General features: G+C 39.6%; 2 protein-coding genes across 3 annotated transcripts; both read left to right on the top strand.

Moving 5' to 3' along the window:
* Positions 1-13,089: 13,089 nt before the first annotated feature.
* On the top strand, positions 13,090-17,501 carry LOC126644710 (hyaluronidase PH-20-like). Its single transcript, XM_050324376.1, has 3 exons — positions 13,090-14,058; positions 14,893-14,982; positions 16,797-17,501. Exons 1-3 carry the CDS (start codon positions 13,090-13,092, stop codon positions 17,499-17,501), a joined length of 1,764 nt encoding a protein of 587 aa, XP_050180333.1.
* An 8,317-nt stretch (positions 17,502-25,818) lies between these two features.
* LOC126644715 (ADP-ribosylation factor-like protein 8B) lies at positions 25,819-54,375 on the top strand. Of its 2 annotated transcripts, XM_050324382.1 has the most exons (7): positions 25,819-26,131; positions 31,579-31,659; positions 44,838-44,911; positions 45,622-45,715; positions 47,839-47,906; positions 51,248-51,318; positions 53,970-54,375. In XM_050324382.1, exons 1-7 carry the CDS (start codon positions 25,943-25,945, stop codon positions 54,017-54,019), a joined length of 627 nt encoding a protein of 208 aa, XP_050180339.1. In that variant the 5' UTR covers positions 25,819-25,942; the 3' UTR covers positions 54,020-54,375. The 2 variants fall into 2 exon arrangements, with proteins under 2 accessions (XP_050180339.1, XP_050180338.1); XM_050324381.1 differs by lacking the exon at positions 51,248-51,318 and having other exon boundaries at positions 25,905-26,131.
* Positions 54,376-72,089: the final 17,714 nt, after the last annotated feature.

Below are 72,089 nucleotides of genomic sequence, written 5' to 3'. Positions count from 1 at the left end.
TTCACTCCACCATATGCCCTTAGCCTTGCAACCCATTTTGCCAAAATCACAATGCTGATTTTTTGCCACTCATTAATAATGGGGTCAGTTCCTCCATGCTTCAGTCTTGGGTCAGCCAAGTTCAATTTTTGTTTACACTGCTTAGAAGTTTTGGGCCACCTCTGCCTTTGCACATTAGGCATCCTATTTTTTTATTTATAGTGTTCAATGATATAAACTGTGTGGTATTTGCAGATCTTTACCAGCTTCTCTTCCCATTTGGGAAGACATCTCCTCTATTAGTAGCTGCCAGCTGTGGCTCTTCTATTATTTTATCTTCTCCTGCTGCCCCACTGCCAGCAGGAACACATTCCAATTTATGTTATATCAAAGTGAAATCAGGAGCCACCCAACAGCCATACTCATGATTTGGAGGAGCACAGAAATATTTAGGACCAAGTTATTGGGTTGAATCCAGCTCATTCAGTAGCAACTGGAAATGGTTAGTGCCTGCTGATGGACTGGCAGCTGTGGGGCGTGATACTGGTGGCTCTACTCCAGTTGCTAATGGACAGATGTCCACATCATAAAACCCCAAACAAAAACTAATGCTGTTGCTGGCAGCCTCAGCAGGCAGTGAGGCTCTTCTTATACTGAGCAGTGCCCACAGACAAGCCCAAGAGTACTGGAATGAATAATTTTCAGATCATCCCTCTGTGGGGCTTGTTGTGGAGATGAGAACCATCTACACCAGTAATTGTAGGTCTTGTTTTGAAAGAAATAGTTTGATGATAGAAGCCAGAGGGGATGTTGCTGGAAGTAGGAGACAAACTGGTAGGTTAATGAGGTGTGAAGAATGGTTTGATCATTGTTCTCTGTACCTCTTTTCTTCTTGTGTCTCATATTTCTGCAGACCCACTTCTGTATCTCCTCAGCCTTCCTTGCCTTTATTCTATTGCCCATCACTTCCACCAAGTACTGTAATGCTTTATTCAAATGTTGAGAATTATTTCACTCCTTTATTTAACACTGCAGCCAGCAAGAGCTGGTGTATTCTGGGAGGAAACTCCTATTTGACTAAGAAAGTGAATGCTAAACCAAAAATGAGTCCTAAAGATGCCAGATGGGATTCTAGCTGTAAGAATCCTGTGGAGTGGATCCTGCATCATAAAGATGCAATGTTACAGGAGAGGAAGCCACTGCTATATGTGAAAGTGAAAAAGTCTTGTAGTCCACAGCTTGGACTGAAACAGCAATGGCAACCCTGAGTCCCTTTGCAGTAATTTGACCTACATAGTCTAATTATTGTTTATCTTCTTTTCCTTGTTCTTCTGACACAGAAAGCTGGCTGCCTATTTTCTATGAAGAAAAATCAAGTGGAAGAATCCAATCCAGACAAAACCACATTTTAGCATTGACATTAAAAATTTCAAAACTTTACTTTCATTTTTTCTAGACCTTTACCAAACAATATTATTTTAAAATTATTATGAAAAATAAGTGAAACATATAGTAGGATGCTACTGAGCAATGAAAATACGTGTTTTGAAAAGTTCTATTCCATCTTCTTTCTTCAGTGTAGCAAATGGTTTTAGAGTATTTTTCTTATGATTTTAGAATAATTCTATAAACCAATATTTTAAAATATTTTTTCTAAATAATTATCTAAAATAATTTTTCTACGGCTGACCTTAAAAAATTAGATAACTAAATATTTTTACTATTTTCTAATTTTGGGGGTTTATCATTATATACATTTAGGCGGGATATGTCAAGAAGTACCAAAACCAGTAAAAACATTTCACAAACATGATATATGACTTCTAAAATGACAAAACTCCTTCAATATAGAAACTAATATCTTGACACTGAAATTGATTCCAAAGACAAAACTGTTTTTATGCTGGGGAAGAAGAAAAATACTTTTTAAATTGCCATATTGCAAGTATAACAGAGAGTCCACAGCTCAAAACTGCTCTAACCCATGGCACTGCCTGCCATCCCATTGCTGTGGGAAGCCCTCAACCCAAAGTGCTGTATGAGCATAATCAGAGCTAGGAGTTTAACAACAAATAGTGTAAAGTTGTTTAATTATCTTTATGAGGGTGTTAACAAACTCTGCATCAGCATCTGCTAAGGATGCTCCAGTGGTCCTGCCCAAATCTCTGTGAGGGCAGTCAGAGAGTCAATGTGGCACTCAGCTCAGTGATCTCCAAGCATGGCAACCTCGGTATCTGCTCTCCAGCACAGGATCTCTTCCTTCGACCTTGTTTCCCGCTTGGCATGGATCCACCGCCTGGGGGTACTCCACACTCTGGCAAAGCAGAACACAGTTTTCCTCCTCACCACCACCCCCCCCGCCCCCCACCACATAGCCATGAAAAACAATTTTACCTCCATTGGACAAGTCACTGCTACATTGAAAACCAAAATTAAGTCAAACTGTATTCCTTATTGTAGAAAAAAGGAACTCTTTCAAAGAATTTGTTCAGTAAACTATAGAACATGGTGCAAGACCTCTAACAGGTAATGTGTTGTTATACTACTTACTGCAATCAGCTGTGTCAGGAAACACCTTTAATCAACTACCCTATAATTATGCTAAGGCTTTCACAAATGACAAATCCCAATTGGCTGGGCCAGAGCCCTGCCTTTCTAGTCAAAGATAATTGTTTTGTCCACTCACCTGTTCATTCATTCCAGCAAGACCTGACCTGTCTGGAGGTGAGTATTTACTGATTATTTTTATGCTGTTTAAATTTTTATTATTTTTAAATTCAAATCTCAGACAGAAAAGGTAAATTTTGGTAGGACTTTCCAGAAAGAATGTCAAGAATAACAAAGTGTAACAACCACTTTGTTACTAACTTGTGTGTTACTTTTATCCTGTTTAAATTTTTATTATTTTAAAATTCAAATCTCAGACAGAGAAGGTAAATTTTGGTAGGACTTTCTTGAAAAATTGTCAGGCATCACAAGGTGTAACAATCACTTTACCTCTGTGTTACACACCTGAGCTGTGTCTGACACTATCACCTGTTTCTCAGCATAGTTTAAGTGCTTTTTGTTCAATGCAAATGATTCATTGAACTATTACACACACACAGAAAATTACTTATTAACTGCACTATATAGCTGTCAGAAGTATTGAGTAAGACCTATCTCTCCAGACAAAATTGTTAAAACAATTTTGCTTTAAGTAAGTCTTGTTTCAAACTATTTAGATTGTTAGTCTAGGTAATTTTTCTTAATGGGTGGGAATATGTTTCCTTTACAGGTAAAACTAGGCTAACAGGGATTTTTGTTTCTTTAGGAGTCTACTGGAATAAACTTATGACTGTGAAAGCTTAATAAGAAGTTACTTGTCCCTAGTAAATGCTTCTAATCAGGGGTGAAAGAAAAGACACCTGCGTGTTTTTAGCCTTTCAACTCCGGTAAATGATATGTTGCAGTATTAATAGTTACTTTTTACATGAAGCCACAGGCAGTCAAGACAATCCACAAAATATCTGAGGCAAGAAGTTTGAGTCCGAGTTGCTTGTAAGCAATGGAGCACGTGCTGTGCAGTCCCTCACAGGTGTGGGCTGGCAATGGGTATCCACTGAAGCCTCCCAGGAGGAGAATGAGGATATGGGCAGCGAGAGCCAGGCCTGAATGGCACATGTGGTCCTAGTTCCCATGTAACTGGTCTAAACTCACTCTCTCAACATGATGGATGTTAAAATCTTTTAACCTTAAAAACAGTAGACATCGTCGTGTTTCTCAGCTTTGCTGTTTAGTCAAAGTTTGTGAGGGTTTGTAGGTTGTTTCATTTAGAAGCAGACATAATGATGGGCTCAGGTGTCCCAGATGTAAGTCTACAGGGACAGCACCGGCTTTGCCGCCCTAATCAGTGACCGGTCCAAACAAACAAAATTAGCTGTTTGCTCAGCTCAGAGTCACAAGCCCCTGCTTTTAACTCCTGCCTCTAAATCCTTTTCCTCAGGCTTTCTCCAAGAGTTATGCTAATGTTCTTGCTCAGGCGGGCCCAGCTGTGCTCCTTTCTTCTTTTCAGTTGAAACTGTTAATTCTCTGCACACACGCTTCCCAAAACAATGCTCGATAATGCTAATGTCTCCTTCATAAATCACCGGTGTTCTGCATAGCTCTGTACTCGCTTTTGTTTTGAGATTTCTACATCTGCCTTCCCATCTCTCCCACTTATCTCCAGGGATGGGTGGCAATTAGACCAACTCCTCGGTATTAGTAGGTTTATCAAAATAACAAAAGGCTGTGTGAGGACTGTGAAGAAACAGCAGGTGAAAAGAGACACTGTAGGAAAGCGAAATTACTCTTGAGGCAAGGTTTATTTCTTTACTGCAGTTTCATATTTTCCTCAAATTGTATTTATTTATATATAATCATGTGGGAGAAAGGAATATGGAATGAATTAAAGTCCCAGGAGAGCAAGATTAAAAAGAGAGAGCATTCAGGTACTGCAGAAGAGAACTTGAAATTGCAACTGTGAAGACATATGTTAATGTACAAGCTGGTACTGAGGTTAATAATACCTATTTATTTCCAAGGATAATTTTCTTTGAGGACTCCCCCCCCCCTTCTGCCTCCTGTTGCTCTAGCAACACACTTCATGAAGCGTGGCTACTGAAAATCCAGGAACTTTTCATCCATTCAGATTTCATTTACCGCAGAGGCGTATCTGGTCCCTTACTTTTGAAAGGAAACGCCACTACCGTCTTTCTTGAAGATTCTATTTTTTCTAAAAAAGAGGGCATAATTTTGTGACTGAAACAATTTCACATACAGAACTGACTGCTGTGTTAATTTTAATACTGCAGTACTTTCAAGGATTAATCACAAGTCTATTCTGGTCTCTTCCCCAGGCATTCTCCAGAGCAATCTCCCTTTTTCCAAAGGCACAGTTACTTTTGCTACAGTATAGATAATTTATTCTTTTTCATAATCCCTAGATTAGGGTAATGATTTGTTGGGGGAAAATATATTTTTAACACAGGTGTGAAATGCCACCTGCTTTGTATAGAAATGTATTGCAGTTATTTCTGTGCTGCATGAATGCTTAGAAGGAAAGAATATTGGATATTTTTCTGTTTAGTTCAGACTTCGATTTTCAAAATAGTATTCATAGGGGAGATGGATGATGATTATATGGGTTTAATAATAGCGTATTATAATCCTCCGTATTACAGGCTACCTTTGATACTGTCTATACACTTGTAGGTATAATATTGTCTTGTTTTGAAGAGCTCACTGAGAAGATCTAGCAAACTTTGGAAGCCTATTCTTACGAAGCAACTACAAGTGCTCAGTGATCTGCAATACAGCTCTTTGCAAAAACTGCTGTCCAAAAGAGTTTAAAATGATACTGGAATACAAGATACTGCTGTAAAAAAACAGATATTGGGCAACTTAGGTGGAATTTCAAAGCATTATCTTAATGAAATTATTCAAATTTATTTAATTTACTTGGTTAATAACCCCATTGGGTGTGTGACTAGATGACCTTTAAAGGTCCCTCTTAACTCAAACCATTCTATGATACTATGAAAATTCAGCCTACTACTTTGAGAAGTAGTCAGAAGGAAGAAGAGTTTGAATATACAGGCCCAAAGAAAATTGGGTTGGTTTTTGTTGTTTATTTTTTGAAGGCTTCTAATTAGAATTATTCAAGAGGGTTCAGGGTAATATAGCAAAAAACATATTTGACTAAAATCAAAGAAAACTATTGGTTGCTTTTAAAAACTGAGCTGTGATTTGCCCAGTTTTCTATGGTAGGGTAGCAGTGGTGTAGTACAGTGATCCAAATACACTCACAAGTCAATCTGTGCTCTAATTAGCTGAATAATAATCTATATTAATGGCAAATGTACTATTATATTTTTAAATATTATATTGACTAGTCATGTATATTTCTTGCTGTAGAGAAGATGTTTGGACTTGTTTTGTCAAAAAATACTAGAGATTCAGCAGATGGTGAACATTTTGGAGTAAGATAGAATACTTCGCAAAGTCACACATGATGGATTCTTTATCTTGTCCCTGATTCTTCTGCAATGGAAACTGTCATTACAGAATCTGAGTTCTGCCAAACCTAGTTACACATAAGACAGGAAAGGAAATTTAGACAGTTTATTTGGCTAACTTGCTAAAAAACGATTTACAACATCAGTAAACAGGTTGTTAGGATATTAAGAATTTTTCTAAAATTGATGATTAGAACTTGCAAGAGAAAAAAAAAAAAGAGAATGAAGAGGATAGAGATTTTCCCAATTCAAGAAACTAGTCATGGAACACTGCAGTAGTCATCATAAGACTGTGAAAATAATTGGGGCATATTAGTAAAAACATATCGTCTAACTAATTTAAATAAAATGAGTTAAAACATATATTTAACTCATTTAAATAATTAAAAAGTAGTTTGACTAAATCTTTTGCATATATATTTTTATGAGGGGTTGTCTACAGCTTGGATCCTCAGTTCTTGACCTCTACATCATTGGTACATTTTGATTTCTTCCACAGACAACAGTCAGAAATGCTAGCACAAAAATTTGTTTGGAGGTTTTTTCAGGCTTCAGGTCCTTATGCACTCATTGCCCTGTGCTCAGAAATGGAACTCAAGAATGAGTGTATGCAATGATGAAAGAGACGGTTTGGTAGTTCTTGATGATAAGAACAGCCCACAGGACTAGGGTGTAGTTTGACAAGCAGTCTTAAATCAGACATGCTGGCTAAACTAGCCAGTTTTGCTGGTTCATGTACTTAGTCATAAAAAACTCCTTCCTCTCTTCTACTTTGACTGAGATGTTTTCAACCTAGACAATTCATTACATGGCCTCATTCATTACAATTCATTACATTAGCCCAATTGAGAAGATTAGACTGAAATGAGGGTGGACTTTTAAAACCACTGTCAAGATCAGTGCTTACCAAATTCTGACCTTACAGACAAGTGCAGCTTAATGCATTTGTAACAATGAGGCTACAACCTACTATGCAAAGTAGGTTGACCTTTCACAGGTCAAACCTGCCATCAGCTGTGCAGCACAGACAGTTCATGCTTTCAGAGGTGGATGTTCTTTCTGTGGAGCTCTTTATTCCTCACAAATGTTAACGTTATGATCTCAACATCCACGTGTGTTTCGGTTAATCGAGTATCATTGCCTTCTCTTTAAGAAATGCCAAAATAACACAAGTGGGGATTGCAATATAACTACAATGTTACTCTTCCCTTTCTTCTGTGGCTGTTTCATGACCCTGACACCTGTTTGTAACAAACAGTCTCTAGCCCAGATCATTCACCTCTAAAATAGCAGGAGGTTTTATTTTGAAGTTCCAACAGTGATACTGTTCCCTTCAACCAGAAGAAAGACTTCTCCAGAACAGAATGGAAGCAAATGGGGTCATTTCTCACAACAGCACCACCTGGGGCACCCGAGGACAGAGTAGGAGGCATTTATCAGTCACCTTAAATATTTTCCACTGACTTATGAAAAACACAAATGTTGACCTTAGGCAGCTCTTCCCTAACAATGTGGGCTGCTTTGATACTATTCAGAGACATTAAGTGTATGGCTGTATAAATATTGCTGGTACCTTTTTCTTTTTTTAAAAAAAAAAGGCTTTGGATTCTGCTTTGGGTTCCAAGGTCAAATATGTTAACATTTAATTTCATGTATCCTTAGTCTGTTCCTCTGCTCCTTAGGAGTCTGTTTATTTCTCCTTAGGACTTGATCAGTGCTGATATCTTCACAGTAGCTGGAGTTGAATCTTTAGACATCTTTTTAGATGTTTACGGTTTTCTAACCTTCAGAAAAACAAAAAAAGAAAGCAATTTGTTCCAAGAACTTATAAAGGTACACTGTCTAGTACTATATTTTGTCTGTAATGTCAGGAGTTATTTCTACACTAAGGTAGCTCGTGTTTATATGAAAACAAAAAAATAGAGACTAAATCCTCAGTATTCTGGTCCCACATGCATATTTGACCACACATCTTACATCACAGCTTCACAAGGATTTAAGAACTTACATGAAAGAGCTAGATTCTTCTGCCCCATCAAAGCTACAGTTCTACATGCAGACTTCTGTATTTATAGTTTCTTTGGCACAGGGAAAAGACCAACCAATTTTCACATCACAATTTTTTTTTGTTATTATGTCACCAATTAATAGGTAATAGCACATACATTGTTTGAAATGCAAGAAACAGTTAATTAACACTTGAGAACTATAACCTAAAATGATAATTACATTGATGATCTCAACCTTAGAGATGTTCTTACATGCTGTTGTTTAACCAGATACCACAGCTCAGTAACACTCATCTTCTCCCTTAGAAGTCATGAAGAGGACCTTAGCTTTCATATGTTCAAATTAAAACAGGCAAAGTGTAAGATTTTATGGACTTTTGCTTGAAATTTGGTAGGTGTAATTAAGACTATTAACATAAGAATGTCAGATGCTGGTTGTGCTTATTGACTTAAGTTTAAGGCTAACAGATCTGAGTTGACTAAGCAACGTCTAATTATTTCAAGGCTATATGTGGACTTTCATGCCTAATTTTCATAAAAAACTCAAAGCTGAATTCTTCTAGTGTTTAGTGGCACATTTTGAACATCAACCCAACAGCATAATCAATGACTTTTGATGAGATACACCATCCAGTTGTGGTGCAACAAACAACATCCATTTGTATGACATTCAAGGGGATGTACAGTACTCCTCTCCCTTTTATTTTCTATCTGTCCCTTTTAGTTCCTATCTGTCTTAGGTCAAGTGAGACTTTTTTTTTTTTTTTTCCCCCCCAAGAATACATGGCATGCCCCAGATCTGTGATTCTGTGGTTACCAAAACACAGGAGCACAGTTGCATTTTCAATTGTATGTTTCTGTGGTTCAGTTTATGCTGTGAAAAATGATGGAATAATTAAACCAAGAAAATTAATATGATTTCCTCTAACACTCAACCTTTACAAATGCCAAGTTTGGGAAAATCTAAAGCAGAAGCTATTTCCATAGACTAAGGGCACTTAGATCCATTAGTATCTACTTCTAGTCAGGTAGCCCCTGAGCATTTAGTGTTAATATTTTGTAAAGATATTGACCTTTTGACAAAGACAAGGGCAGCTTAATGACTCAGTTCACTTAGACAGACAGTCAAGGAGGCTGAAGAGAGTAACATTTATCAGAGCTGTCATTGTTAGGCTGGGTCAAAGGCAATCCTTTTAACCAGAAGCTATCACATAAAATAATCTATTAACTCATACTCAGTAGATTTCATTACAGCAAGATTTGGAGGAAAACAATTTCCCAACAATCAGTTAAATCGAACTTTGCGAGATTAGCCAGTAATAAATGAATTTATTTACATAGTAAATGTTGTATTTAAAACAATGCTTTCCTCTTTTTTCTTTTCATCAAATCAGTGTTTTACTGAAATCCACTTATTAAAAAAAAAACACCTTATAGAAAAAAATAATACAATTTGTGTCCTGTAGTTTTCTGACTTCAATGGGGACAAAAGGTCTTATAATCAAAGCCAGAGGTACAGTAAAAGCTGAACTATTCCTATAGCTCCTCTCTGAGGTGATACCACTTTGTATTGACAAAACCAATTAAATAAAGGATCACTGTCCTGGCAAACATCAGTTTGTATAAGCTGTTTATGATGTTTATATATTTATTATATTTATATGTTTTATGATAATTTTATTTCATTTGAATAAGTTGTATTTGCATAAGTGTAAAATATATTTCTTCATAATTACTGTATGGAATTAAGTCCTGGAAGTGTCAGTCTGTACCATCTCAGGAAATTTCACTTGGGAAAATGCAGGAGCCAGCAAGGGGAGATAACTCTCTTGGACCTCACATTTACAAACAGGGATGAGGAAGGCTGGGGACAGTCATGGCTGTAGAGTCTATGAGATGGTGTTCAGGATCCTGAAAAGAGGGAACAAGGCAAAGTGCAAGATCATAATCACTCCTTCAAGAAAGTGCATTTTGGCATCTTGAGGCATCAGCTTGGAAGAATTCCATGGGAGACGGCCCTGGAGATAAGTGTCCAGGATCTGATTGATTTTTCAGGAATCAGCTTTTCCAAGCTCAAAAATCTCCACTTACAGGAAATCAAGCAATGGCAGGATGAGCTCCTGACAAAACTTTGCCATAAAAAGGAAGCACGCATGAGGTGGAAGCAAAGACAAGTGAACAAGAGACACTGTCTGAGGTGTTGGGATGGGGTTCAGAAAGCCAAAGCCAATTTGGAGTTGATTCTGGCAAGATACGTGAAGGGCAACATAAAGGGCTTCTACAGGTCTATGAACAGCAGAAGACAAGGGAAAACAGGGGCCTAGTGCTGAATGGGGCAGGCAGGAGATCCAGTAGCAAAGGACAAGGAAGAGGCAGAGGTACTCAATGGCTCTTGTATCTTGATCTTTAGTGGAAAGACTGGTCTTTAGAAATCTAGACCCATGGGAAAGACTTACATGGGAGGAAGGAAGATATACCTTCCATGGAGCAGGATCGGGTTAGGAAACATTTAAACAAACTGGACATACAAGTCTATGGGACACAACAGTATGTACCCACAAGGAGCTGTATGTGCTGAAGAAGCTGCTGATGTCATTGTAAGGTCACTTTTGATAATCTTTGAAAAGTCACCGAGACTGAGGGAGGTTCCAAGGACTGGAAGAAAGTAAATGTCTTTAAAAAGGTTAAAAAAGGAGATCCAAGGAACTACCTAGGCTGGTCAGACCAGCCTCATCTCAATCCCTAGGAGGCTGAGAGAGCAAATAATTCCGGAAAACACCTACAGATGTTAGGGACAAGACTGTGATTGGAAGTAGTCAGCATGTATTAATAAAGAGAAGACTACACCTGCCCAACCTGACAGCCTTCTACAAAGAGATAACTGGCTTAGTGGACAAGGGGAGAGCACTGGCAGAGAGCACAAGAGAGAATTTATTGATCTTGGTTTTGGTAAGGCTTTCAATACTGTCTCCTGTAACATTCTTACTGATTAAGTACAAGCTACATAAATGGACAGTGAAACTGAAAACTGGCTGAACTCTCAGGCTCAAAGGGTTGTGATCAGTGCTAGGTAGTCCAGCTGGAAGGAAGCCTGTTCTCTGTAATGTACACTAAGGGTTCATACTGGCTCCAATACTATTTAAAGTCTTGATTAATTAGCTGAACAATGGGGCAGAGTGTTCCCTCAGCAATTTTACAAACAATCCGAACTTGGGAGGAATAGCTGATATGCCAGAGAATCATGCTGCCATTTAGAGGGTGAGCAAAGCATCTTTGCAGAAATGAAGACCAAGAGCCTCCTGGATGACATTAACAAGAGTATCTGCCACCAACAGGTCAAGTAATGTAGTAATGTGTTTATTATTCACATCTATTTAGAACAGATAATGCCACACCTGCAGTGTTATGTGCACCCCTGGGCTCCTTGGTACAATAAAGCACTGGGCATACTGGATCAAGTCCAGAAAATTGCTACACAGATGAATAAGGGATTACAGTATTTGCCTATATGAGGAGAGGCTGAGAGAGACAAAAACGTTTAGCTCAAAGGAAAGATGTATTTTTTCTGCTGTCACCGCTGAGCAGTTGGGAGAAGTACATGTGGCCCTGTTTTCTACAAGTCTCATCAAGCTGATGCCATGCAAATGAGGTATTGCTCTTAGAGCAATTTAAATGAACAGAGCCATACCTTGTTTCCTGGTGATCAGATCTATGATCTAAGTCTAGCTTATGAAACTGATCCTTGGCAGGATTTCTTTAGTTATCACATCAGCAGCTGTAGAATGATAAAATATCTGTATGAATTTTTAGATTTCAGTCCACCCACTCCTTCTATACCAAGATTTGCAGTTTCCACTCTTAGCTGAATTCAATAAATACAGACCAAAATCTTCTTTGCTTTCTTTTTGATTTGTCCTCAGAGATTTTGCACTGTCAGCCACCCTGTGGTGCTCTTCATGGTGACTCCTATATTTTCATGCACACTCATATAATCCTTACAAACTCTATAGCCTCATCATGAGGCCTCCACAGAAAGTGACAGATTCAGGTTTGAACAATTACAAAATCAAAAGGTAAGTGGATTCAGGAGTTACTGCACAGAGGACTGCTTTAGCTTCTGGGCTACTATGTAAAAGTTGATGACTGTACCATGGCTATCACCACTAACATGTTTTTGAATGAAAGTAAATGTGGCTGCTCACTGTGGGTCTACTGACAGCCTCAGCTTTCCTAATGAACTGGGCAGACTTGGACTCGGTGTCACTTAATCTTTAGATCTCAAATGGCCTGAAGCAACACACAGATGACCATATACCAAGACTTACCACAGAGTTCTGAGCCTTTTTAAAAGAGCTCTGGACAGAAGATAGAGTGCCTACAATATTTCAGTTACCTCACTGATTTAAATGAGTGTACATGGATTTATTTTTCGCAAGTGTAAAACAGGTTCCAGTTTTGTGTTATATCTTCCCTCAAGCGCTGTAAAGTGTAAAATTAACAAATTTAAGAGCTAGAACTTTATTTTGAGGTAGGTGAGAAATATTAAATATACATTATTGCTGGTTAAAAGAAGTCATTGTGAAACTGCTCATGTTTACAGACATCAGTAATTGGCACAATCAGGGCTACTTCCAAGCACACTCACTCTGATCCATGAGTCACTGAATATCATTCCACTGTCAGTTTTATATATATAGCTTATTCCTCTATGATCGTACATTGTTCTTTTCCTTCAAAAGGGAATTATATTCAAACATTACAAGATATTCAAAATCACAAATGGTATTTGTTTTATGGTTAGAAATGAAATATTTATAATTTCTTACTTTATTTACATTTGCCCCTTTTTCTGTATTAGGTCTCGAAAATTGTTGAGAAGTTTCCTGCATCCTGAAATGACAGAGAGCCCTCTTTTATACCTAGAGAATATTGCTTAATAAGTATTAATATGAAGAAAGATATTGCATGGTAAAGCTTTTGACAGACTACCAACCTTCTGAACACGCAGAGAACATTTAATTTTTGTCTGATCACAAGCACCTAATGTCACTGCACATGCTACAATGGAAACTCTAAGACAAATACAAAGCTTTGGCATCTGTGTTACCTGTACGTATCCCATAGCATCGGGTGTGGTGTTCACTGCTCTTCTAGTTTCTTGCTGCTCATCTCTGACCATAAGAGCTCCTCCACTTGTTCCTAATTCACCTTTTCTTTCTATCTGGAATGCTCCTACAGAACTTTGTACTGAAAGGACAGGAGTGCAGCTGGACATGAATTTTTTTCCTTTCATTGGAAGCACACTGAAGACATCCATCGGGCAAAATATCACACTCTTCTATCCAGACAGGCTTGGCTACTACCCTTACAAAAATGAAGTCACGGGAGAGGCATTCAATGGAGGACTCCCTCAACTCTCACTGCTGGAGAATCATTTAAAAAAAGCCAAAGAGGACATTCAGTTCTACATTCCTTCAGATGAACAGCTTGGATTGGCTGTCATTGACTGGGAAAACTGGAGACCTGTGTGGATAAGGAACTGGGGATCAAAAGACATTTATAGACAGGAATCCATTGAACTGGTTCAGCAGAGAGACCTCAGTCTATCTGAAGCTGAAGCCAGAACTATAGCTAAAATAGAATTTGAAGCTGCAGCAAAATCATTCATGTTGGAAACTTTGAAGCTGGGCATAGAAATGAAGCCAAATCGTCTGTGGGGATATTACCTTTATCCAGACTGTTATAACTACGATTACAAACAAAACCCACATAATTATACAGGAACCTGTTTAGATATTGAAATAGAAAGAAATAATGAGCTTAACTGGTTATGGAAGAAAAGCACAGCACTTTATCCATCTGTCTATCTAGAGACAGCTTTAAGATCCTCCAGAAATGCCCAGCTTTTTGTTCGCAACAGAGTTCAAGAAGCCATTAGAACCTCCTATGTCTCTAATTCTACTCATCCCCTTCCAGTTTTTGTATATACACGTCCAGTATTCACAGACGTGTATGAGGAATATCTCTCTGAGGTGAGTGAAGCTAGACCCTAAATATTTTAAATTTATGTGGAAAGAAATTACCAGGCGATACTTATTTAGCAAATATGCTAACTTGTATCAGAAGAAGGTGTGCAATTTTATATAAAAAATTAAATTAATTCATCAAAGAAATTTGATCAATCAGAACACTGAGGTCTATTTTCAAACCTTTCTTATTATATTTATCAAATAGTGTTTTATTCTCTGAGCTGTCCTCACATGTAACAAAATATTACAAAGCTAGAAAGCATATTTAGCACATTAAGTCAAAGGAAAGAAATATGGGTAACCTCTTCCAAAGAGAATTACTAAAATTGAGGTGACCTAATGCCTGCATTTTAGGTTATAAGGAAAAAAATACAATAAAACAGAGTCTTTCTTTCCCTAAAAAGTGTTTAAAAGCTAGTTAGAAAATCCTGTCCTTAGTTGTACTTGAGTAGCTTTTAAAATGGTATTTCAGCATCTCACAGGTTAGTTAAGGTTAGCCTCTGAGCAGCCAGGAGGTAATGCAGAAAAATTAAGCTTAGAATGGTTGGAGGAGTGTATGTCATATGCCTAACCACTGGCTCAGTTTTACAGCCTTGTTTTTCTAACAGATGACATGTATAAATTGGATATAGTTGGCAACATTTTCTGGCATCACCTGTGCAATCCAATCCCAGAATAAAATTGTGCAGTTGAGAGCAAAACCTTTGCACCACGTATAAATCCTTGCTGTCTTCAAAATAGTTATTTTGGATATGTAATTTCTATATGCATTATACCTTTTGCCCTTGTGTTGTAGATTACTTACATTAGCATGATTCTTTGCACATTTTTCCTCAGGATGACCTGGTAAATACCATTGGAGAATCTGCTGCACTGGGTGCTTCTGGAATTGTGATGTGGGGTGATATGAATTTAACACAAAATAAGGTATGCCAGATCAATTATGACATGACATTTTTAAGGAGTAATAAAGTGAAAAGGATATGAAGCATTACAATTACTTACATCATATCTTCTATTTTTAAAATGATGATTCCATATTGCCAGCAGCCTTCTGTAGTCAAAACCCAGGCACATCTGAGGCTTATGAAGATCATCACTGACTACACAGAACAAGAGTTCAGTCTTTCAAAGGATCAGTGCTGTTGTGCCTGAGTAACTAGACAAACTATCATGATAACTGCAGGCAAGTTAGCACTTGTTTAATTAATATAAGTAAAGAATTGCTATATCTTCTTTACATTTCAGTCATGAGATAAAGAAAAAAATTACTTGGGCTTGCCCAGAACAATTTTTAAAAGATCCTTCTGCTTTTTGAAGAGGTGCACTTGGCAGTAATATTTAGAGCACTAGGAGGAGTCAGTCTGTAAAATTTCAGCCCTAGCCTGTTCTTTGTGTTTTAAGTACTACTTCATTTAATTGTATGAAAGATTTGAGTCAGAACAGAAAAAAACCTCTAGTTTATTTTGAGAAGGGGAAACATACAGTTTGAGAAACATTGCTACAAGGATACTCTCATAAATCTTTCTAGCTAGATGGTTCATAACCAGGCAAGTTAGATATAATGAACTGGGAAGACTCTAGTGAAGTTTTTTGTGTACAAAGAACTGAAACTTCAGCCCTGCCACATCTCCTGTTACAGAAAGCATGACTAAATAAACCTTCACAGCTCTGTAACAGTCTTATTCCCCAAAGCATTCCATTTCAACTTTTTGTCAGGGGCAGTATGTGCCTGCCCCTGAGAAAGGATATCAGGTTGCACTTGGAAATTTTTTGCCCATTATCCCAATATCAGAACACAGATGAGCAGCAAGTTCTATTACCTGAATTTTGAGAATCCTGTGAGCAAAATGAACTTTCCACAGCCCAGTCAGACTATGCATTTGTGCACTAATTGTACCTGGTTTTTTACAGCTTTCACAGTAATTAGCCCTTCAGAAATGAAATATTATTGTACTTCTGCATCAACCAAATATTCTTGGAAGTGTTTTTATATACACCTAAAAGAAAAACAAAAATACCTACATATACCTCAGATTCACCAAAGTGATCTCCATGGGTATAGATATTACTTGAATCTATATCTGCTATTCAGCAAATGCCTTAAGGAGACACAGTGTTAGAAACAGAGAGAGTTCCCAAAACCTCTGGTTATTAAATTGTGCCAAGCATATACAGAATATATGCCAATTTCATAATCAGTTAGAATGATCTCTTAGTATACTTTCAGTTTAATCATCCAACCAAAACTCTTTCAATTCTAAAATGCCATGAAAGCTCCCTACCCTGCAGCCTAGATATTCATGCCAGGAGAAAGCTGAAGTCTCACAGAGATGACTTGATAGAAAAAATATTTGTTCAGGTTGAAGAAGTGAGTTTTTTTCACTGGATTCCTTTGAACCATTCAAGATAAAAAAAGGAACTTCAATCCTTTGTGAAACTTCTTCAAATGCATCTGAATCAAAAAACTACATGAAATACAGGGATAAAATGAAAGCTTAAAGTTGTCTGCTTTCTGATATACATGTTTTTTGTAACATCTCCAGCAACTACACAAGGTAAATTTGCTGTGATCCTTGAATTTTATAACAGCTTCTCAGATAAACTTGCTTCCAACAACCAGTTATTATCAAAACCTCAGGAGAAACACTTATAGAGATACACTATAGTACTACTATTGGAATGACAGCATTTTAATGGTTTCCATACTAAACTATGGAGTGATGATGCTCTTTTCACAGAATACCTGTAGAATTCTGGACAACTACCTCAGAAGGACTTTGACCCCATACCTCATCAACGTCACAATGGCAGCCAGAATCTGTAGCCAAGTGTTATGCCAAGACTCTGGTGCTTGTGCAAGGAAAAAATGGAATTCCAGTGACTATCTTCACTTGAACCCTGAGAATATTGTAATCCAACTGACAAAGGATGGGAAATACACTCTACAAGGGCAACCATCATTTCAGGATCTGCAAACATTGATAGAAAAATTTGATTGCCACTGTTATGCAGGGCAAAGCTGTGAACCTAGAGCTGATATAAATGACATCCATTACCTCTATGCTTGCATTTCAGAAGATATTTGCATTCAGATATCCTCAAATTCCTTTTCTAACATAGAAGCCTCTGAAGAAAAGATCCTGTCTAACACAACTGCATTTTCATTTCCCTCTGAGAGTAAGGTGACATTATCTACACATCCTGAAATAGAAGATTTCCAATCTACCTTTGGAAATAATACGCTTAATATAACAACTGCAAAATATAACACTGTCACAGCTGCCAGTAGATACGATTTAGAAGCAAATGATACTCGCACTTTCAGTAGCTCTTCATCCTATAAGATAAAAATGTTTAATTTGGTTTGCTTAATTGTACTTTTGAGAACCTTAATACTAATGACCCATGAAAGTGAGAATATTCTTCTCCCTGGCTATGTTTGAAATTCTAAAGGTTTTATTTACAAAACAAACAAACAAACAAACAATTCCCTAAAGGCTTATGGTCTTATCTGTATCAGGTAACATTTTGTAATTCATAGATGACACTTCAGCTTGAATGTATTTCAGTTTAGTTTAGTTCTATAAACTACTATTTGGCCAAAGATATACTGGTCTGTATATATTGACTATACCATATGAGAGGATAATCCAGAATATGAAACATTTTTTACAATTTACATTTTTAACTGTTATATTAAGAAAATATGTTGACAACGCTGTTTTGTGTACTTCAAGTCAAGACAGTTAAATATATAATACATAAAACAATTCATCAGGTTTGATGCTCTATGCAAGAATTAATTTCATTTCATATGAATGGAACTAGCTCTTAAAAATATCTGGCTTAACTTTAGATCTGTGGGACTTTGTAGCACAAAATTTATCTTATGTAATATTTCTCCACTTTTCACAATACCTATAGGGGCACTGTGGTTTTTCTTGTAATTAAATATATTTCTAATTCTAATAAATGTTCTAATTTTAATGTAAATGTTGACTTCAAATATTACAGCTTCATTAGTTAAAATTTGAGCTGTAGTGGTTTATCCTTTCTTCTCACAAACTCTCCCCCTTATTTCAGATGTCCCTTCCTTGGCTTCCAGTTGTTTTGTCTGGCCAATGCTCACAACTCATCTGCTCTGCCTCTGCACTCCCTGCCAGCACTTGTCACCAGTCCTAGTTTCCCCATTCAGCCATCCCTAGCAATTGGATAGGGCTGTATGTGCCATTTGGACAAAAGTCTGTGGACATGGGACTTTATGCTTCATTATTTCCTGGGAAGTTTCTTTGGTGGAAACCAGCTTGCTCCTCAGGAAAACCTAGCAGTGGAGGCAGCAGGATGAGTGACTCTGGGGACCTGGGACTTCCTTTATTCACTTCCCCTGGTCCCTGATCTCAGAACCACCTTTTGGATCCAGTCTGCTGGTAGAACTGAGAGTATTTGCTTAATACTATTCCATTACCAAAAGCATTGTGAAAGTAGTAGAGATACCTCAGAAGAAGACTACTTTCAATATCAGGAATCTGGTTATGATTTACATATAGTCAGTTTAAGCACTTAGAAGCAATTAACTGCAGTTTATTTGATAAAATAACCTTTTCAAATTATTATGTCAGATGCTTAATAGACAGTTGGACTTCTGATGGGTGAAGACTGGCTGCTGGCATGAATACATTAAATAATTTCCCTTGAGCTAGGCATGATCTGGGTAAATAATTCACTCCCCCCCCAAGACAGAGCCTGCCTCACTAGTGAAAATAACAAGAATTTCATAGGAGCCATTTAAAAAAAGTTCATTCCTTAATCTAGTAGAAAACACAAATTATATCCATTCTCTTTGAATTTTCAGGTTTTTGGTCATAACAGAGGTGCAGAAAAATAGATGAAGCCTTTAGACTTAAGATGGAGAAACAGTGTTTTATGGCTTTTGAACAGCAAGTTATCAAGAGGATGTGACATTTTTCTCATCCCAGTTACAGTGATAAGTCCACGAGTCAAAGCTGTTTCTGCCATTTAATGTTCCAAGTGGAATCATGAATAAAAATATATATATGTAGCAGACTGCTCAGCAGAAAAGAATCCAGCTGATTTTGATCACCTTTGTTAAAACATGCCTTTTCACTGGAAACATGACTGGTAATATCTTAGCAAAACTTTCATGACTTATATGAAATTTGATTTTTTTCAGAATGCCTTAACATGGCTAAAATTTTATGCTGGCACACAGAGTTCTCATTTAAAGGCTGTGCAATTTTGTTAAATGTTTGGCAAAACTTCCTGAGGTTAGGCTTGTTTCCATCCAGAGCTCTGCAAGACACTGGATCTGTGCTAAGTCCGCTTGCAGGTTCGCAAAATCTACAAGTCTTGCCATAAATATTTTCACAATCAGCCAAGTAATAGCAAGCAGAACACTTGTGATGGAGAAAGCAGGAAATCACCAGAAAAGGAGAACTGAGAAGTTAAAATCACAGAAGAGTTGAAACAGAGCACCCAGGACCATCCAGTGGATGCAGAGGAACTGAACTGCAAAAGTGAAAGAGTGAAGCCGTGGAGAATGTGGACAGACCAGTCTCTTCCCGTTCAACAGTTTTATCTACCAGGTACTCAATATTAGCAACCCTTCCTCAAGGCTCACTGTAAAGATAAAGGAACACAGTAACTGACATGTTAGACCTTTTCATCTGATCCCATCTCTTTTTTTTTTTTTTTTTTTTTGAGAGCAGCCAGGACCAGAAAAGTAAATGGAAGGTGAGAGGAAAGCAGACTGTTGCAATAAACCGTGTCTTCCTATGATGCATACATAAGTAGCTATCTTGTGCTCTGATGCATACTTTACCAATCCCCTTTCAAACGTTCATTCAGGATTGTTTTTATTACCTACATGCATCTGCAATTCAGACTTGAAACCTTACAAACTTCAGGATTTAGGTCTGATACGTGTTAAATTACAACATTTTCCAAATATATTATTTTGCTCTGTATTACATTTGTCTTACCTATATGATTAAGAGTCACCATGGAGTCAAAGAGCCTCCATGGAGTAAAAGCAAAAAAGAAGGAAAGGGGTGCTGTGCCTTGCATTGCTGGTGACCATCTTATGTTCAAAGCCAAACTTGTATTCTCCTAAAGTGGACCTCCTTCCAAAAATGTTTGCTTCCATTCACTGTATTACCTGTAATCATTAGTTAGCCCTATGATTTTAATTTCTTTTGTTCTTGTATTTTTAAAAAGATTAAATACTAGAGGAACAGTTCACTTTGATTGCCATTCATTATTTCTTACTTCTGTTCTAGGCTGAACTCAGGCTGGCAGTAGTTAAGGACAGGGAAATGCTGAACTGGTTTTGAGGAAAGAGTCTAAATGAAAGCTGTTTAACTACCTGGAATGCCCTCTAGACATTTCAAAATGTCTAGACATTTTGCTAAAATTTTAATTTAATTTCTGCTTCTCTGTCTGAAGAATCTGAGTCTGGTTTATTGTGATGCTTATTCTGGGACACACAAAGATATTGGCACTTCAAAGAGATATGGCAGTTGGCACTTAGAGAATCTGAACAGAAGTGAAACATAGTCCCTGCCTTACATTTTTTTTTTTTGCTTTTCTGTACTAAAAATAACAACATTGAGAGTTTTTTTGAGAGGCCAGTAAGACCACTTTGTAGACAGCATAGGATGTGACTAGTATCTGAAGGAATTCAGCAAAATTTGCTTTAATTCCTGCATCACACCAGGACACCCTGTTGTATATATATCAGCAAAGATTTGTGTGGAAGATTTCAGAGCTCTGCAATAGGTACAAGACAACTCCCAGACACATTAGATTTGTACATGAACCTATGCATCACTTTTCAATACCAACAACAAGACAGCAAAGACAGTTACATAATTTTAAAACATATTCAGTTATGGAGCACTGATGACCTTTTTAAGATGGCAACTAAATTCCATCCTTCAAACATGCATACCTAAAACTTGGAAGATTTTTCACAGTGTGCTTGTGTCAGCTCCTTTACACTGGCAGATGTCCATTCTGCCAAAGCAGAACAGCCTGCAAAACTAGGGTCTGAGATTTCAAGTTGGAGTAATGAGTTTCTTTCCAAAAAATAACATTGTTAGAAAAAAATGTTTATTGCATATCTTAAAAACAACAACAAACAAACAACTGCTTTATTTAACAACAACTTTGTCTTCCATAAAGATTTGTTGTTGTTCTTTCTTGGTATTTTTTTTTCTCCTGTGCTACTGAAAACCATTGTATAGGTGGCTGGAAAGAGATTCAAAAAGCTTCATAGTCTAACTTCATCCCTTACCACTTCTAAATGATTCCCAGTGTGTGACTATCCCACACCCTTCTGTGTGTTTTTCTGGAAAGACTTCATTGAAAATTAACCCTGCATCATGATATTTTTCATTATGATGATGGTCATGTAAACAGGCCATATTCAAGATCAATCCCAAGCCCTGTGTATACCAGTGAAGGATCTGGGTCTTTTTGGACAGTTCTTTTGTGTAGCTGTTCTGAACCTTTTGCAGCTACTTTTCACTGTCAGTACTACTCAGGACTGCAAAGGCTTCCATTTATTGTCCTCTCGTTATATACAAGTGGAGCCCCTGGTCGTCCAGTGGTAAAGGCGCGGCGCTATCACCGCCGAGACCCGGGTTCGATTCCCGGTCAGGGCCACTCCCGGGCAGGTGGGGCTCGTTAGCCCTTAAAGGCAACCCACCTACGTCCTAAGGACCTCGCTGCCACCGTCCAAGCTCGCTTGGCCCCGGCAGATGAACCTTAGGATTAAAGGGTGGGCTCAGTTCCGCGCACACTGTGTCTCACCTAAAAAATCCAATGCGCAGGCTGGAAGGTGGAAAGACCTTCCCCGGATCTTCGCTCGCGAAGACTGGCCATTATTATTATATACAAGTAAGGAAAGGGCAAGGAGGTAAAGGGCACCTATCAATATTAGCATCCTTAAGGGAATAACTTTGGATTTCATTATATTCACTAATGTGTTACCACCATCATGGTATATTGATTATAGTTCTCCTTGGTCAGTAGTAATTAGATGACATTTTTTGGTGTATGCTTGTATAAACCTTAGTTTATAACTGATAAGGTACTTATTGATTATTAATCAGACACAGACAGTATGAAAATTAATGTGAATCACTACTTTATATATTCAGACAACATTTTGGCTCTGTGCACACAATTCCAGAGGGTCGTGTTCAGCAGCATACACATGTGGACACTAGACAACATGCAGTCACCTGTTTCTACCTTTGTTTTCATATCAGGAAATATATTTATTCAACAGAACTTCAAAATCTTGCAGAAGAAATATACTGTATGTTGGCAGTCTCATGGAGGACACTGCTTCCTCAAGCAGGTTGAGACCACAGCTTGCCTATGTCAAGTAGTGATTTCTTGAGGCAGGGATCTAACAACCACCCATTTAAAGGGAGGTTAAGGGCATCCTGCAGTCCTATAATGATAATATGGTTAATGGCACAACAAAGCACAAAGTACCTTACTGCTGGGGCTGCCAGTAATTAAGGGCACTGGACTAATGACAGCCTTAGGCTGTCTGTAAATCCTATGAATTGTTTCAGCATGAACTGCATAGATCAAGTTTAGGTATCCAAACCACAGCATTTTTGAGTTAAAAACGTTAATCTGCCCCATTCTGCCAGTGTAACAATCCTTACAGGAATCCTTTCTCACCTCTTCCTTCACTGGACCATGACTAGAATTTAAGGTACATACTAAAGAGCCTCTGAGGCTCCATCCAGCACAGGGCATGGATGATGCATGCAGACACCAGTGGGTACATCACGAGGCTCTCACTGAAAAGTTCAACACAGACTTTCTGCCCCTTCAGTAACACAGCTGCTTGACTCTGGCTTACAAACAGAAAAGAGGACTAGTCACTCCCTAACATAGTACCTCAACAGCAGAAAAGATGTGCGATTTATTCTACTTTTTTTTTTTCCACAAACATTTGGTATATCAGGACAAACGTTAAAATATGAGTGAGATATTACCTCTTCTCATGTTTTCCTCTCTCAGTATTCCATTCAGCTGAAGTCTTCTCCTTAAGATCTGCCCAGGGAGGCTGTGGAGTGAACATCCCTGGAAGTGTTCAAGAAACAACTGGACATGGCACTTAGTGCTATGGTCTAGTTGAAAAGGTGGTCATTGGTCAAAGGTTGGACTCGATGACCTTGGAGGTTTTTTCCAACCGTAATGATTCCATGATCTTCAACTGTCACTAAAATGCATGCTTAAACTACAGAGAATGTGATCTGATCTCTGGTACTGCTCTGAACTGCAGATTTGAGTCTCAAATACTTTTTTCCTCCCCAGATACGAAAGATCTGGATATGCAGTGTGAATTCAGGTCAAGTTCTGCTGACCATGTGTTTATAGCATCACTACAATTGTCACATTGTTATATAGCACAAATAAGTCTTCGCAATGGCTTAAGCTGCTTTGCTACCCCTTCAGAGACAGAACACTGGAAGACTCAGTAAGTTAGGTGCTGTCTGGTCCTGTAACACTGCTAAACTGGTCCTGTATTGTGTAAATCTCAGTAGACAAGACAGAAAAGTGAAATTCTTTATCAGGAGTAAAATGTTTCCCACAAAGATTAAGTGACTTGTCTACAGTCACACAGGATAATGAATTGTGGCCCCAGCTCAGGCTTTTAGTAACAAGAACAAATGTCCTCTGAGCTGCTAATTTTAGCAAGGCAGCAATATTTTTACATACAATGTTCTATTACCAAACTGTCTGTAAAATAAAGAATTGCCTTTCATAATCATATAGTTTTGCAAAAGATGTAATAGATTTTAGAACAATATAACAGATCTTCAAACTGGGACAAACCCTCCAAGACTTTCTCATGTATTATTTTGACCCCTGGATACTGTAAAAGACTTCAGTCACTGTACAACTAAATTATTATTTTAGAATTTATCTGTACATCCTTTGCCAGCCTTTTATGAGGATATGCCCGAAATGCACTTTTTGAGACTATGTTACTGTATCTGCAATATATTGTTTATTAAACTTCCATCACTATGAGCCTTAAGTACTATTGAAAAATCTAGTATTTCTTGCAAAAATACTAGAGACTGCTCAATTTTATGTGAGTTTTCATCCATGCAGTAATCCAAACCACTTCATTCCCAGAAACCACTCTCACAAATGGATGGTTTTTATTCCATACATCACCAGCTGAGTGATACATGGAGATGGGGGAAATTCTTACATTTAACAGCTTTAAGGTAGCTAGAAACATTTCACCTATTCACTCAAAATTTGGTTAATTGCTTTGGCCAAAGCAAATTTTTAAAAATAAAAAGATACATAGCAGAAAAATGGAAAAAAAATATTTCTTTTGTTTGAGACTTGCCACTGAATTCAAAATCAGGAGGAAAGCTGACATATTTAAGAGAAGCAATGAAAATAATTCCCGTTAGGTAGCAGGGCCAGCTCCAGTGTCCAATTTTCTTTTGGAAATGTGCAATTAAATTTACAAAAGCAAATAAATCAGTATCTGTAAAAAAAATAAATCTTAGAATTACACTATGAGTAATTTTGACTAAATCTAATACCAGGGCATGAAAAAGCATGAAGTTTTTCACTTCTACAGCCAGCCCAGAACCAACTACACTTGAAGGCAGTCTCAAGAGCTTCCAGATTTTGTGGCCTGACTGATGTAATCAGTGAGGTTTTGTCACAAACCTCATTCTCTAAATTGCTGAATTATGTCTCTAAAATGACCACAAAAACCAATTTCAAAATGTTTTGATGAATTTGCTATGTTTCAATAGTGGAGGTATCCACACTCAATGTGTGCCTTGTTTTTACTTGCATGAATGTCCTTCTTCAACCAATACCACCAGCACTGTACAGAGCATCACATTCATTTCAGTAACAACTTCAGAGACTGGCAGATGGATCCAAGAGAAGTGTTAGCTCTGCATTTATGGACAGAACAAGCCTTTCCCTAACACTGTGTGACAATACTGTATGCTAAATGTTGCTTATCCAGTGCGGGCAGAAGATTCCTGGTGAAGTGGAATGTCCTGTCATTGGCCACAATAAAACCACTGTCACAAGCATCTCCAGAGGCAAGGAATCATACTAAGGGTGACTCTCCAAAAATTGTCACAGGAGAACAGAAATAAAACCATGGTAAGCCCTGGACCTGAAAACCTCTCACTACAGGATGAACAATTCAAAAAGAGTTCATGGGAAGAGTGTAGGTCTCAGCCCAGGCGTGTGAGAATTGTCATCACTGGAGGTGAAGGACCTACGAAATCGATCCCGTCAAGCACCCCAAGCCCGACACCTCTCGTAAGCCAGCGCTGCAAGCGCAGCCCTCGGCCACCCTTGCTGGATGTGGGATGCTGTACAGCCCGCCCACGGCGCAGCTCTGTCCCATCCTGCCGCAGTCCGCAGGGACCCGCTGCTCACCCCTCGGGATCCCCGCGGTGCCCGGGGCTGCCCCGCCGCTCTCTGGGGATCGCGGTGCCTCCGTGCGCCGCTCCGGGCCCCCAGGGCCGCTCAGGTTCCCCCGCCCGCCCTTCCATGAGGGAGCCTCGCCCCCAGCCCCTCCAGCACCGCCCTCGGCCAGCGCCGGCCCCTCGCAGGGCGCTGCCACCGCTCCCCGCCCGCCCCGGCCGGGCCGGAGCGGCCCAGACCCCTCCCCTGTCTGCGGCGAGTGGCGGCGGGGAAGGGCGGCGGCGCCATCACGTGAGGTCCCTGCCTGGCGCTCGGCTGCCCGCGCAGCCCCATCGCTGGTGCTGCTGCTGCTGCTGCTGCTGCCGGGCCTGTCCCGAGCCCCGCCGCCTCGCTTCGCCTCGCCTCGCCTGGCGCTCCCATGCCCAGCAGCGAGGCGGTGCCGCTGGGGCTGGGCGTCTGCCGCAGGTCGGGGGCGCTGGGCGGCATGCTGTCGCTGGTGGCGCGGCTGCTGGAGTGGCTGCGGTCGCTGTTCTGGAAGGAGGAGATGGAGCTCACCCTGGTGGGGCTGCAGTACTCGGGCAAGACCACGCTGCTCACCGTGCTGGCGGTACGCGGCCCCCGGCCCGGGGCAGGGCAGGGGCAGGGCAGGGCGGTCGGGGCCCGCCGGAGGGGCGGCCGCCGCGGGGGTGATGCGGGCGCGGCCGCCCGGCTGAGCTGGAGGGGCCTCCCGCCCGGAGCCGCCGCTCCGCGCCCATTCCCCGGCAACAAGTGCGGGCTCTGCCGCCGCCTGCCACGGGGTACCGCGGCCGTGCCGTGGGATGCGGTGGGAGGGGGCCGGGCGGCGGCCTGGGGCTGCTCTTGCGTCGTTTTCAACCTCGAGAATTTCACGGCAGGCTCAGATAGGTGTGGAAGTGTTTTCAGAGAGAGAAAGAAGATACCTTCTGTGTATGACTGCAAAGTATGCCGATCTCGGAGCACATTCACCGGCATGGGCTCTTGCTGTGGTTGAGTTGGCTTTTCACAGCCAGTGTATCCCAAAATAAAACATTTTGCATCCCCCATGGCCACAACTTGCCTGTCACTGAATTCTCTCCTCCCATCACTTGCATCAATATTAATGCCTCCCACAATTCCTCCATAGCTCTTTCCCAGCATTCAAGCCTGATTCCAGCATTCCCTGTGATGATGGCCTTGCAGCCTCTAATGCTGACACCTACCATGACATTTTCTGTTTTGTCACCATGCTGAAATGCATTCTTTATCTTTGTTTGCTGTGCCCTCCAACCTGCTTTTGGGTCCATCCTGAAGATTTACATTGGAAAATGGAAGCAAATATGCATATGTTACATGTGCTTACTGCTAGTCATGAAGCTTAGTGCATACCTTTTTCTGCAAGGGGATCTCTCTTGTGAGGTGTATTGCATCTTCATCTGCCATGCGATAAAAGTTCCCAGACGTTCTTCAGTCCTTTTCTTGAAAAGCTACTAGATCATTAATCAAAAGCAGACCAGGAGGTGTATGGCCTAAAGTCAAAGAGGTTGAGACAATGAAAACATGAATATATGGTATTTGATACTTGCTTTTGTATAGGATTATAGATAAGGGAAAAGTAGGAGATTATGCATTAGCACAAGGAAAGAAGCAGAGAGAGCAGGCGAAAAAGGAATGAGGTAGCGTAAGTGCTCAATGAAAATATATTTTGGGTGACATCAGCAATCATTGAACAGAATATACCTGTAGCTGGTATTTTAGTTGATTTGTTAGGCACTCAGGTGGTCCTAGTACCTCAGGCCTCAGTGCTTCTCATGCCCATTGGAAGTGTTCATCTCCCAAGGGTGGGCCTTGCTGAGGGAAGGGAAAAAGGCGTGAGAGATTACGTTGCTTCTTGGATTGTTTTCTTGAACAGAGCAAACAAGAATAGAGCAGTTCAGAGACTTCAGAAGTGTGTGCTGTCAGACTTCGTGCATGTTTGTCCACTCCCTTGTACTATACCACCTGTGGAATGGTGTCATAGGTGCTTGTCTCTCTCATGCTAATACCTTGAACGGCAGAGCACTCCTGTTACTGCAGGTCTGATTTTCCCAGCAGATGTTATTGCTTAAGAATATTCTACAAGGCATTCATGCTTTCTGACTTGAGGAGGGCCACAGATTTCAGGTTTTGTAGCTTTTGGATCTTTCAGTCTGGAGATGACATGCCATGATAATCACCGAAGAAAAGTGGTTGGAGAATTTGGAAAAAATAATTCAGGGTAAGGCAATGGATGATAGCTTAGTCTTAAATACCATTGATCCAGGAACTCTGTGTGTTTGTGTGTATGTGACTAGAATGTGGCAAGATGAAAATAACTGTTGTGAAATAGTGGCTACTTAAAATGCAAGCTGCAGTGGATCAAGAAAAAAAATTTATAGGAAATTACTACTTTTTTTCACTTCACAAGAGCATTCAAAGATCCTGTCTGTGCTAGCAGTGAATAAACACCCTTTGAGACAGTCTCTCCCCTCAAAAGTTTGAGCCATATTTAGTTCTCTGTTACAAGTGGAAACCTTGGATAACACCACTGCCTTTTACTATGGCTGTGCACTGATGTAATGGAGTAGAATCTGGCCCATGGTTTTGATATGGTAGGGGGTAATGACTGTGCGTATTATCAGTTCAATATTCAGCAACTTTTAGAGGACATTACAAACTTCTTAGCGTCAGTTGTTTTTTCATCTGCATTGGGATGTAATCTTTTTTTTAACTGAAATATGACTATAAACTTTTTTGCACATTTTAAATATTCACAAAAATAGGTAATTTGTCATGTAAAACCTCCTTAGCAAGCAAAATGGAACATTTTATTTTACTTTATGGTGCTTACAGCACTCAAAACACTATTATCAGAGCTCTTAGACTAATGTGGGCAAAAGATTTGAGCTGTTGCTTTCTTTTCTTCATTGTTGGTAAAATAAAGAACTGTAAATGTTATACTTTCTTTGTAGCTGATTCCATTCAACCAGAATGGGAAATTTTTGCAGGAAAATTCTAAAGTCTAGTGAAGGGGATGCTAATTCTTTACATTCTATCCTCAACACCAGAGCAGTTATGATGGTTTGGGTTTTTTATTTATTTATTTTATTTACACCTTCCAGCTTAGAATATTACATATGATGTATAATTTGCTGACAAAAGTGGAATCCTGACTTTGTGAGTTTGTTTAAACAATAGCCTCCTGAGTCAGCTGTCTGGTTTTCCAGGCATTCCTGTCCTTGAGTAATGATTCTACATTTTCAGGGTTTATGTGTTCACATGTGTTTATATGTCAGTCCTCTGCAAATAAATGTTTGACCGAACACCATCCCGTTAACTAAACCATAGCAATATGTGCCATGTCCGGTTGCTTCTTGAAAAGTTCCAGGGATGGTGACTCCACCACTTCCCTGGGCAGACCAGTACCTGATACACCAGATGGTTGCTGATTGGCTTTGTCTTACTACATACAATTAAAAACTTCTGTCACTGCTGTATGTATCCCTATGAAACTGCAGTGGTGTTTGTCTTCACTTTTTTTTCCCTATTGCTGAAGTTACTGAAGCAAGGAAAGAGAAGGAAAAAAGAGACAGAAGATGGTGAAGATGTATAGTACAGATTTTAGCAAGATGGTTCCTCTAAGCAAGGTTTAACAAGTAATTGATGGAAATTGTTTCTTTCCTAAAGGATCTAATTCCAAAGCCCCAAATCTTGTGATATGATCAAGTAACTGTCATAAGTGTCTCAGTTTAAATGAGACAAGGGTCTTTTGCTGAGGATGGATTAGGAGAAAAAGACCCAAACTTTTCTTTCTAAGCAATTACAAATCCAAAATTAAGAGGCTCCGATTGAAGGAAAACAAATTATGGAAAAGGGGAAAATAACAGCCCTTTATTAAAAGGTATGTGTGTATTAACAGGAACACAAAAAAAACCCAAGTAAAACAACCAAACAATACTCCTATACCCACCAATAATCCCCTTCAAGAACAAAACCGATAAACTGGCAAAAGGAAAATTAAATAGTTCCATTTTTTGCACCCTTTGGTGCAGTTCCAACCACAGTCAGCAGGGGGCGCCATCGGGTCACTGGAGATGCAGAACTTGTAATGTCCTGTACCATTCACCAGGTGGTGCTGTTGGGTCACTGAAGGTGCAGAACTTGTAATGTCCTGTACCATTCACCAGGTGGCGCTGTTGGGTCACTGGAGGTGCAGAACTTGTAATGTCCGGTGCCCGTCACCAGGTGGCGCTGTGAGATCCTTGGTTGCCACCAGGTGGGTTGGGGGAAGGGGAAAAAAGCAACACCCCCCAGGATATATAGGGAAAAAACAAAAAAACTCGATTCCCCTTCCCTTCCTACACTGGAAAAAGGGGGGGGGAAGAGGAAAGAAAAAAAAAGAAAGTTCTCCCAATGGAAGAAAACTCACGAACTTCAGCTGGTTAGGATTCGCTTTAAGCAGGGCCTGCAGCCAGCAACAGCTGGGCAGAGAGCAGCAGCAAACTCCCCTCCAACAGGAAGGAAGCTAAAAACCAGGCAGCGTCTGCAGCTTGCAGCAGGTCCTGAGCCCACCGGCACACCAGCCTCTCCTCCCCACCTCCCTCCAGCCACACACTAGCCCCCCCAACTCCTCCCCCTTCATTGTCAAGGAGATTAATCTCTTGGCCATTAGTGGACCAGGATGATTCTTTTGTTCACCTGAAGGCCTATACACAGGGCACACACGGCAGGGGGAAGGGAAAGAAAAATTCCTTGCTAAAATCGGAACTATGACAAAAGTTATACAGCTTTTAAAGCCCCATATTAACATTAGTTAGCCTTAGTTTGTAAATGCAAACTGGAGGCAGAATGTAGTCTCACTCCACCACAAACAACAAAGAGAAAAGTTGCAGTAATCGTACAGACCCGAGGAGTAGCACTGGGAGGTAGATGGTGGCACTGTGTGCACTTAAGGGCACATACTTTTTCCAATGCACCCTGAAGCTCTGATCCTCCATTTCTCACATGAGAGGAAATTGATGGCTGTATCCCTCCTTGCCCATATGCCCATATTTTCTTCCAGAAAAAAACCCTGGGGCACATAGAATGAAGAGGTGGATATGGGCAGATAGATATAGAAGAGCAAGTCAAGAAGGTCCTTCTTTCCTTACTGGATGACTGGAAAACCAGGACAGCTGTGTAGGTTGCAGAGAGTGCCAGGACCTCTATGTAGATGTAACTTAAATAACTAACTGCATATCTTATTGTATCATGCCTAGGAGACACACTAACCTATTAATTATACATTTTCAAGAGGAAGAATGAATAATCTACTTAGATTTGAGTTTGTCTCTCTCCTCAAAAACTGTGTTCTGTAGTGGGTGGAAGTCTGTAAGATTCCTGTTGGCATGATGGCAGGTGTCTGTGTTGTGAAAATATTTCTCTGAACTGAAGAAGGAGGCAGCACTTTGGGTTTATGGTTGAGGGTTTATGGTGTGCTGAGTTAGAATATTGTAATTTTTTGTCTTAATGTTATTCTCAGCTTTTATGGGGGCACTCCTCTGCTCTCAGAAAAGGAAGTATTACATAGTACTCGGTATAAGTAGTCCTTCGCTATTTTTTATATTTGAAGTTAAACCATTGGTAACAGTAGTGAGAAACTGCACAAAAACGTCTTGGTATAGTCATTTTTATAAAATTTATCGTACTGTGAGTTGGACTAGATGACCTTTGATGGTTTCTTTCAAGTCAAGGCATCCTATAATTCTATATTTTGGCCATGCTCTTTCTGCTTTGCTGAAGGATCAGATGAAGAATTATCTGAAGTCTCGTGGTTTCTGGGGTGATCTTTGTTGCTGAGCAGAATAAAAGATCATTTAAAGGGGCTGAAATGAGCAGTCTTCCTTGATGTGACAATGCAGTAATTGAAGGGCTGGCCAGTGCTCTGGCTGAAAATGAATGTGATATTTTACAGTATTGAAAAAAAAATAGATTGCAAATGAGAACCTTTCTTGCTTGTATGAACTGTTTCATAATAAATATAATTTTGATTTTGTATTGTAGTCGGGGCAGTTCACAGAAGATATGATTCCTACAGTAGGCTTCAATATGAGAAAAATAACAAAAGGAAATGTTACCATAAAGGTAAGTGTGCATGTTCAAATTAATACAGAGTGAATAAATAATGGAGTAATTTTAACAGGAAATATGAAAGCATAGGACATTTCGTTTAAGATTATAGGATCATTTCTCTGTTTTTGTAGCTCCAAAGTAACTTTTTTTAAAGCAAACGGTTATATATTTTTCTGTTACATTAATCTGTTTGATTTTATTATATTCCATCCAGGCAGAAGCTTTGTTGCACTCTTTTGGGCTAGAAAGGTCATTCAGTTTTGAGATACTAAGGTAGCTGAGTTGACTTCTGGGGAAGAACCTCTGCTCTCTCTCCTCTCTCTCCCCTCCTCTCACAACTGTAAGTGCAGTCTGAAGCAACTTGACTCCTAACATGCATATCTCAGCAGAGACTGCGGTTTAGCTCACATGCTAAATGTTAGCTATGCTGAAATAGAACATCTAATGTAAGTCAATTATCAGGGAATCATCTCTTAGGGCTATAGAGAAAGAGAGATGATGCCACATTGGTTGAGATACATGCCATAGGCATCAAAGTAGAGATAGGTCACTCCAGTAGCATTAAGGCACTGTGTTGTTTCATTATGAAGGGAGCCTGGTTGATTAGTCTCAATCAAAGTCACAACTTCTAGCTAAAATTAGGTCAAGGAAATGTAGAATTTTGTCTTTACCTTGATTTTACCCTCCTTTTTCCCTCAGTTCTGTAGATACTCTTCCTCTTGTTTGGTGACTCCTAAACCTGTGAGAATTTTCTGAAATTACCTGTAATGTGAATATGAGCAGTTGTTCACTGTTTACCCATTCTCTCTAAGCAGAGAGCAGGTAAAGGGTGGTAAAAGGTGATAACTGACTTCTGTTGGTTGGGGGATGTTAAAGCTGAACTAAAAAACCCCAAACCAGAAATGACCATAGTGGTATAACTACTGTGACTACCTATCTGTTCCTGGTCTTAGTATCTTGCTATACTTTTTCAAGATTTCACATGATTGTAGGACCTTCAGCTGTACATTTCACTTGTGTAAGTCCTTCAGTGTTACAAGCTTGCAGGATAATCAACAGGTTCCTCTCTACAACTGCCTGTATGTTATAGTGCCTAATAACGTAGTCTTTCAAAATCTATTGAAATGGAAAGTCTCATGTCACCCAACTACTTGATCTCATCACCCTAGCCCTACTTCCCACAGACACTATTGAAATTCATGTCATGTTTGGCTGAAATAAGAACTTTTAACATTACCTATGATTTGGTTTGCAGTAGAGCAGTATTCATGCTGTACAACTGATCAGCGGAGAGCTGTTTCCTCTCTTTCCCTGCTGTGGAGTTTCCCTCCAACTTTCCTCATGCCCATTAGCTTCTTGTCATCAAACACATTTCCCTTTTCCACTGCCTGGTTTTCTTGTGTCTCATCTGCTTCCATATAGACACGAACACCAAACTACCTGCTCCTGTCCCTTAAAGAGGAAGCAACAATTGTCATTGCTTGATTCAGGAGTGAGTTTGTCAGAGAAGGAGGACATAACAAGATATTCCAGCTCTGAGTCCTTCTTGTTGAATGTATCTCATCAACCATTCGTATGTTGCTGAGGAAAGAGCTGAACTATACTACAGAAAGAACGTACTTCAGCCTAACAGTATTGTGGTGCATTCCTATCTGTCTTCTCCCCAAAGAGTGCCTTTTTAATCAAAAATCAGAACTTGATCTTTTTTTTGTTTGGGGTCCAAATTCTGCTTTCCAAACAAAGCCTTTCTTGAAAGGGAAATAAAACCAGCACCTCTTAAAAAAAAAAAAAAGTCACAAAATAACATTTTAATACACATGCCCATGGTAGCACTTCTGAACCTCGGTATGATGTTTTTCATGCTAGAGACAAAGTAGACTTACCTTCTGGGAAACGTAACAGAGAATCAGACCAGCCTTTTAGGATGGCAGAGATTAAAGATCATCTTTTACAATCATCTAAAATATTCATAATGTGTGGTTTTACCTTCTCCTTTAAGCCTGGCCCTGCACCCTTGCACCCCTTTTTCATCAGCATCAGTGGTCACATGGCAAAGTAGTAGTCAGATCAGAAAACTCGTCTAGGTGAAAGCAGCCTCTAAAAAACCCCCCAACCAACCAGACCAAACACACATCCATGCTGTCTTCTCCTCAGTCAGATTGCCTAAGTGTCCTCCCTAAACAGCTACATGATTGCTGGTGCCACCACAGTGTGGGAAAGTAGGATACAGACACAGGCAAAATGGTGCATTTCAGGGGAAACCTGGGGAGATTGACTTAGCTGTAAAACACCATATTTAGAGCGCAAAATCTGAACCAGAAGAAAGCAGTCTATTTGGTGAGAAAAACAAGGTTTTTCTTCATCCTTCCACACTGGTAGCTGCAAGCTTGAGTGCAACTACCACCACCTGTTGCTAGAGGACTCCCAGAGTTACGTATTCAGTACCTACACAGAGACTGCTCATGGATTCAGATAGATCAGGGACAATATTAAAAAAAAAAGTTTATTCCTGTGTTGTCAGGATTTATAAACTTTGGATGGTGTTAGGTTTTCTAGTCCTCATGATGAATTCATGATTCATATTATTTATGAAAGAGAATTTATGGAGGAGTGTTACAGTCACTGATATCAGAAGAACAGTCTGATTGATGTGCTAATTGTATAGATTTCCCCCCCCAATATTCTGTTTACTAAACACAAATTATCATGTACACTAGTTATGACAGCAAATCAAATAATGTATTTACAATGGAAACATCAGAATTACTGCCTTACAAGTGTAGATGCATCCTGTGGCCATCCTATGCTCTTATACGTCAGTGGCAGATGTGCAGGAAAACAGAACCAGTAACAAAATTGTGATTAGCATTGTGATACAAAGCAGCAAATGCAAACTCACAAGCAAAAGCTGTTTGTTTGAGTTGAAATAGTCAAACTGTTTAAAGTTTTCACTTACTCAGAGGTATTTTTTTCTTATTTTTTCAGGCATGCGGGTGTTACTGTCCATCTGCCTGAGCCTTCCCCTTTCTTTCAGAAGGGTACATTTGTACCAGAGCACTACCTTCCACATGAGCTTTATTAATGCTTTTTAATTCATCCAGGAGAGAATTCTATTTTGATTATTCCTAAATGTCACTTTCATACCCCTTTTATCACAGCTGCCTTGGTTTACCATTGATCAAAGTCCATGGATGACATAGTCACTAGAAAAGTTACTGAATTCAACCATAGTTCATAAATAATCCACAGGAATAGGAATTTCAGTTCTTTTGTTTTCTATCTTTTGCCTAAAAACAGTGAGGCCATGATTTATACAGAGAAAGCATAAGGAAAGTTTGAGTGCTGTACCCATGCTGCTGCAGAATTGTCAGATATGGAAGAAATTAAAAAGTTGTTGGTCATTATTAAACTAGACAAAAGTCCTTTGTAAGTAGGCAGAGTCTTCAAAATAAAGTAGTTTTTGAGCCAGGATTAGTTCAAGAACGAAATGAATAATAGTTTCTACTGGAGTTTGTCTGCACAAACAACATGACAAGATGAAGTTTGTGCAGTAAGGGGGGGTGTGAGTTTCTGTGGAACTGTGCCTTGTTTTATACTTTGATCTCAAAAGTAATTTTATATGTAGTTCTTCCAATACAGTTTTAAAAATAAGGAGATAATGCTAACATTATTAATGTGTTTGTTGGCTTCAAAAACGATACTTGGTTTGGAAGCCAGTCTGCACAGGAAAATAACAGCTTCTCTCAGTCTCTCTTGTACAGCGTCATACAGTGAAAGTAAGAGGTGTAGGGGAATATGGCTCTTATGTATTCATGCATATTTCCTTAAAAGCCTGTCAAGATGAAGTAGTTGTATGTTACTATTCCTGTATCTAGGTTAAAATATTGCAGCCTAATTGCTAGATAAAAGTTCCAAAATTATTTTATTGTGAGGAGAATGACATCATTTGTTGATAAGTTGATGTTTGAGGAATGATGAGGAGGTACTTCATGCTAGAATCCTCTTATGAGCTATCTGCAGCCCAGTAACAAGGATTCAAAGTGAAATTTTCTTTAACCTTTTCATCTCAACAAAGCAGGTTACCTTTCTCATAGAAATATTACAATATCCAAATGTCAGCTATTAAAATTCCTGGGTAAAGTGTTATTTTACTGAACCTGTGAAGTTCTTTAAGCATGAAGGGAATGATCTCCATGCTAAGCAGTGATTCGACATTGTGTCTGACCTTTTCCAAAGGTTTCAGGGGACACTGCAAAACATAACCATTTAAATTTACTATAAAAGTGAGGCTGAGAAACCATCTGGGTCAAAAAGTCATCAAATGAAAAATTGGCATTCCAGAAGTGAAAGATTGATCACCTTAGGCAAAGTAAGTTGCAACACCAGCAAGTGGGTGATACTAATCCTTTATCTGTTTTTTCTTGTGTTGTAGGGTAGGCCACTAAGAGGCAAGTACTATGCTGGTGTAGTGTCACAGCCTGGTTTCTTTACTATGGTTCCATCTGCAGATCCCATACAATTCCAGAATGCAGTCTGATTTTGGCAGTCATTTCCAGAAGCCAGTAGATTTATTCTCATTTTTAGTCTGTAGTCTTAGTGTGTAAAAGTATGGTCACTGTGTATATGAGAATTTATCTGAAGCATGCTAAAAGAACACAGATGTATGAAAGCTGAAACATTTTGTGGGAAGATGTCAGTGTCATGTACTCTTAATTAAGTTGAGCATGATCAGAAATGTAAAGCTGTCAGCTTTAACCATGAATTGTCAAATTTTTGGCTTGTCAATATATTTAGTAACCTGTCACCTGTTATTTCCGAAACAAAGAGGTAAAAAGGAAAGATTTTACCACACAGTATTTGAAATCTAAGCAGGAAGCTTTATGGGTTTTGAGGTTGTGGTAGAGGTATTGGAATACAGGATGATTGCTAGCATCAAAATATGTAATGTGCTATGACTTAGGAATTTATTAGAACTGTTTTGATGAAGTCCATTACAGAACTGATGTGGTTTTTTTCCCCAACAAAAAATCTAACTGAATTATTTTGAGATTTTAATTCCAAACAAGTTTTGTTTGCTGAGTAATTTGATTTTGATGGATTTTCTGTATTTTTGGATTTTCTCAGTATTAGTAGTCCTTTTATTTTGTTGAAATTTACTGTAAAACAAGGTAGACAGCAAGTAAACAAAATTTTTTAACAAGCCAGGTTTCAAGGTCCTCAGAAGATGTGCATCATGAACTGTTGTTTTAAGTGACTGTGAAACTCCAACTAACCAACTTTAGTGATGGTCTTAGACGCAGTATAAAAAAGAAATAGAACACCACAAGGTATGCATACACACAGATAATGCCGAGCTTCATTTTCCTTGCTCTTGGACTTGTTTTTCTTAAAATTGCACTGCCAGGTAGATTCTGCACAGCCCGGCTTTTGCGGTACGGAGGAAGTTGAGAGGAGATGCTCAGAGGACGGAGCTGCCGGGGCTGGAGTGCAGTCACCCCGGCTGTCACCACTAGATGCCAGCGTCCCTCCACCGCACCCAGCGCGGGCCCGGCTGCAGGAGGGTGATGCCGGGCTTCTTGCTACTTGCTGTTTGCTCTGATGTGGCAGAGGGGAGGGGCAGGATACTGGCTCTGTGCGTTCCTCCTTTAGCTTCCTTCGTTGCAGCACTCCTCCTCTGGACAGTGGTGTTTTCAGGTCTCCACTCATCCACATACAAACAGAATCCTCCTGCTTTGTAATGCTTCATCTCACTATTCAGGATATCTTAGCTGTCATGCCATCATCTTGCATGTCATGCAGCAATACAAACACCTCTCTGTGTAGTCCCTGTATGGCTCAGCAGTGTTGCAGATACTGGCTCTGTATGGCTTGGGTCACCCTGAAAAGGCCATGCCATATCTGGGCTGATTTCAACTCAAAGTGGCTGTTTCTATAAAGAGGAATTTTTGCTGAATGTCCCAGTGATTATCATAGCTGTGTATAAGAAGAGCTGTAATGATGGCTTCAAAAAGGGCTGTGATCCACCCCAGGAAGTCCATTTACTAGTGATAAATCTCAGGGATTGTTTAGTGTGTTCAGTGGTGACATGGATGATGGGGCAGGGTGCATCCCCAACAAGTTTGCTGGTAATACAAAACTGGGAGGAGTGCCTGGTACAGCAGAGCATTGTGCTACCATCCAGAGGGACCTCAGCAGGCTATAGAAATGGACTGATGGGACCTTTACATAGTTAAAAAAATGGCAAGTACAAGGTCCTGCAGCTGAGAAGGATCAACCCCAGGTATCACTACAGTCTGTCTGGCTGGGAAACAGCTTTACAGAAAGAGGCTTGGGTGTGCTTATGGACACCAAGTTGGTCATTGGCAAGCAGTGTATCTTTGCACCAGAGAGACAAGACCAACAACATCCTGGGGTGCATTAGGAAGAGCTCTGACAGCAGGTCAAGGGAGGTGGTCTCTCCCTTTTATTCAGCACTGGTAAGGCCATACCTGATGTACTGTCCAGTACAAAAGAAATGTGGAGCTACTGGAGAGAGTCCAGCGAAGAGCCATGAAGATGATTAAGGAACTGGAGCATCTCTTATATGAAGAGAAGCTGAAATATCTGAGACTGTTTAGCCTGGAGAAGAGAAGGCTCAGGAAGATCGCATCAGTGTAGCCAGAAGATGTAGCCAAACTTTTCTCCAAGGTGTCTAGTGGGTACAGACTGAAATATGAGAAATTCTGTGTAAACCACAAGAAAAAGCATTTTCAGTGTGAAGAGGATTGAACACTGGAACTAGGCAGGTCTGGAGACTCTGCCCTTGGAGGATTCTGCTCTAGGTGACCTTGCTTTGACCAGGGAAGGTTGGATTTTGCAGTCTTATGGATTATGCCTCAGTGGTTCTGTGAGGAGGACTTAAATGAGGGTTAGAGAGTGGCTCAAAGCATAGATGTGGAGCATACTTGGAATTACTTAAGTATCAGCTAAGAAGGAAAAGTATGAAAGTACTTTCCCTTCTGATAGTTTGATAAAACCTTTGGAGACTGTATCTGTGCTGGGAGTTGTGTTCTACAGAGTGTGAGACAGGATCACATATTACATAGGAACCTCTACAGTGGTCCAGACAAGTGCTTGGGGGCAGAAGGCAGTGCCATCAGTCGAACAGGCAATGTTGAATGTTTCACCAGTCGTTCAGAATAACTGCTAGGACTCCTAAAAACAAGGACTGAGAGTTGATCTCAAGAGTGAATCAGATATTTACCAAATATCTTAGGTAATTGCCTCTTAAAATTTGTTCTTCCATGAAGAAGGTTCTACAACATCTCATTTGGCACAATGTTCTTTCATTCCTGTTAGAAAGCTTTTGTCCTGTTATCTGACATGAGTTGCTGTAATCACAATCTGAGCTCCTTTTTTCTTCTTTTATATACCTAGCAGCCATTTCCTGGGAAACATTATAGTTGTGCTCACCTCTTTATAGGCTATATTTTCAAAATCTCACTCTCTCTTATCTCATCAGGAGTTTCTGAAATTTTTCTGTGTTTGTTCTATTGACTGATTCTCAAAACCAATATAGAAGCCTCCCTGACACTGAGGGCAGGGCAGTACATACTTCCAAAATCGTACATAAGATGCTTCTGATAGTCCATGCTGATTTAACATCTGCAGTACTGTTGCAATGCTTATTTAGTTTGTGAGCTACTCAGGCTTTTTTGTCCTGCACCTCTACCTGGTAGTTATCCATTTTGTGCAGGTGCGTTTGGTTCCATTGGTGCTTTGTGTTAAATTTCAGCTGCCTTATTTCAGACCATTCCTCTATCTGGTCCAAATAGTTTAGGATTCTGATATTTTCTTTTCACCCACTCTCAGATAGCATTTATCTGCAGCTTATATAAACACATGGTTTATTCCAGCATCCTATTGGGACACCTGGGAACCATAAATGCTGTCCCTGCTTAGCTCGGTCTTCAGCATCTTTACCTCATTGCTAAATGCTGAGAATCTTGTCAGGATTGCTCGGACTTGAGAGGTGAAGTATAAGAAGAATACATGAGGAGAGTGCCAGAGAGCTGTGGAGTTAAATCTGTCATGGGAGAATGTCCTTTCCTTGTCCTGTTTACCAATATTAGATTACCTTTTCCCAGCACATCCTCTTAGATTTTCTCTGATGTTGAGCAGATACTAATTTTTGCTTTCATGGTTATGTATGTTCTTCAAGGACAAGCAAAAATAATCACTGCAGTAGTTACTGGTTAGCTGTTTTGAGCTATCTGTGTCCTTGCCCCTAGTCCCCTTGCTCTCAGTCTTCTAAGTGCAAGTTCTGCCTACAACTTAGAGCTTCCATATGCCTGCTTTCACTGGAACCTTTTGGACTATGATGTCTAGAGACTGATTCAAGATCATGTGAAAAGAGGGTACAGAGGATGGTGTGTGGTACTGCAGAATCTGGGCCTTCTGTTTCACAGAGGACAGAATATTGAGGCTGGGATGGTTTGGCTCCTTGTATGTGTTATGTCATGATTGAGAGGTTTGCAGTCTTACCTCTAAAGCTGAGTTCCCTGGTACTCTCCTGCCTGAGAACCAAGAGTGCAGGTAATCACCACGAGGTTCAGAAAACAGTTTCTAAGAACAGACTTTGCTTTTGTGTCCTGTTTAAAATCCACCTGTTGATCCTTCCAACATTTTACCTTGTGTCTGTGATAAAATGGCAAATATACCCTTATCATTGAGAAATACTATCTCCTGTTAAAATGCTTCTGTGCTTGTTGTCAGAAGTTGAAGATACTCAGCTATTTTGTGTTGCAAGTCTATTTCCAGTTCTTCAGTGAAAGTATTATGATTAAATTAAATAATGATAAATATTGAAGTGTGCATATAGATTTTTTTTTTTGGTCTGATGTGACTAAAATAAAATACTTACTGGTATGTTTGAAAGTTGGACTGTATTGCCAGTGAGGAGTGACAACAGGGTTCTTTAAAGGGCCAAGACTGATTTCAAAGACCATAGTGTTCTGGGAAGCATTGAAGCATTGCCTGCAGAAAATGTAGCCGTGTGGCATACTTTTGTCAGCTTTAAGAGCTGTAAATGTAAAGGCGTTTCCAAAATATAGGATAATAGGTAGTAAGTATTCTGAAGTAGCAAGGTGTTCTAGTTTCCCTATTAAATTACGTGGCTGGTACTACAAGTAAGGTTCTGTAGTTTTGTATACATTAGACAATTTATTAAAAAAATTATTAGGTTTTTTATTTTTATGTTTATTAGACGAAGAAGATGAACATTGCTAGATGAAGATTTCATCTAGAATAGGTGACTGTTTAGGGTTTGTCTCCACTGAACTTAGCCAGGTGATAAGTAAGCCAGCCTGAGCCAGTTGTCTGAACTCAGTGAAGAGCAGCGTGTGCTTTGCAAGAATGGTTCACCTGGTAGGCAGGGTGGGTGAGACAAATAATTTACTGCTCTTGGTGCCCTCAGAGCTCTTTAGTAGCCACAGAGAAATTTTGGTCACTTGCATTAGATGCCTGCATTTTAGGTGTTTGAAGTCCCTGTCATTACACATTGAGTTGGGTGTGAATGCAGTGACTGCTTGCTGTGTGTGTTTGAGCTCACTGGTCACATCTTAGCACCTGTAGCCTTGTGTGTACAACATGGTGGTGTTGGATGTTACTCGTGCTGCCTTATTCTGCCCAAATACTCTTCTGTGTTTACGATTTCCTTACCCGTTCAGGTTAGTTTTTGTGGCTGATATTTTCTGAATACTTCCAAGGAGAAAGATACATTTCTGAGTTCAAGTATTTGTAGTGTTAGATTCATCTTGCAAGTGAAGATATCTGAATGTATGTCTGCAATGAGGTTTAAGCTCCTTTAATGATATTCATAGGAGCTGTAGTCAGTACTGTCAAGCCTAGAGCATAATTCTGTCATCCTGAAGATGTTGCATCTGATCAGCTGAATGGCTGTCTAGACTTCGCTGACTACTGTGAGATTGTAGGTACTGAACCCACGCATTGACATCAAGATACAAATGTGTCATTGTACACGTCTCTGTCCACAAGAAATATCTTACCCAGCATGTCTGAAAAACGCCATGTAAACTGACATCTAGAAAATACTTTTCCTGCAACTTTCTCATGAACCATCAAGCCTTCCCACAATATAAGCTAATTAAACACAGCTAGAGTGTTAATGAGCCTTCCTGTAACTAAAAGCTCTCAAAAATCTTCAAACCTGTTCCTCAGCTGCATTTTTTTGCTCAACTGTCGTGATAAAGCTCTGTGCAAAAGAATCTATCTGCTCCTTAAACGTAGCTAGTTAATAAATACTGTGGTAAACAATGATTCCATGGTGGTGATCTAGTTTACAGATTAAAACATTGCACTTTTTAGTGAGAGTGTAGACCTGCAACCACAGTAAGAATTACTATGCTATAGGAGTAAACAGGAACAAATATAATAGTGATTTATAAAATGCAGTACCAACAAGATATGTGCCTTTGAGATTGAGCCTGGACAACTCCTTGAGATTTTGATCTCCTGTGAGGAAATGTTACCGAGTATCAAAGAAACTTTTTCTCAGTTTGGTTTGGTCATTCTGTAGCTCTTTTATGATTCTTAAAATCAGCTGGTCTTCTAGGGATAAAATTACCTCTTAAATATTATGAAACTTTTATTCCTGAGAGACCAGTGAAAACCATGGGAGAAATTTGAAGTCCAGTCTCTTTTTAAAAACACCCAGACAAAACAAACTTATTTTTAAAACTAGCTGTATGTTCAGTGGTTAAAGTGTAGTCTCCTACCTCTCCCTGTTCACACCCAGAATAGAATTTTTATCTGTGTATTAAATATTGGGATACAAAAATAGTTGATATACGAAACACACAAGACTCATTCAAGAAAAAGTCTTTAATGCTACAGCCTCTCCTCTTTCCTTCCTGGGTGCCTCTCGTATTCTCACAGTGGTGTCTGTTCAGTCATGTACTGTGAAAATGCTTTGAGGCAGCAATTTGTGTTTCTAATAGTTAGCTCTTTCATTGGCTATCCAGTAGAATAAAGAGTATTAGAAAGTTACTACTGGAACCATTTTAGTTTCATAGGCAGAGAGGTGAGGATTTTTTTTTTCATTTTATACATTTATTTTTTTACTGTATTTCAGATAATTATAAATTAATATAGTGACATAAACTGAGTTCTCAAGCACTACTAAAAACACTTAGTCTATCTTGTGTCCTTCATGTTGTGCTTTAATGAATAGCTGTAAGCCTGATTAGGGAAACTGACTGGAAATTACTTATCTTTCCGTTGTTTCAAGGTGACTTTTTCTCCTAATGATAGTAATCTTGTTCTGCAATGCAATTTAATACAGTAAGATATAGTACATCATCAAACAAGGACAAAGCTGGTATTTTTTTTGTCTTGTATTATTTATTTTCTGAATAGTCCAGGCTACATAATCTTGTAGATTTTCATGGCTACCAGTGTTGCAAAAATCTAATCTGACTGCTGGCCTGCCCTGTCCTCTTTCGCTTTCTTTTTCCTCTGATCTACCAAGAAAATAATTTAGTTTCTTTTTCCAGACACACAGATGTGCACCAGATGGCTACAGATAGTTTCAAGGTCCTGATGAGTTATTGGAATAATTAGTGTTAGTATAAGGTTTGTCATCTAATCATAATGTTGAACTATGTACTCATCACGTTCAAGCTTTTATTATATAAGGGTTAATTTTATTAAGACTTTTGAAACTGTGCTTCAAACGTCAGTGCAGATAATAATTTATACTTCATGGTCAGAAGTTTCCTCAGCTCTTTCATATGTAAAATTCTTCATCTTATACAGGGGATCAAAGGCAATCTACATTTAGGTGAAATACTAATTTTATGTCAGAAGGAGCAGTAAGATATCAATCAGGGAATTATTTTAATGGTGAACTGGGAAATATTTCTTTCTAAAATATGAACACAAGATATTGAAAATTATACAGAAATTGATACATAAATACCATTTATGAACCATGAAATTAAAAAAATAGTGGATATTAATTGCAAAAGGCTTTATCCCAAGGGTCTGTTCAGTCTTACTCTTTTGTGCAAGTCTTTGTTGCCACAGCAGGTTTATTACATTTGGATTTATAGTGTAAATGTGAAGACAAGTCTTAAAATTTTGCTTCTCCATATATTATTTCCAAATTCAGTTTCTTCTCTAATGTATATGCCTCCTAGATCTGGTATATGGTACCTATTGTTTTGACAGCTAAATCTGATTGAAATAAGAAATAAGTACTTTTCATTGTCCTTGACAGAGGAACAAATCCATGAGTTATTTTTCAATGTTCATCGCTATTTTAATAGGTGTGTCACTTGTAACACAACTGTCTTTGGATGTAACTGCAACAACTACATTATTGCACAACCCTTGCCTGCATGATTTAGATATGTTCCCTGGTATTTTAATCTGGAAAACAGTTTTGAAACAAGATTATTGTCATACACCAGAAATACTGAATTTTTTGCAAGCAAAGCAGAATAATTAGCTCCTGTACAGAAAAATAACGTGTTAGCCTTTTAAGGCTAACACATTAATTTAATAAGGAATTTTGTGGGATTGCTGGACACTAATAGCATGCATAAGTATTTGCAGGATTGGAGCTTTATAAAATCCCTAGCAGAATTTGCGGTTTTTTTCCTTAAGGGTCACACTGGTTAGTCACTTGAGGCCTATCCTATACTACTGTTTCCTTTCTGATTCTGATCAGTTAATTCATGTGTCTTTTAAAGCATATTTGATGAACAAATGGGAGAGCTGTGGTGGTATTGGAGCTCCCTAGGGTATATCATCCCTTATGTGGACTCAGTCTGCTCTCCAACCAACTCTTTGTTTATTTAATATCTGGTTTTAACCTGCTGAAGGTCTGATACATTCTTAACTCAGGTCTCCGTAGCCGCTTTAAAAAGTGAGTGGGAAAGGGTAACATTCTTCAAATGGACATTTGGAGCTTTTGATGTCACAGGACTGACTTGCTCTGTGAATGTGCCTGTCCCTTTCCATTGACTGAAAGGGGCTGAGAGGACCAGTCTTTTGAGGAAGGTCACTTAAAAAATTTTGGCATTGGCAATACAACCTGCATGCTGCATGTAAGTGTTCATTAAATCTGTTGAGGTAATACTTTGTAGTTCAAAAATGTTTTGGGGCTGGGGTGTTCTTACCTTTTCCAGGTATGGGACATTGGAGGACAGCCAAGGTTTCGAAGCATGTGGGAGCGTTACTGCAGAGGAGTCAATGCAGTTGTGTAAGTTTTCTTTTGTATGCTTATGGAAAATGTACTCTGCAATATATATTATTACAATATTATATATTATATATAAAAATAATATAGATAAGGTTTTCTTTCTGTCCACCTTCATTACATAAGAAGACCCAATACAATAAAAACAGTGTGTTTTACACACCCAGCAATCCAAACATATAAGTAATTGCCTATTCCAGGCCATTATTTCCCCACAGGCTGTATTTAATTCTGTTTCTTCCTATATCAATAAATGCAGGGTTTATACAACTCAGGACTTTTCTAATGTTGTTGTCAATATGATGTGGAGCCCCTGGTGGTCCAGTGGTAAAGGCGCGGCGCTATCACCGCGGAGACCCGGGTTCGATTCCCGGTCAGGGCCACTCCCAGGCAGGTGGGGCTCGTTAGCCCTTAAAGGCAACCCACCTACGTCCTAAGGACCTCACTGCCACTGTCCAAGCTCGCTTGGCCCCGGCAGATGAACCTTAGGATTAAAGGGTGGGCTCAGTTCCGCGCACACTGTGTCTCACCTAAAAAATCCAATGCGCAGGCTGGAAGGTGTAAAGACCTTCCCCGGATCTTCACTCGTGAAGACTGGCCATTATTATTATTATTATTTGTCAATATGAATACATTTGTCACGTTTCAGGTGTTTTAAAACAACTTTCTGCAAGTAATGGTCAATACTATGAATAACTACATTCTCATTGCAGTTACATGGTGGATGCAGCAGACTTAGAAAAAGTAGAAGCTTCAAAGAATGAGCTACACAGTTTGATAGATAAGCCACAATTGCATGGAATTCCAGTAAGTATTTTGATTATTATTCTTACTGGAATGTAGACAGTAAATCCTCATGAATTGGTTCCTCTCAGCTCTTGAAAATATGAACTTAAAGGTGATGCAGCCTTGATACATTGAACACTCTTAGAAAAATTATTGTGATATTTTTTCAGAGGACTCAGCATCTTATGAGTGCTGCAGTGTGTTTGTATGTTTTCTTGTCTAAAGGTCAGAATAGATTTGGAAAAAATCTGTTTTCGTGTGTGGTATTATCAGACAGTAATTACTTTGAGTCCGTCCCCTTGTTGGCTGGTTTTGAACCAGTGACCCAGATATGTTCCTGAGAGTATCTTAAGGCATGTGAGATTTGTCTTTCTGCAGGTTGGCAGACACTGACATCAAGTAGTGTCATCTGTTTTCAGAGGCTGTGTAAGAGCTTGGCTTTTTGCATGTCCTAACTTTTTCTTGACTAAGTTTTTCAAACTTAATTGTGTGAAAAAAATGCAAATACACATCCTTTCTTCAATAGGAACTGTCAAAGAATAGCATATTCAGCTGAAATTCTAATGAGGAATTAGAGGTAAAGACTAAGGTTTAATTAAATGTAATCTACCAGTTTACAAATCCGTCAGGTTGATATTGGTCTTTATGTTGACACCACCAAGCAAGAGTTCATACCTGTGATTGTAAGAAAGAAAACAGTAGTACATACAAATGAAGAAGAAGTTGCTCACAACTTGGTGACTCTTGCTTGGCTCCTGTTGTGTAAGCAATTATTTGGACACTTCGCCACTGGAAATAATTTAAGTCATCTGAGTATGAGTAGACAGACTGCCAACATAAAAACATTCTGAGAATCAAGATCTCACACATCCATTCTCAAAGGAGAATTTTTCAACTTACTATCTTTTTTTATAAGGTTTGCTATTATTGTTGTGATTTTATATAGTAATTGCCTATTGAACAAATACTACAGAAATCTATAGTCATGCTGTTCATACTGTGTGACATTGCCTATCCTTTATGCTCTCTTCACATACTGTTTTACTTCTCACTTTTCCTTCCAGAAATGATAGGTCTCTCATATCTTCAGAAGTATTTAATTAAGTTCCTTGCCTTTTCTATGTTATAATAGCACATTCCACATGCCCAGCCTGACCAGCATGGTAATTTCCAAGGTGCAGTGATGTATTTTTTACTTACTTTTATTTCATAGGTAGTAACTAGTATTGAACTTCCTTCAATTTATTGTGCTCTGGCTTTGGTATTATAGATTTTGAAGTAACTTTATTAATCTGAGACTGCAGGTAATGAGTTTAATATGTTCTAGGTTCATGGGAAATAATGGGACAATCTTGACTTAGAAAATTGTAGCACATCTGGAAAACATTAATGCAACCATAATTACAAAAACCTTCAGTTGCTTACTTTATCTTCAAATGTGCTGAACTCATTTATCTGATCTTCATTTATACTTGAAGCCTTAAGTATTACACAGGAACTCTGAAGTTCCAGCATCTATTCAGTAAATTATCTGTGTTTCTTCGGCTTCTTTCCTAATGTCTTCCTTTCAGATTTTTACCATGGATGCTCAAACTGGAGGGAGAAGAATTGGTCATTTGGCTGGTGCTTGGGTGATACATGGTTCAGATGCCAGGCTATTTAGTATTTCAGTGTTAAAAAGCAGGGAAGCAGAACTGTAGAGAGAAGCACGTGTGGGTCTTTAGAATCTATCCTCTGCTGCTGGGGACCTGCTTTTGATTCACATTAGTCTGGTCCTGTGAACTGAATGTCTCTTGGTGGCTTGAGTGCACCTGGTGCATGCTCTCTTCCACATTTAGTTGCATGCAATCTGATGCCATCCTGTAATACCATCCAGAATGGAGGAATTCACTTCCAAAGGAGACTTGTGACACTAATACACCCAGAAATAATTGGATCCAATTTTCAGAGGTTGTGCATCTAGCATCTGGCCCTAAGAGTGGGAAGTCCGTGATGCTGCCGGTCATTGGTCATTTTGAATATGTCCTCTCTTGCATTCTAAATACTTACCTGCAAGAACCAGAATAATGCCAACAAACGGTTAAAGACAAAAATAAACTTTCGTTGCTTGTGGATTTAATATGCATATGAATTATTTCTTTCAGGTGTTAGTTCTTGGAAATAAAAGAGACCTCCCAGGTGCACTGGATGAGAAGCAGCTAATTGAGAAATTGTAAGTAGCTGGCTTGTGTAAAAAGCTGAGGCACTGGGAAATTTGATATGTAAGAGAGAATCATTGGAAGTCTGGCAATAACCGTCTATAAAAGATTCCATTTTACATTCTCAGATATTCCACTTTGAGCTCTGCTGACACTTGGCATAGTGATCTACACTGATAACTGACTGCAGTAGATTTGAACCTTTCCTGATTGTTGTTTCAGTGGTGTGAAGTTGTTTCAGATAATCCTGTTTTCCCATCATTGTAGCTACAACTGCTGTGGAAGGTAATAGGATCACTTAGACTTTTCAGAGTACATTGTAGTGGCAGTTTAATGCTTGAATGGCATTAGAACAGAACCATGTCAAATTACAAAATTTAAATTTAAACTGTAAATTTAAGCAGTTCAGATATTTTTGGCTTATATCCAAAACATACACTTATTCACTTATTATTAGTTTCAGGATTACTGAAACTAACAAACTGATGGATTTTAAGGCAAACTGTAAAGGAAATACAGAATTTTGTAAAAATGGCCAGTATAGCACTAATTTTGTAGAATAAGATTCTATGTGACAAGTCACATAATTTTAGGTTGTAGGAGTGAAATTTTTGGTATAGTAAGGATAGTCTGAAGTCAAGGCAGCTAAACTGGGACTCACAGGATAGCTGAGGTTGGAAGGAACCTTGAGATCATCTTGTCTACCCACCTGCTTAAGCAGAACCATTTGCCTCTTAGAGCTGATCGCCCTGGACCGCGTCCAGGCATTTTTGAGTATCTCCAAGGATGGAGACTGCAGCCTCTCTGGGCAACCTTTGCCAGTGCTTGGTCACTCTTAAAGGTACAAATTCTGTGTGTTCAGAGAGAGCCTCCTGTGTTTCAGTTTGTGGCCGTTGCCTCTTGTCCCGTCACTGGGCTCCCCCTTGTTTACAGCCTCCCTTCAGATTTTTGTACATGTTGATAAGATGTGGCTCCCTAAGCTTTTCTTCTCTAGGCTAAACAGTCCCAGCTCTCTCAGCCTTTCATAATATATGAGTTGCTCCAGTTCCTTAATGATTTTAGTGGTCCTTTATTGAACTCTCTCCAGTAGCTTCACATCCCTTTTGTACTGGGGAACCCACAATTGGATGTAGGTATAGCCTTATCAATGCTGAGTAAGATTGTCTCCTTCAGCTTGCTGGCAGCACTCTTAATACACCCCAGAATACCATTAACCTTTTTTGCCACACTGCTAGATCATTTTCAACTTGGTGTGCTTTTCTGCAAAGCTGCTTTCCCAGGCAGTCAGCCTCTGACATGTCCTGGTACCTGGGGTTATTTCTCCCCAAGGGCAAAACTTTACACTTCCCCTTGTTGAGCTGCATGAGGTCCCTGTCAGCCCGTTTCTCTGGCCTGTGGAGATCCCTCTGGGTTGGCAGCATGACACTAGTGTATCAGCCACTTCTCCCAGTTTACTGTCATCAGCAAACTTGCACTCTGCCCCATCACTTGTGACAAATGAAGGTGTAGAGCAGGGTTGGACACAGTATTGATTGCTGGTGTACAGTGTTAGTCAGTGGTTGACCTTCATCACTTGACTGTCAACCAGTCTCCAGTGCACCATCTGCTCATCCAGCCCATACTTCCTCAGCTTGTCTATGAGGATACTATGGAAGACACTGTCAAAAGCTGTACTGAAGTCAAGATGCACAATATCCATTGCTCCCCTGTCACCTAACAGGCTGTAGATTTCATTGTAGAAGGTTATTGTGTTGGTCAAGCATGCTTTCCCTTTTGTGAATCCGTGCTGACTACTCCTGAATCCATGCTGACTACTCCTGATGACCTTCTGGTCTGTCACATGCCTGGGAATAGTTTCTAGAATTATTTCCATCATCACCTTCCCAGGAATCAAGGTGAGGCTGACTGTATGTCCTCCTTCTTGCATTTTCTGAAGAGTGACATTTGCTTTCCTTCACTCTTGGGCACCTCTCCCTGTTGACATGATTGTTCAGAGGTTCTTAAGAGTGGCCCACAATGACATCAGCCAGCTCCTTTATCACTTGTAGGTGCATCCCACCAGGACTGATGGACTTCTCCATGTCCAGTTTGCTTATTTATTCCTGGACCTGAGCCTCTTCCATCAGGGGTACAACTTCCTTTCTCCTGACTTACCCTTGGTCTTTGTGGCCTGGAATCTGAAAGCTAATCTTGCTAGCAAGGACAGCATTTTCATGTCCTGTGTAAACAGGTACTGTGTCTCATTGAGCAGTGGGCCCACATATTCTTCTGTCTTCCACTTGTCACTTATGTACTTAGAGAAGCCCTTCTAGTTTACTTTGGCATCCCTTATGAGATCCAACTTCAGTTAGGCTTTGGCTGTCCTGTGTCTCTGCATGCTTGGACAATGTTTCCATGTTCCTCCCAGGTTACCTGTCCCTGCTTCCACCTTCTGTATACTTCTTTTTTATTACTGGGTCTTGCAAGGAGCTTATAATTCATTTACTTAATGCTTTCTTGCTTTTTTTCTGGACTTGTTAGGATGGATTACTCTTAAGCTCGGAGATGACCTTTGAATATTAATTAGCTTTCTCAAATGCTTCTTTGCTACAGGGCCTTATTCCATGGGACTTTTCCAAGCAGATTCCTGAAGAGGCCAGGTCTACTTCACTGAAATCCAGTGAGGTCACTATTTAGTTGTCTTTTTGATTCGAGTTTCTTATGGTCTCAAGACTCTTTCCTTCTCAGTGCCTCCACTCCCCATCTGCTTCAGGAACACAGTCTTTTTTTGTGCATGTCTGTGTCGCTTGTGTGAAGATGAATAAATGAAAATATAACAAAGTGCTCAGAAACTCTGAGGGGGGCAGCGAAATTTGCAGAAAGAAGTTAATTAAGAAATCAGTTTCTTCCTAAATGTAGAGGTATCCTTTCAATAGTAATCCGATCTGATATATTAAGTGTGATAGAGTAAACATCCTGAAGATAAATAGTGTGACCATTTGAGTACTGTTACTTGATTATGAGTTATTGGAGATAAGAACTCTGAGTTCTAAGTGAAAAGATTAAAAGGTGCATTATAAGACATGGGTAGTACTTGGTTGCCACTACAAAACGGTGGTTTTAGCTCATGGGTTGTTGTGTTTTTATTACTCACTCTTACACTGACTTAATGAGAGATTTGAATTTTTGTGAAATGACTTTATAACCTTTTAGTCTTTATAGTTTAAGAAATGTGTGCTTTTCTGTGTGGCATATTTTAAGAATTTAACATCTGAGAACAGAATTGAACCCACTGAGTAAAAAGCAGAAAACTTATATTTAATGGAAACTTGTTTTTGTGGCATTATAACAGTACTTACTATTTTTGTTTCTGTAGAAACCTTTCAGCTATTCAAGACAGAGAAATCTGTTGCTATTCTATTTCCTGTAAAGAGAAGGATAACATTGGTAAGGTTTTTCCAGCATCATCAATATACTCTTTGTATTTTGAATCAGAACTTAAAAATATTAGAGATTTGAGCACCTACCTCCAATATATTTTTGAAAATCTCATTTTACGTTGAAAGGTATTCTGCAGATATTGTACACAACTGTATTTGTTTCAACACAGAGTTATGTGTAATATAAAAGTAATTTGTAGAATTATCAAGTTCCATGTGAAGGTAATTTGACAGGGACCTTGGAAAAGCATATTTAAAGTCCATAGTAATTGAATCCTTTACAAGAAAGCTGTGTTACTTTTGAAAAAACAGCAGCTGCATATAAAGGCCTTGCAATTATTAGGTGATCCTAAAAAAAAGTGGGTGTTTAGCCCTATACACAATTTTACTTGGTAAGCAGGTCTTACATGCATGTGGCTGTATGGTGGTGTTCGTCAAACTGAGGGCATAGTGCTTTTGTCCCACTGGAGATGAAAAGGGTGTATCCTCTAGTCAGGACCTGTAAAAGCCCCATGAATTTGTCCTCCATCTGCCTTTGGTTTTTACATTTTCCTATCTCTTCTATCTTCCCTTTCCTCTGCAGGGCAGGAGAAGGGAATAAAGTACAGACTTTGCCAGCAGCAGCAGTTGCCTAGGGGCATGCTTCCTCTGTGCCACCCTCCTTCTCTGCATGCTGCTAAAACAAGCGGTGCTAAATGGGAGGAATACAGCCTGGGTTCATATTTATAGCTTCTACTTGAGGAAGCCAGACTTGCTGGAAGAGCTGGGCAGCTCTGTAGGGCTCAGCTGAATGAGAGACTGTGAGTGGGAATGGGAGGAAAGCCAGTTTCTCTCAGCAGCAGGGGAAATTTCCATCCTACGCAGAGAGGACCAGGTAGTGGAGATGGTGAGGAGACTATGCCATTACACCTTGCTTCAGGGAGCTGTAGAAGATTTCAGGTGTGTGCAGAGATGTGTTAGGCAATGAGGGCTTCTCTTGGAAGTGGTGTATGTGTTTGGGATGTGTTAGTTTGAAGGAGACCAGCCCCAGGTCTACTGCAGTTTGGGATGCAGCTGTTATGTCAGAGCAAGGGGAAATATATACATTTACATTGAGGAAGATTAGACTTCAGGATATAAGGACTGCAGAAGACAACATAGGATAATCTCAATAGGTGGAAAGTAGTGAAGGTGGTTGAGGTTTTTGAAATGTTGTGCTTGATCCTTATCAAATTGGCAAGGCTGCAGTGAAGGTTCTCAGAGGTGGTATTGTGATTGGAAACTGGCAAAACCAGCTTAATTTCAGAATGAATCCTGGAGAAAATCGGTTTTGATCCTAGTTCATTTATATGGATATCCTGGAGGAGAAAAGCATGCAAAAAAAAGCATTCTAAAATTTGCAAACAGGGAAATAATGAAAAGAATGATCACTAATGCAGAACCGTGTAGATCACTTACTTGTGGAATTTCTGGGAGTAGTGATGAAAAAGACTCAAATCCTGAGGGAATCAGTCAAGCATCTTTCAGTGAAACATGCCTAGAAATACTAGCCCGGTTTCTGAATATTTGCTCTAAGAAGTAATAAATTGGAGCAGACTGCGTATATCATTTGTGTTTGGAATTGTGTGGGCATTGATAGAGCAGTGTGTGACATATTTTGAGGAAGACCTTGAGAAACTGAAAAGAGGTTGAACAAGAACCTAGGGAGATCAAAGGGCTGGAAAGTATAATTTATAATGAAGGACTATAATGAAAATATATTTAGCTTATTAAAGTGATGAAACTACTAGTCTATTAAGAAGACTGGGAACTACAGCCTAGCTGACTGGTCTCATCAGGAGGTGTAGGTGTAAGGCTGCTAGTTTCTGTGCCCTGAGAGACTGTGGAAGATTATTACATAGTTATTAGCTTTGCTTTAGATGCTGTGGTATGCTTTTGTTTGCAGTCTCAGTGCCTAAGTTGTCTGCAAGGATATTCATGGAGTGCTGTCTTGAACTAAGTACAAATATGGCAACAAATTTCAATTTCAGGGCTAGAGCTGTTGCTGCCCCCTGACATCCTTCCTGCCTTCCTGACAGATGTTACTGCCTTGAGGCAAAAACATCTAATCTGCTCATGAATCAGTTTGTGAACTGCTGCAGATTTCAGCCCAATGCACTAGATTGCATCAGGAGGGGTGCCAATTTCAGCTATCAAATTTTAGTCCAGTGTTGCATGTCTTTCAGAGACCTTGGACTCCTACAACCTACCTAAATAGCTTTCTAATATATTGTGTTTAATATATGGTCACATGTGTGCCCTTCTCATTCCTTCTGTTTGTGTATTTCTGCCTTTGTTCTCACACTGCATTTCATTCTCGTCTGGATTTTACAGTTCATTTTATGGTCATCTTAAATCTTTGCTTTTTCAACAGTTCCTCATCTGTGGCTTAGAGAACTTGATGTCAGTCATCATATTTCAAGAACACAAAATACACATGATTTAAAAACGTAGAAAAAAAAAACCAAGAAAAAAACCCAAGTGCCGAGCTTTAATTATGTGTAAATGAGAGCCTGTGGTTTCTAGATTTTGTTTGGTTGGAGGTTTTGTATTTGCATTAACCTGCTGGTGTTCTGTAGTGCTTCTACACTCTGCAAACAGGCTGTTGAGTTTTTCATTTTGTTTCATCTGTCCTGGCAGACATAACGTTACAATGGCTTATTCAGCACTCCAAATCAAGACACTGTTGAAGAAAACTTTGGCTGGAGATAACTCTTCCCCAATCACTTTGACTCCTATCAGCTGTGCACAACGGAAAAGAGAAAGAAATGCAACTGTGTACTACCAGGACTCACTGTGGTCGTATTTGTTAACAGAAGTAAATCTGAATTGTAGCTTGTCTCTCTATTTTGATTGTTTGTTGTTTTTTTTTTTTTAATCGAGATATTTGTCTGCCTAGGTGAAATTCCTGAACGCCTTAATACAAGACTGGAAGAAATCAATACTTTTTGGGCTGAAATGTTTGAGTTTATGCATGCAAATTGTCAAAAACATAGTAATTTTTTTCTAATTTGAAACTGAATAAACTGCACACTGGAAACAGAAATGACTGGAGTTTTTTAAATGTAGCATATAATTATTTCCCTGGAAACACATGTAGTTAAGTATCAATAGTCAATTAAAACTATAATTAAGAGCTTCTTATTTGAACAAAATGCTGGTACTCTGAACACTTTCAAATACTCTGGAGAGAAGTTATTTCCAAAGTCATGTATCTGTAGTTATTTAGTTTTTCCAGTTACTAATGTTAATTATTTATATGAATATTGTTTTGGAATTGAAAAATAAATTCTAGACAGTCCTGTCCTTCTTTATTGAGAAAGGAAAGAGTCTAGAATTACAGTGGATGTTTTTCTTTCTTAAACAGAGAATGAAATAGAGGGCAGGTGAGATCATGTGCATCCTCTCTGACATTATTAACCCCAAATTAATGGATTTTTTAAACACTTTTTCTGTAAATGAAATAGTTTTCATGGTGTTTCTGGAGTATTCTTTCCATTCCTGAACCTGTAGAATTTTCAAGTATGCAACCTAAAATAGCTGGGCTCTGAAGGAGGATTAGTCCTTTTGAAACAGATTAAAGAAGCAATTCACTTTTTAAATTTTGATGCTTTTCTAACATCTTACACATACCTGCTTCCAAGTGCTTCACTTAAAAGGCACTCTGATGGGAACTTTTCTGTGGGTTTGGAAATTCTATTAAATATGGAGAGTTCATGTCAAGAAATAGTAGATAGATGCTCAGTGGCCAGGTGTTTCCAGGATACTTGCAGATCTAAGAGTGAGAATTTCTGGCATGGTGTTCTAAAGATGTGGTAAATTGACAGATTGCTATAGTATTGAAAGGGCTATAAGTCATTTATGTAGTTCTTGCACTTAAGTATATGAACTATAAAAATAGCAACATTTTTTTTTCATGTCTGTTTGAGGGTGCTTTTAGGCTGGTGGCTCTGATAAGCTGCTAAAAACATATGTCACAGACTTGATAAAATCTTTCTTGAGTGTCACAGGAATGCTACTACAAAACTGATAAGTCAGCTTATAGCACTTACTCAGAATGTTTGCAGTCTTAACTTGCGGAAGTGTGGCCAGAGGGGCTCATTGTTCTGTGGTAACAAGAAAACAATTTGACTAAGTGCTGAGTGCTCAGTAAATAAGTAAATGGTGGGTGCTCCTGAAACGGGATGTTGCAAATGACCTTCCAAAATCTGACATGTAATCCATCTACTGACATTTTGTATGCTGAAAAAACATCACTAGATGTCAAAGGTGATGAATTTTGAATATTGTTGTTGTTCATAGACTTGAGAAGGAGTATAGCCATTGCAAAATATACTAGAATTGCACTCATTATGCACATAACACATGAGGAGAGCCATTTCTGTACCAGTTGGTTTGTGGTTTATCATGGTTGTGCCTCATAACTCCAAATTACCATCATGGCATGGAAGGTCTTGCTTCTGGCATAAGAGCTCCACATAAAATCTCATTGCATCACTCCTTAATCTGTACCTCTCTTGCCCCTTTGCTGCAGGAGGTTTGTGGGCGTGGACACAACCTCTTTGCAGATTGATTGGAACCAGGCAGTTTTCCAGGCCATCACTGGTGAGAAAAGTGGTGTTGGCTCCTGTCCTTCCCTTGCTTTGCTCAGTGTAGCGTTTCCTTGGGAGCTGACCAGAGAAGTTAACTTCCTATATGTGGTATACACATCACCAAGTACCAGTGCAAGCTAAGGAAAACCTGTGGAGGGAGGAGGTTAGTTCCAAGTTGGCTGAATGAATCTCTGTGAAAAAAAGATGAAAATTACCAATTTTTAAATTAAAATTTTCCCATTATACAGCATATACTGATTTTTTTCTCTTTTCTCCTATTATGTGACCTTGTATCCAAATCTAAGGCAAATCAGCACAAGCACTGGTCTCACTGTTCCAATTTGAAACAGCCTGTCTGTTTTTCAACAATTTGCCTTCAAGTAATTTTTCAGAACGAGTTTAGCTGGAGGTGTTTACTGTCATACTCAACAGTTTTGTGGGAAAGATGAATTGTAGGTGACTGACAAGTCTGACATCTTATTTCTGAGACAATATGTATGGCCAGAAATCGTTACAGAGATGTAGACCATTGGAGGCAACATTGCAGTGCAGTTGTCACAAACATCTGCCCAGGAGCCTCTTGTGCAGGGGATGTCCCATTGCTTAGACAGTAACACGTAATCCAGTGCCTTGCATTGTGGATCCACGTTTGGTGTGTTTCAGAAGCAGAGGGGGCGTGGAGAGACATGGAGTGACTGCACTGCTTTCTGCTGCTCAGCACTGCTGAGAAGCTGACTGTGACAGAGCAGTAGAGGCTGCTGTTGTGCTCTGGCTTTGCCTGGGAGGTGGTAACTGCCCTGCTGTGCTCAGAGCTCCTGATTCCTAGGTCTATGTGGTGTTGAAAATCTGGTCTACATGCACAACATCCTCCAGGCTGTGGGAAAAGAGCAGTGTTGGGGGATGTGGACAGCTGGGGAGCTAGGACTAACCTTCAGTTTAGGCACATCTAGTAACCCCAGATCCTATAGTGTTGAAAGCCCTAGAACAGCACCAGTGCAACAGTGATAAAGTGATTTTCCTTCTCCAAGTGTAGGAAGAACATAACTGTCTCCCAGGGCTATAAAGGACCACCAGGTGCCAACCATCTGTTTTACTTCCAGCACATTTTATTTATTAATTTTTTTTCCTGCTGGCAATGTGATTTCCCCATATTTCTTTTCTATTTGCATTGTGTAATATAGAAAGCAATCACAAACATAAAATTTTAGTTAAGTGATGTTAAAAAAACCCCCAAAGACAAGTTTTTTATCAAATGCACTATAAAACTTCCTACATTTATTGCAGAGAGCAGTGACATATACATAATTTGTTCCTGAATAAGCTATTTTGTAAAATGCTGGTACTTCAGTCACCTGAGCTGCATATTAAATTGAATGCCTTTGTTCTATGCTTTAGAACAGAATGTAATACAAGAGTCACAAGACTTTTGAGCAGGCCAATGGAACATATACAAGAATTGTATATAGTGACCCCAAAATTTTAAAGCTTGTGAAACAGAGCAGTCTGGGTGATATCTCTTGCAAGGCTTTTCTGCCTCTTGCTGTGCCCCAACCTGGTCTGTAGCATGCACACTGATCAGCAAACTCCACCTAGCTCAGGCCATAACCTCATGGCTTGAAAGCCATGTAAGGAAATGGGGTTTGGGTGGTGGGCTGGCTTCTGGCCATTTGTTTTCTGTGCTGTGGTTTCCAGTCCAGTTCATGCCTTGGAGTCAATCGGTAGCTGTCTATACAGTTATGCCTATGCAGCACTTGTTTCCATGGATCTCTCTTACTGAAATGCCATCAAAGAGCAGGACAGATTTGTACTTTTTGCTTCAAAGATCCCAGGATACACTGTCAGGAACCTTAGTATCTCTCCATTACATTTTTATGTTTGGGACCTAAGACTCAGAGACTTTCTTTTATGGGGAGTGCCTGCAAACCTGGTCTAGAGCCAGAGGTCATCGGCACAAAGTGATGCAGGATAAGATACCAAAAAGCAAGTAAGTATGAGGAGAGATTTCCTTACGTCCTCCTTACTTATGGGGAAGGATGGTTTTGAGATCTGTGGGGCAATGAATGAGAACATCATCATGTGACATCAAATATGATATGATCAAATTTTATCCCTGGCAAGAGATGGTGTTGCATTATGGTCCAAATCAAATGATTTATATCTCATGCAGTCAGGCTACAGGCATAGACCAACCATCACTAGTAAACTAAAAACAGTATTTCAGGTTCTCTGAAGATATGGTCATATAAAAGTCTCGGAGCATGGGACAGGGTGGAACTACTTTCTTCCTTCACTGAAAGAGAAATTGGACATCTGTGAGGAGTCACAGTCTGCTCCCCCAGCACAGACACAAGGGCTCCATGATAGACTGCAGGCTGGATGCTGCTCTGTTTCCAGCTTTCAGCAGAAGCCTTTCCAGATTACTTGTGACCTACTGGAAATGGTATTACCCTCAAATATGGTGAGCTCTGCCTTTCTCGATTGGCCCCCTGCCAAGAAAGCCATTTTCTCCTGCAACTCGGGCAAATGACTTGACAATTGTCCATCCTGGCTTTAACCCTTTCCAGGAGCTGTTTGCAGCATTTCACATAGCTTGGGTTGTGTGAGAGCCAAATTCAGACTTAGACAATCCCAGGGTAGGTCTGGGAAAGTCTTGGTCTCATTTTTGTGTGCTTTTGTACAAAATGAACACTCTCTTCTATTGTTTCCCTTCTCTCTGCATTTAACTGTTTCCTGACAAAATGGGCATAATCTGAAGAGTCTTCTCAGTGCTACAGTCAACTTGAAAGAAAACATCCCACCTCTTGAGGACACTGTTGTAGCATCACATACAGGATCCCAATAATAAAAGGGAGTTTGGAATTGGGCTATCAAAAAATGCTGAAGAAGAAATGCAGTCCAAGTGGTATGGGCACGTGAGAAAAAATGAGCTTGTGGTGTATCACAAGAATGGTGAAGATTCCCTTCACCAACCTCCAGCTCTGCAAAGAGCCAGGGCAAAGCCAAGCAGCAGGCAATGACAGTGCCTGCCTGCATGCTGCATACAGAGTGCAAGCCTCTCACTTTTCTTAACCTTTTCTCTACCTGTGTGGTTGTGTTTTCCTGACTCTGGCAATGCTGCCTCTCTTGCCTTTCAAGGTGCAGCTGCTGAGTGGGTCTGCACTGGTTGGCTGGGAAGGGAAGAAAGCTGATACCACCACAGCCACCTGTCAGCTAAGGAGGTTCAGGCCAGCAGCCCCTTCAAGGCTCAATGCTTGCTGAGCCTTGCAGGCCTCGTGGCTTGAAAAGGAAAAAGGTCAGGAGATGTACAGCTCACAGCAGCTGTCTGTGGGTCTCTGATCTCCACTTGGAAAGGAGGGAGAAGGATGAGCTCGTGCCAGGCTCTTTGTGACATGGTTTGGTAATCCTCCTTGCAAGCACCAGGGAGTACACTCAGTCTGATGAAGGACTGGGCTGGGATTGTCTGAGAACTTTTGAAGAAGCACAGCTTTTGAGAGAGTGTGACATCCCATGGTACAGACTCTGCCCAGCTACTGCTGGGATGCACTGGTGGCCTTGGCCCCTCTGGAGGGGACTGTATTAGCAGAAGCGTTTGGATTTACACTGAAAAGACATTCAGAAGGGTAAGCTACCTCTGCATAGATTTTGTCAATGCATCTTTAAGGCCATGGTGGTGTGGACAAGGTGGGGGACCTTGTAATAATTTAGTTTGAGAGCTGCTGCTCCTGGTGAGTCTGCTTTTCATGTCTAGGATGGAGTTCAAACTCCACTGACATGGAGAAATAGGGGAGGTGATTTCACTGTCATCTCTTAGTACCTAATCCTTGCAACTAGAGGTAATTTATCCCCAGGACTCACAGGCATTTAGAAAATGCTTTTGTTTTTTGACTGAGTGGACCAGATTGCACCTAGTGCACATAATTTTGTAAAACTGTCCCCAGGGAGGATAGCTCATCTGCCTTCTAGTGCTTTCAAAGACTTAAGCACTATGATGCATCTATGTAGACAGTATACTTTGTCAGGAGTAAGGTATTTACACCTAAGTGCACTTGAAGTAAGTGGGTTTGTTAAGCAGCATTGCCTGACTCTTTCCTTATTGTTATCTATAGATTTCATGGAAAGTGTTTTCACTCAAGTGAAAAACAAGTCAATATATTTCCCTAATCCATCCTTCAATGTAAAAACAGGCACATGCAGTGCTGCTATTTAAAGTTATTTACCAATTACAGGACAAGGAATCCAAGTTTGCAGCCTGTCACTTGATTTGGAGGCTGCACAGTACAGCAGTATTGGACCAAGAACTTTGTTACAGAGATTCAAGAATAAAAGAACTTCCATGTTTTGGACAGCCTGTCCTCTCTAATGATGATTGCACTACCTATGGAAGGTTCTCCCCTGTATATGCTATGGAGAGGTTGTCCTCTAGTCTGAAAAAGAGACTGGAGTGGATCTCAAGGCAGTCAAGACCATTTGTGCAGTGTCTTGTACCTTTCTTCATCTAACTTCTTCAGCAAGTTTATGGTAGTAGAACTTGAATGGAGTGTTTTAAAAAAATAACTACCTTTTAATGTTTTTTTGGCAGGTGTGGTGAATTCTAGTGGTGAGACACTGTGTGTCAGGTTTTCTTCCTTTCTAGTCACATGTGGACACAGAAATTGTAGGAATGAGTAGATCTCACTGAGTAAGCAGCTGCTTCTGTACCCAGAAATGCAACTTTCTGGCTAAGAAATTAATCTTATGCCTCTATACTTCAGAAGACAGCATAGAAATATATGTCTATAAATGCATAAAGTGACTGAATGTTTATAAATCATAGATAAAGGGGATTTCTTGACATTTGTTGCACCATATGTAAGTGTATTCTTCAAAAAATGGCTAAAATGAGATCTTTAGGAAAAGAGTAGTTTCTTTTCAGTCTCTAGAGAGGAGTAAATTGTGTTTTGAAAGGTTAGGCTTTACCTTTATTTTTAAACACACTAGCTTTTGATCCATTCACAACCCCAAATACCCATGCAGGGACTTCGATTGGATATAAAAATGTACATCCATATACTTTTAGTAGTGTAGTTGTACATACAGATGGGTAGCTGGCTACCTGCCAACTTGGATAAGGTCAAAATTAATAAGATTTTTGTAAGGAGAGGTCATAAGTCACAAGCAAGAAACAGCCCAACATGTCCTCTCTTCTCTAGACATTAATGTGGATTATGTGTAAACATTTCTGCTGTAATCATGCTGTATGGAGGTCTGTAAGTGCTCTAGAAAGAATCTATCAAGATGGCCCATGTTAATTTAAATTTTTTTTAAACACTGTGCCACATAATTCAGCTTCCAGATAAGATGAATTAAGAACCTGTAATACCACTCTACGTCTGACAGCCTTAAGCCATCTTGGATCAAAGTCTCATTCCTCAGCACCCCAGAGTTCAGCTCTTGAACCGTCCCTCTGCCCATTTCCTTGGTGCTTGGTATGCAGCAGATGAAAGATGCCTTGAGCATCCTGAGTCTTAGTGTTAATCTGAAAACTACCACATTAAGACATCTTTCATCTTTTTACAACTTCAGCTTCCATGGTGAGTGAAGGAAACCAGATTTATCATGCACCTGTTTATCAGCCAGTTTATTCCCTTGTGTCATGCAGAAAACTCCATCGGTTTGCTGTAGGACCTCCTGAGGAGTGGAGAAATGGCTTGGTCAAAAAGCGTGTTTCATTTGCCTTTCAAAACTCCATCATCTTTGAGAGAGGTGAATTACTGTCACTGTAAAGCAAGTCTGCCATGAAATGAAATGGAAGAAAATATGGTTTTACTATAAAATGCTCAGGAGGGTTATCTTCTATTTCCAGGACCTGAGAGCTTGATTTTGTTAGTTTTGCTTGTGAGGAAGTCAGATAATCCATACAATGAGCCTTTTAACCTTTTTATTACCTCAGATCCTAGCCCCTAGCTCTGACTTTGAGATTTTCTCAATGTTTATGACCCAACCTGTGTTGAACTTCTGAAACCCTATGAATCATGAGTTTCAACCTTTGGGTTTAGCAGCTGTCTCTTTTCTAAATGCACTAAATGACAAAAAAATGGACGGAACATAAAATCTTTGTGTTTGGGGGTACATTTTAGTTAATACAGTGATGCTTTTATTAGTGCCTAACATTTAGAAATGCTTTGTGTTTTGCCCACAACCATCAGCAAATGCGCATGACCTATTCTAGATACTGTTCATATTGCTGTAAGTCTCCTTGGTCTGTTTGTTGAATGGTCTAGGAAGTAAAGGTATTTTATCTGCCAAAAGTTAAACTTAGCATATCCTACAGAATGGGTAAGGTTGGAAGGGACCACAGTGGGTCACCCCGTCCAACCACCCTGCTCATGCAGAGTCACCCTAGAGCGCATACCTTCTTCCTCATGTTTAGGTGGAACTTCCTGTGGATCAGTTTCTGCCTGTTAGCTTTTTTCTATTGTTTGCAACCACTGAGAAGAGCCTGGCTCCATCCTCTTGACACTTCCTTCAGATACTTACATACACTGATGCTGTCCCCTCTCAGTTGTCTTTTCTTGATGTTGAATAGGTCCAGCTCCTTCATCTTTCCTTGTAAGAGAAATGCTACAGTCCCCTGATCACCTCTGTAGCCCTCTGCAGGATCAGGTCCAGGAGCTCCGTGTCTCTCTGCTACCGAGGAACCCAGAACTGGGCACAGCATCCAGATGAGGTCTCACTAGGGCTGAGTAGAGGGGCAGGATCACTTCCTTCAACCTACTGGCAATGGTTTTCCTAAGGCACCCCAGGATACCATTGGTCTTTTTGGCCACAAGGGCACACTGCTGGATCATGGACAGCTTGTTTTTCACCAGGACCCCCAGGTCCTTCTCTGCAGAGCTGCTTTCCAGCAGGGCAGCCCCCAGTCTGTACTGGTACATGGGGTCATTCTTTCCCAGGTGCAGGACCCATTCAGGCTTGGAGGCAGAGAAGGATATGAGGGGCATTTTGATCACTGGAAGAATGAAATCATCTAACGTGTTCTTAACCTTCTTTAAATTCTCAAATTCTCTTCATTTTCATTTCTTCTGTAACTAGGAAGCACTAAAATAATTTTTCATGCGTTTCAGAAAACACTATTACATGCTTCATTTGCGTCAATTACACAAAAATCAGACCTGAATGGCCTGTAAGTGGGGGTAGAATGCCCCACTTTCTTTAATACCTACAGAAAGCAATATTTAATAAAGACTACTTGGATCTATAGTGCTAGAACCAACCATTCCTTCTGAAAACGTGTTTTGGAAATACAGGAGTGGAGAAAGATAATGGAATGCATTTATGACTTACATTTTAAATATATTGCTGAAGAGATTAGCAAATAATCCTATACACATTTTCAAATTCATTAATTAAAAACTTTAGAATGTTTGTTTGAAATCACATTACAGTAAGGTCACTGAAGCACTTTTTGCGTTTATGTTTGTACAATGATCTGGAAAAATTTTACAAGTGAGTTTATAAGTCTTGGTAAAAAAGACAAATTATAGGACTTGGGGAATAAGGCAGGTTTCATTGAAGGGAGTGACTATGATTCAAAAGGACTTTGTCTATCTAATAATTTTCTGACTTGTGTGTGTTTATTGTTTTTCACTGAGAATAAAGTCAAGCTGTCACACTGCCTTAGGTATACCAAAACAAAGTTGTAGTTCAGTCTATGTTGAGCTAAGCATGAAAGAGGGAAACACTAACAAAATAATGCTGCAGTAGTTGAACTGTTGGAAAACTGATTCCTAATTAAATCTAGCATAACTGTCAAATTAACTGTGCAGCACATTTGAGAAATGAGACTCAGAAGTCATGTGTAAGAAGTCTGAGCATCAGGATTTCTCCATTTACTGGAGCTGTAAACTAATAAATCAATGTCTTTAAAACAAGAGATGAAAGATGAGGGAACAGCAAGAGATATTTTCACACTGTACAGAACAAAACGTATTAATAATTTTAGTGGATAGTTTTAATGACATTTAATTGTTGTACTCTAAGTCTTAAACAGAGAATTTTAATGGACACAATAAAATCTTTATCATTAGTTTTTAATGCAATAAAATTCAATGCCTGATGCCAAGCTGCTATAAATCAGTGAAATGCCACTGAAGTCAGTGGAGTCACAGAGACACTAAGGCTCAAGACCCTTATTTTGCATCAGATGCAGCCAATCTGCACTATCAAACGCTGCAAAACAATGAAGCATGCTGTGTAAAACCCAGTGTGAGAATGGCACCTTTCAGGGAGGAGAATTGGAGGTCACCATTGGTGGTAGAGGTTTGCTGGTCCAGGGCTAATGAAAACTGACAGATAACTCCTCAGGAAAAAAATATCTCCTCACAAAAAATAACAACCATGCAAATTAATATGATACACAAAGGGGGTGAAGATTTATGTGGCTGTTTCCCTCATCCCTTTCATCTGGTTTCCTTTTTCTGTGCTGCTGCCTAATGATGCTCATTTATCTGCTTCATTTTCTACTGCCTACCCTTCCTCTCATGCCACTCCTGTATACAGGGCTCCACTAGTGCTGGGGCACATGGGTCTGCATCCTCTTGGCCTTTCATTCTTGATCCCCACTGAGGTTTTTTTGATGGCAGTGGAGCTGTAGGGGAGCTGAGGAAGTTTTTTTGCCCATCTCTTCATGCCACTTCTCTGCCAGAGTTGATCTCCTTGCAGCACAGGTGCTCAGATGGGCAGCAGCCCTACACTGCAACCACAGCAGGGCGGAGCTTTGGTGTTGCACTCAACAGATGCAGGTGGCAATTTAAGTTAGTATAACAGTCTGTGAGTTGCTGAGCCAGGTGTGAGCTGTTTTACTGCTTCCTTGGCTGGACTCTGGCTGCCAGGCTTCAACCGGACAGAAACAGTGAGGCAGAGCTGTCATGCTGATGCTGCAGCCCAAGTCCATGGAGATCAGCAGGAAGATTCCTACTGCTTTTAATGACAGTAGGACACTGGCTTTAGATTACCCACAAGACTCAGTTCTGCTGTGACATTTACTCAGGAGTAAAGGAGATCTACTTGAGCAAAACATGAGTCAAGCTCTCATTTCTGTCCAATCATATTGCATCTAAACTCAGTTGAGAAATAATGCAGTTACCTTTCTCTGCATCCATCTACCTTCTTACGGTTCCTCCCCATTGTCTCTGCTCTGATGCGTCTGAAATGAGTTTCTGGTTTCTTAGAACACAGTCCCTGCGTTCCCATTTAGAGTGCAAGATGTTAGCCTTTTGGGAATGTCGTGAGATGATAAATGTGTAATAGAAAATGTGTCTTCTGCACTTAACTGGAGAGTAATTAATTGTGGGGCTTTTTCCTTCCTTCTGGGAATGGTACTATCAGCTACTTCCTGAGGATGAGAGGCAATTGGCAGGAGGCAGCCTGCTCGACGAAGTGAGATGCATTGTGGATTTCTCTGAAGATGCTAATATTGAGCAGGGTCTATTTACTAAAAGAATGAAGCAAAAGGGAGGTAAAGGGATGAGAACTGAGCAAAATCTCACCATTTCCCCCTTGTCCCTCAAAGACAGGGACAGCTCACCCCAAAGGTTGTTGCAAACTGGTTGGTTAACAGTTGTATCTGCTCTCAATCTAAAGTAGCAGAACGTATGTAAAAACTACATGTGTAGGTACACACATGTGTACACATGCCTATATATTATGATAGCTGATGTGCTTTTTCTTTAAATATATGATATAATGTATTAATGAGCTTAGGTTTGAAGTTAGAGCTTTTCACAGCACAATGTGAAGGGCTGTTGTGGTCAAAAACATTAGCATTAGATAACTTGCTAAATTTCTTACTCAAGTATGGGAGAACTATTACAAAGAAGTGCTCATTTACTTTCATTTCTGCACATCTGTGACTTTGCATTTTACAAATGTGTTTTCTGCTTTGTGTTTAGCAAATAAGAACTTTATTTGGTTTCACCCTAAGAGATACAAGATCATCTTATAAGATAAAGCTATTTTTAAAGGTTTCACCTTATGAGATAAAGCTATTTTTAAGGTCACATTCAAATGTAAAGGCATCCCTTTCCTGTATAAATTGTCATCTTTTGTAATAGGAGATTGGGAAAACTAGCAACTCCTTGACTCCCCAGAGCATTTCTTCAGGTTGGGAAGTGTTTAAGAGTGATGGACAAGTTTTTATATTAGCTGCACATGTTGGTTTGCAAACCACTAGTGTGGGATTCCAAGAGGTCGATGGATCTTCCTGTGACCAGCAGAGTGCAGGGAAGCTCACTGACCCATGGCGGGGTATGAGGCATGCATGTAAAGTGCGAGAGTTTTCAAAGTGTTACGGTAGTCACAGTATTAGATGTTTGAGGAGGCTTGTGAAATCTGCTATTAAATATACATGAAGAGATTTTTTCACGTTCACAAAAGATTTTGTGAATGTGAAAAATATTTTAAGCAAATATTGCCATAGTCTACAGTAGAGACCTCCAAACTCTTCCATGGACTTGTGTCTATTGTTTTTGCAAAGACTTCTGTTAAATACTGAGCGTGTGAGAAAAAAAACCCTATACTACCAGTCCTTGACAGGTCTACCGCAAGGCAAAAGACCTCAGAACCTTCACACTCCAAAAGAATAAAAAAAGTGCATAAATTGCAGTTGAACCATGCAATTGAATCATCATTTGGTTTCAGAAGTTTCAGCAACTCAGCTTAAGTTGTTATTTATACCTTTGGGGTTGTATTTGACTCCCTTGAGTATTATCCACTTGATTCAGTCTCTTCTGCAACAAGTGATGATCCTTTTAGCATACATATAACATGGAGGTGATATAGCCAAGAACTCCTTTCTGTCTCTTGGAGAAACCTCTTTTCTTTGCTATCTGGAGACATTTGTGTCCTCCTGTGTTTATTAAACTGCTGGCCTAGATATTGCTGAAATTGATAGCTTTGGTAATACGGGGACATGTATGTATCAAAAATATTTTTAATCACTCATTTGCTCTAGCTGAGATTGCAAATAAAGACAATGATTCAAAGAAAACTCAGCGTATATTCTTTCACAGTCATAGAGAAATTAAATTTGCTTTGTAAGTCAATGGACTGCTAGTTTTATTGCTTGTTTTTCTATTCTACTCTCCATTAAAAGCTGAATATTTAACAAATATAACGCAAAACTTAATCTGATGAAATTATCTTCTGAAATGCACTATACCAAAACCAGTTAGCAGTGCAATGTGTGTCCTGTTCTCCTTTCAGAAGGGGAAAAATAAACTAAAGTGTCTTGAGATATAAACGTACTGGCATCAAAATACAGTAGTTACGCAGAGCAAACCTCATCCTGCTTTTGATAATGGAGTAAGCTTTGGATGGATACTATAGCTCTGTATTTGCAACCTAGGAGGGTTAAGTGGCAGAAAGATGAATTGGTTATCCAGAATAATTCACGTGTTCTGTCACCAGCAGTTGTACCTTCATCATTCTCCCCTGAGATTAATAGTGATATTTTCCATTGTCTTTGGTTTTGTGAAAGACCCTGAGCTGAATTCAGGTATTGCAACAAGATGAATCTATTTAAACCAACATAAATCACTGGTAAGACTTGGGGCTATTTCTTTTTTTTTTTTTTTTTTTTTTTCTCTGTAGACTTTCCTGAGCCCTGCTTCACAGTTTGTTAGAGTAAATGCTATGTCCATTATTGGTTAGACCAGTAAGTTTGCTGAAATGCTGCCTTTTCACTGAAAAGAACAGCGATCATCACTCCATAATTTGGGAGAAACAAAGAAATAGTTGCACACTAATTACTCTATGGAAAGTCTGTTCCTATCTTAACTGAATTGGATAAAGGCAGTGAAAGCAGGGACTTTCTTAGTTCTTCACAGTTCCTTTTAAATAGTAGATCATTTTTTTATATATAAAATCTTAGAATGGTGGCTTTTAGCTAACACCTTTAGGAAATGCAAGTTGTCCCTTGCAACATGAATTAGGATCATGCACTATCTGAAGAAGGGGAATAGCTTTCAGTAGAGCTGAATTTGTTTGCAGTGTGACAATGATACATAAGTTCGGTGTAGGATGTCACTGACTGTGAGCCAGATTTCACAGAGCAAGTACCAGGCAGATCCTGCTGGCACTTCAGGCCTAATAGGATGAAAGAGCTCACGGGTTGGGGATGGATCAATATTCTCTGTTCATGCCACTTCCGACAAAGCTGTTAATTTAGAGTGCCTTTAGCACACATTAGATAAACACAAATAAAAAGTGTTGGGTATCTTCTTTATTGCTGTTCTGCAGGCTACAATCACTGATGTATTCAAGCTACAACCTTCCCTCTGCCTATTGTATCATGATAAAATTCGGTAGGAAACTGAACAAAGACTCATTTTTCTGTTAAATTCCATTGCTTTTAAAAAAATTCAGCTTCCTACCCCAGAGAGCTGTAAATTCTCTGAATAGCTGTCAGGACTACATGCAGGATTTTGGAGGACAAGGGCACAATACTTCTGGAGAGGTCTCCATCATCCCAGACAGATACCCTATATGTGCACAGGAGGGTTATATGACGCACACAGTAAAATCCAGTCAGCGCCTTTGAACATATGGCACAGCAACAACTGCACAGATGGAGCGAATGGGGTGATTTATCTGTTCATGTGCAGCAGCAGCTTCTGAGACACACCACAGTCAGTATGGCCATGGAATTACATGGAGGATGCTAGCTGGGATGAACAGCCGTTCTAGTATTGATTAATGTGTCCTGGTGGACATTCCAAGCAGGCTTTCATCCTTATACTGAAAGATGGCATTAGCATTCTGTTATCTGCATATATGGTGTCAAGCGTAATAGGCACCCTGAGCCAGGCTCACAGGTGTTAACAAGACAGAGGGAAATACTAACTTGTATTTAGTCTTGAAAGTTACCTGGTTGTGAGAGCCTGGTCTCAGTGTCTCTTTCAGCAAGTTTTCTCCTGCGGATTATTGTTTTACTAAGAGACTGAAGAAGAGAAGGCGCTCAGCCGTCTCAGGAGCAATTTCTTTTGTTGTTTTAGTCAACCATTTTCCAACTACCTCTACTTGGTGATTTCCCCTACAGACCAAGAGCTTTTCCATTTCCTTATGTTTTTATCAGGATAGAAGTAAAAAATATATTATTAGGAATAATAATGTCAGCCATATCATAATCATGGCATTATACTATGATCCAATAACCCTTACCAATATTCTTTGTAATCTACAGCCTGAAAGCTTAAAATCTTCCAAACTTTTCTTGTTGAATTACAATTATTATGTTTTAAATAACTCTTTAATTATTCAGTAATTTTTTTAAGTTCAACAAAGCCTCTTAAGGCTAAGTTCCAGAAACTGCTGGTGTGTTTGTGAGGACCCTCAAAAACCTGTACATCTCTCTCCTCTCGTGAGTGGCATTATTTCAAAAGCTACTGTATGCTTCAAAGCCCCCAGACTGTTGAGTGGGGCAGCAGATTTATCTCTGGTAGAGAAATAAACGACTTTAGTTTTACTGTAAAGCTCCAGGCATTATAGACAGCCAGGTAATATCCTGACTCTACTTAAATCACTGGCAAAATGTCTGCTGACTTCAATAAAGCCAGAATTTCATCCATGACATCTTTAATAATCTGTGTCAAAATGAGATCAATGCTTTACTGTGGGTGGGAAGACACGAAATTGTTCTAAAATGGAAAATGGACAAGTTGCCAATAACTAAGAGACATCAGGGAATTTGAGAAGCTTCCATCTGGGAAACATCTTTGGTTTGTCTTTCATATATATAAAAAATATGTTTCCTGTTTTCTACAGTTAATTAACTAGGAAAAAAAAATATTCTTCTGGTGGGTGTATCCAATGATCAGACTATGAGATAAAATCAGTCAACCTATCATTCAGAAGTACTGCTGGAATTTTGAATTGTATTGAAGTATCACTGTGCCCCCCTTTTCATTAATCTGTACATTTGTCTGTGTTGAAGCGAAACCTAAGCTACTCTTTACAATTAATTCATATAATATAATATTTTGGCAAGATATTTTATAGAACAGTTAAGATTAGCAGATAGAACTTGAGTCTTCCTAGGTTTCCAATAGTATGAGCTCCAATCCAGAAAATACAGTATATACCACTGTTAATTTTGACTGAGATGTGCAACTTCAGTGGCAGAAAAGGCAGACCCAGTATGATATTTTCAAGTCATGTGAGTGAGGAATTAACTTTTCTGCTGTCTTCAAGATATCAGCAACACTAAGGTAATGTTGCAAGAAGGGACAAATCTGTTTTCATAAGTATATGGACCAAAGTTCACAGATTTGCCGTTAATTATGTAAACTAATATAATTAAAGAACTACAAGGGTAAATGAAATTTTCTAATCTTATTACAATAATAAAGTAGTTATTAAGTTATCAATCTAGTAGTTATTAAGCTATCAATCTATTTTTATATCAATAAATCAGTCAGTCAGGCTCTCTAGTAATAAAAATAATGGCCAGTCTTCGCGAGCGAAGATCCGGGGAAGGTCTTTCCACCTTCCAGCCTGCGCATTGGATTTTTTAGGTGAGACACAGTGTGCGCGGAACTGAGCCCACCCTTTAATCCTAAGGTTCGTCTGCCGGGGCCAAGTGAGTTTGGACGGTGGCAGCGAGGTCCTTAGGACATAGATGGATTGCCTTTTTAAGGGCTAATGAGCTCCATCTGCCCAGGAGTGGCCCTGACCGGGAATCGAACCCGGGTCTCGGTGGTGACAGCGCCGCGCCCTTACCACTAGACCACCAGGGGCTCTCTAGTAAGTTTTTGCCATTCTGTAGACTTCTAAACATATAAATATATATATATATATATCCCCAAATCAAAATATACTGATTTTGTTGTGAAAAGCAAACAAATTCCTGTTCAACTGATGTTCAAGATTTGTCCAGGAATTTTTAGCTTGTATCTTTACTTTTCAAGCAATGGCTGGTTATCCATCTGTGCTCCTCTGTGATAATCACAGCTGGATTTTTTTTTTCTCTCTGTTTAATGGCAGCAATCATAAGAAAGTAACTGTTTGCTTAATCGAAGTGGCTTTCTTCTCAATTCCCTCTTCAGTGGAGCTTCTAAAAAGTCAAGTCAAATGCTCTGTTGCATACGGGAAATATTTCCAGAGAGACATTATATCTACAAGTTAAACAGAGAGCATTCTTTGCTAAAACTTGAATTTCTCTATGGCAATACAGTGTGTAAAAAAGAAAACAAAGCTAATATAGCCTCTGAAAGAGCTGAATTGCTTTATGCTCTGTGGTAAAGGGAAGAAAACAACACTAGAGTAGTCTGGAAAAAAAGGAACAAAGTGTTGGTTTCCTTCATTGGATTAATTGCTTCAGCAGTAGAACCATAATATTTGGATAGAAAAAGCAGTGTCTCCACTGCATTAGTTTGATAATAGGTGCTGATACAGTAAAATTTAAAGTCTTGCAAGAGCAGGCCTTTACCTCATCTATTGTTGCTTGCAAAGCCAAGGTTTCTGTAGTGCCAATGTTTGTTGTGTGCCCTTACTGATGCTGCTGTATCCCAGCAGAAACAAAGAACTTATTAGACACACACTCCCAGATACTGCAAATATATACCCAATGAAGTCATGTTGTATGTTGAGGAAGATCGTGTTACCAAATGATCAGGCAGAAGCAAGAGGATGTAAAAGTGTTCTTCATGCATACCCTTGCCAGTCAGTCATACCCACCCATGTGTCCCTTCCAACTCAGAGTATTTTATGATTCTATAAGAGTGTTTATGCCTCTAACAACTGTATGACAAAAGCAGAAATAACCCAAAGGCATTGCATTATTTTGCCATCTTCTAATAAGAGCATAATCCTCTAGGTTAAAATCAAATTTTCCCAAGCTACCATTCTCCCAGTCCAGATTTAATGCTCCCCAGCTTTATAGTGGTGTGGACTGGGCAGGGAAATGTAGTAGTATTCCCACTGTGAATGCCTCATCTTCTGATATGTGGGTACCCTCGCTGAACCAGGGGGCCAAAAGCCTTCCAGGCTGCGGACAACCCAGATTCAGTGCTTACTGCTGCTTGGTAGGGGTCCCTGGAAAGTAGGCTGCTGTGCAGGAAGACAGACAGCAGCACTGCTGTGTTTCACTTGATAAGAGCAGGGCTGAGAGCCTGTGCTAAGTGTTGGCTATTGA

Source organism: Myiozetetes cayanensis, unplaced genomic scaffold, assembly GCF_022539395.1.
Source record: "Myiozetetes cayanensis isolate MyiCay16 unplaced genomic scaffold, myiCay2020 scf3, whole genome shotgun sequence".
Lineage (NCBI taxonomy): Eukaryota > Metazoa > Chordata > Aves > Passeriformes > Tyrannidae > Myiozetetes > Myiozetetes cayanensis.
Note: the sequence above shows the minus strand (reverse complement) of the source record. Positions and strands in the feature narration are given on the sequence as shown.

Excerpts from the sequence above, each read along its gene's own strand:
- LOC126644710 (XM_050324376.1), top strand. The coding sequence starts at position 13,090 with ATGGAAACTCTAAGACAAATACAAAGCTTTGGCATCTGTGTTACCTGT. Across the intron at positions 14,059-14,892 it reads ATGAGGAATATCTCTCTGAG|GATGACCTGGTAAATACCAT; the intron begins GTGAGTGAAGCT and ends ATTTTTCCTCAG. Across the intron at positions 14,983-16,796 it reads TGAATTTAACACAAAATAAG|AATACCTGTAGAATTCTGGA; the intron begins GTATGCCAGATC and ends CTCTTTTCACAG.
- LOC126644715 (XM_050324381.1), top strand. The coding sequence starts at position 25,943 with ATGCCCAGCAGCGAGGCGGTGCCGCTGGGGCTGGGCGTCTGCCGCAGG. Across the intron at positions 26,132-31,578 it reads CGCTGCTCACCGTGCTGGCG|TCGGGGCAGTTCACAGAAGA; the intron begins GTACGCGGCCCC and ends TTTGTATTGTAG. Across the intron at positions 45,716-47,838 it reads CACAATTGCATGGAATTCCA|GTGTTAGTTCTTGGAAATAA; the intron begins GTAAGTATTTTG and ends TATTTCTTTCAG.